Raw genomic sequence first — 72,089 nt, 5'->3', positions numbered from 1 at the left:
ACAAATTGGAACAAAGAAATATTTGAGTATTGTGCAATAGTAAAGAGGGTGATCAGGGGTTCTTTCATGGATAAGAAAATATTTAAGCAAAAATCTGAAGTATATATAATTAAACATTTATCAAGAAGCTGTTGTACTTCTAATCCCTAGATTCTAAAACAAACAAACAATCAAATAGATTCCTTATATCTATGTGATTAATATACTATGTCAGGCATTATATACCTTAGGAGAAAAACCCTACTTATTATTTTTATCTTTAGTAACCAATACAGAGACAAGTTCATTGTGCTTATAAAAGATTAGATGAAGAGATGTAAGAGCAGTTGAATATTTTTCACATTTTCTAAAAATTTTAAGTCTCAGTCTCCCCCAAAAAGGCTGTGAAAGAGAAAGCACTGATAATCAGGCATTTCAAGTGTCCCTCAGAGTTTTCAGGCTCCTCTGCTGTTGTCAGGGACAGACAAAGAGTTTCATTCAATAAAACATGAGTAGAGGTGATATGTGTCACTTATGAACCAAGGCATTTAGATAGACCATACATGAACCTTCAATTTTCCCTCCTCTGCCTATGGCAACCTCAAAAGTAATGTGTTGAGATGCAAAAGTCAAAAATGGGGTACCTTGGACCACTAGATGAAGAAAAGTCCTACTAGGTTGTAGCAGATTTTTTTCAAGAAAGAGAAATAAACCTTGTTTTGTTAAGTAATTACAATGTTAGAAATTATCTGTTACCATAACATTGTCCAATCTTTTTATTTATTTATTTATTTATTTTGAGATGGAGTAGTTTCACTCTGTCGCCCATGCTGGAGTACAATGGCATGATCTCGGCTCACTGCAACCTCTGCCTCCTGGGTTCAAGTGATTCTCCTGCCTCAGCTTCCCAAGTAACTGGGATTACAGGTGCCTGCCACCACGCCCAGCTAATTTTTGTATTTTTAGTAGAGACAGGGTTTGCCATGTTGGCCAGACTGGTTTTGAACTTCTGACCTCAGGTAATCCACCCACCGCGGCCTCCCAAAGTGCTGGGATTACAGGCGTGAACCACTGTGCCAGACCCAATCTATTTTTATCAAATGAGAATGTGAGTGTATCATTGTCAGTAGCACGTAATCAGTAGTTTTAAGCATTACCCATTAAGGTGTGGTAGAAATAGAACTGAGTTCACTGGAAGTCACCACGAATTACATTGACACACTTTAGTTCATTGAAAATTTAGTTCTAGGAATTTAAGGAGATTTTCCAAAGCTACTCACATGGCTTCTAGAGACTCTGTAATAACAAATACAACTGCCCCAGCTAGTTTAAGTCTTTAGTTGCTATTCCATCCTCGGGTTGCATAGTGTAGAGGGTTAAGAAGCAGCTGCTTTGATTTGTGCTAGGAAACTGAAGGGGCATAGAACACAGACACTTCCTGCCTCAGGAGGGCTCATGTCAAGAATACACACTGGAGTGGATAGTTTATTCTTATGAATTGAACAATGTACCTAGCCATACTGTGAACTCCAGGACAATGGAAACTTTCATCTGTTATTCCCCTACACTCCTCACAGCATTGACCAAGAGGAGTGTCAGTAGATAATCGATAGCTGCATTTGTTCATTGGTTCATTAGTTGGATAATTGAAAACGCAGTGAAATAAACAAAAGAAAGCAACCCAGACGGGTGACAGCACATTTTTGTTGTTGTTGTTGAATTACTTAGATCTCAGAGTTTGAATCTGGCATTTATTAATCCTAAATTAAGAAGCTATTAAACTTTCACTGGTCTAGACTCTGAGACCAACTAGTAGGTAAAGTATCTATTTGCAGATACAATAAATTAACTAGATGATGTGAGCAGAAAAGACAGGTGGGTGGAGAGACAGAGTTAGAGACATGCTTAAGTCATCTGCTGACTTGCTATAGTGAGGACATCACCACCAGCGAGGACCCTAGGCACTAAGCACTAAGCCCTACAGCTGACACCGTCTGTACTCCCAACCCTGGGCACTGGCTGTCACCAACAGCAGCTACTACTACTGCCCAGGAGGCTGTTTTCCCTCTCCTCTCTTCTTCTCAAAGCCTGTTATTAAGATTTCTTGTGTGCCCTTTATACCGAATCTTCTAAAAATAGTAGATTCCTTTTGCTGGATTAATTTGTTCACCTCGTCTTCACTTTGCAACCCAAAGCAATTGGCTTCCTTCTCCACCACTCCACTGCTGCTGCCTTTTGGGTAAGATCTCAGTGACTTTCTAATTGGTAATCTTGATCACTCCCCTTTTCATTGGCACCTATTTTCCTGTTCATGCCTTAAGTGTTAGTATCCCAAGGGCGTAATCCTTGATGCATAAATCCATTCACTCTACACTTCTCAGGGATCTAATCCACTCTTGTGATTTTAACTGCCACCTACATGGTTAATGACACTTACATATTTATAGCCATAACTTGTCTTTTGAGCTTCATATGTGTATGCGCAAATTGCTGGTAAACATCTGTAATTAAATATGTCACAGGAACTTTGAAATTACGTATGTCAAACTCAACTTATCCTGCACCCCAAATGTAGTTGTCTTTTTGTGTTCCCTGGATCACTGAATTTCATCATTTTTCATCCGGTTTCCCAGCCAGGAACTTGGTAGTCATCCTCCAATTTTTCATCTTGCTTAGCCCCAAAACGAAATCAAACAAGTCTCATATATTGGAACTTTGTACATTCTTTTGGATCTATTCAGTTATAACTAATAATCTCTTAATTCAGGATTTCACAGTAATTTTCAACTACTTTCTGACAAAATCCCAAGTCAAAACAAGTCAAAACAGTCATCTCTGGCTCTGTTCTTCTGGGTCTTTCCTCCCACCTCCCTTTTTTTTTGAAGATGGAGTTTCACTATTGTTGCCCAGGCTGGAGTGAATGAATGGAGTGAAGTGGCATGATCTCAGCTCATGGCAACCTCCGCCTCCTGAGTTCAAGCGATTCTCCTGCCTCAGCCTTCCGAGTAGCTGGGATTACAGGCATGCACCACCACCCCCAGCGAATTTTGTATTTTTAGTAGAGACAGGGTTTCTCCATGTTTGTCAGGTTGGTCTCGAGCTTGCAACCTCAAGTGATCCACGCACTGTGGCCTCCCAAAGTGCTGGGATTACAGGCATGAGCCAATGCACCCAGCCTCCCACCTCCTTTTATCAAGTTCCTGATACCCTTCCTTTACACACATCCCGAGATGAAACATGATGTCATTAAAAATGAAGTCACATAAACTCTATCACATTTTTAGCCATTCGGGGTGTCCTGTATCTTCAGGCACATAGGTGTGCCCCTTCTTTTCCCACTGCACCCTGACAATATCAAGCCAGCATAGTTGCCTGCACATTCCATGTGGTTTCAACTCTCTGGCCATGTTGTTCTGATGCCTGCAATGAACTCTTATTTGATATAAGCTCTTTTTAACCTAATTAACTGTTCATTTTCCAAGACATAGCTCAAGTATTACTTCCTCCAAGAAGTCTTCTTGGAACTCTCCAAAGTGGGGAGATTTTTTTGTCCTTGTTTGTCTGTATCAAACTATGTATATGCTCTGATAACACTTACATTTACTCACAAGTGTTCACCACCTATCTACTCACTGAAGAAAAAGTAGTTATTCAAAGACAGTGCACCCACATACCCTAATGTGAATCATATTCCAGTCTATTTTTTTGTTGTTGTTGTTCTGGGTACTTGTTCCATTTTGTGGCCTCTGAATATAGAAACCAGCAGCTAGGATAAGGTTAGAGAGCCCCTCCTGGTAACCCCTAAGTTTGGTTTGTTTGTACATTTTCCTGAATAGAAAATCTAATACAAATAATAGTTGTTTGTTAGAATTCCCATGGATTCCATAAGTAGATTATGATAAATAGGAAAACAAATAAAAAGTTTGACAGCAGGATACCACTGGGGCCAATGAACCAGGGCTCCAATTAAGGTGGGTGGCCGAGGATGTTCTATTTCCATCTGTAAGGAGACTGTTCATAACTCCTTAATCTCCTTTCATCACTTCATTTTTCTCTCTTGTCATCAGATCATTTTCCCTGCTCCTCAGTTCACATGGAGAAACCGAATGTCATAAGGGTGCAAATTTGAATGACCTTTGTTTCATCTAGTCAGAGAAGAATATACTTTCCTTAATTTTTGTTCCAAAATCCTAGAGAAGAACATTGTCTTATTATGAGTCAAGTACCTCCGCTGGGAAAAAATAGCTCAGGAGGAATGGTAAGTTATACTATCATGGCAGGTCAGAGGCAGCATTGGGTGTTGAACTGAGAGATTTATTTACTAGATTAAAGAGGAAGGAAGTTGTGCAGTGCTAAAGAATAATAGCTATCCCCTGTACTGGTAATTCTTCATATATGTGCAGTATCCTTCATAGCTTACATAGTTATTTTTATAAAATCACAGCTATTTTCATATTTATTTCCTTCACAACTCCTGTGATTTAAGGGATACTATCCTCATTTCATAGATGAGGAAACTAAGACTCAAAAAGAATAAGAAATCTAATTTGACTTAAATAGCCAGTAATGCTAGAGCTAAGGCATGAATCACTGCCTTCATTCTTGAATACAAGTGCCTTGAAATATTGACTAACTTGTTGTGGACTTTGAAGACCTCCAAAACTCAGTGGTGACTCTCAGAGTCAAGGCCGTACACCCTACTAGGTGAGACATATCTTGCCTAATGGAGTACCACTTTCTCTGTTTCTTAAAGAGGAGATATTGTTGAAATCTTTGCCTCTGTAAAACTGACATCTCTGTCTTTGTAGGTTTGTTTCTAAGATAGGCAACCCATGTTTATTAATTTTTATAGAAAAGTCATACCTCTGGAATGATTAATTGATTTGGCAGGTGTTTTTTGAGCACTTACAATGAAAATGGCTGTTTCTACTCTACAATTGGGAGAAAAATAAGACACTATTCTGGCCATCAAATAATTTACAAAAAGTTGGGCCAGAGGTGGATGTATGTAACTATAAAAATATTTACATGTGATAAATGTCATAAAAGAAGTGCAAACAAAATATTATGAGGATTCTAAAAAATGGACATCACTGTAATAGGAGGTTAAGAAGTGTATCACTGTGAAAGTGTCCCTTAGGGCGTAGGAAAGTGGAATTGAGTTAGTTATATGATTCAGTGAGAAACAGGCATAATTGTACAGAGCAGACTTATCAAAGCTGGGCTTTAACTTGAGCCTTACCTAGTTCCACCAGCTGAAGGCTTTAAGTTTATCCTCACCAAGTCTGTGTATTCACAACTGCATTGATTATTCCCATTCCCACTCTCTGATCCATTTATCCCCCTGGAAGTGACCATAAATCCTCTGCTATCAATATACATCTACAGTCCTGTTTTTTTCACCAATTATAATCACATGCATACACCAAGGTTTGGCATTTGTTATTAAAAGTGCTAGAATATCATAACTTATTCTTCTTTGCACTAGTAAAAATATTCTTTTTAAATAAGAAAATGATTTAATTTTTAGTTCAATATGATATTGTTATGGAGTTGTATATAAAAAAACTAAAAAGAGGGACGCATAAGTCTACAAAATGGTCTGATTTTTCACATTGTTTTTCCAGTCATCCCTGCTTCTCAAGGACAAAGTGGAGGTGCAGCAGGCTGCCTGAATCCAGCTCAGGTCAAGCTGAAGCTGGGGTGAAAGGCTGCAGTTGCAGAAGTGCCTTGTGAATATCTATGTCTATATCTACACATTAATAAGTGTACGAAGTTTTAAATATGTAAAATTATTTAATTCAGACAACAAATATATTTAGAGCAGTGACTATGTACTTAATCCTGGAGATCAGAAGAAAACCAGAAAAAAAGTCTGTGGTAATCCTTGTGTTGTAATGGGAAATAGACATTAAATAAATAAATGAAAAATATAATTTCAAAAAGTAATACTTGCTGTCAGAAATGTAATGTGTGAAGAAAGGTGATTTTACATAAAGGAGGTTAGGAGAGACCCAGAAGTAACATTTGAGAGGAGCTGTGAATTAAAGAGTGCAGTGAACGATGTGGCATCTGAGGGAAAACACAGTAGGTCAAAGGGAGAGCAAGAGAAAATGACCTAAAACTGGAATAACCTCAGTGCTTTGGAGAAACAGCAAGAAAGAAGGTGATATGGTTAGACTTTGTGTACCCCCAACCAAATCTCACCTTGAGTTATAGTTTCCATAATCCCCACATGTCATGGACCCGGTGGAAGGTAATTTAATCATAGGGGTGGTTACCCCCATGCTGTTCTCATGGTAGTGAGTGAGTTCTCAAAAAATCTGATGGTTTTATAAGGGGCTTTTCCTCTTTGCTCAGCTCCTTCTCTCTCCTACTGCCATGTGATGATGTACCTTTCACCATGATTGTAGGTTTCCTGGGGCTTCCCCAGCCACGCGGAACTCTGAGCAAATTAAACCTCTTTCCTTTATAAATTACCCAGTCTCAGGTATTTCTTCACAGCAGCGTGAGAACAGGCTAATATAGCAAATTGGTACCAGGAGTGGGGTGCTGCTATCAGGTACCTGAATATGTGGAAGCAACTTTGGAACTAGGTAACAGGCAGAGATTAGAACAGTTTGGGGAGGCTCAAAAGAAGACAGGAAAATGTGGGAAAGTTTAGAACTTCCTAGAGACTTGGGGGGGCTCCGGAGATAGGAAGACATAGGACAGTTTGGAACTTCCTAGAGATTTATTGAATGGCTTTGACCAAAATGCTGATAGTGATATGGACAATGAAGTCCAGGCTGAGGTGGTCTCAGATGGACATGAATACATTTTCAGATGGACATGAGGAATTTGTTGGCAACAAAAGCAAAGGCCACTCTTGTTATGCTTTAGCAAACAGACTAGTGGCATTTTGTTCTTGCCCTAGAAATCTATGGAACTTTGAAATTGAGAGAGATGATTTAGGGTATCTGATGGCAGAAATTTCTAAGCAGCAAAGCATTCAAGAGGTGTCAGAGCATGAAAATTAAAAAATTTGCAGCCTGATGTAGCAGAAAAGAAAAACCCATTTTCTGGGGAGAAATTCAAATTGGCTGCAAAAATTTGCATAACTAATGAAGATCCAAATGCTAATCACCAAGACAATGGGTAAAATGTCTCCAGGACATGTCAGAGACCTTCAGGGCAGCCCCTTCCATCACAAGACTGGAGGCCTAGGAGGGAAAATTGGTTTCCTGGGCCTGGTCCAGGTCCCCACTGCTGTGTGCAGTCCCTGATGCCTTGCATCCCAGCCACTCTAGCTGTGGCTAAAAGGAGTCAATGTATAGCTCAGACCATTGCTTCAAAGGGTACAAGCCCCAAGCCCTGGCAGCTGCCACATGGTGTTGATCCTGTGGGTGCACAGAAGACTCAAATTAAGATTTGGCAACCTCTACCTAGATTTCAGAGGACGTATGGGAACACTTAGATGTCCAGGCAGACATCTCCTGCAGGGGTGAAACCCTCATGGAGAATCTCTGTGAGGGCAGTGTGGAGGGAAATATGGGGTCCTAGCCACCACACAGAGTCCCCAGTGGGACACTGCCTGGTGGAGTTGTGATTAGACAGCCACTATTCTTCAGACCCTAGAATGGTAGATCCACCAATAGCTGACACTATGCACTTGGAAATGCTGCAGACATTCCATGCCAGCTGTGAAAACAGCTGGGAGTGGGGTTGTACCTTGCAAAGCTACGGAGGCAGAACTTCCCAAGGCCATAGGAGACTACCTTTTATGTCAGCATGACCTGGATGTGAGACCTGGAGTCAAAGAAGATCATTTTGGAACTTTAAGGTTTGATGACTGCCCTTTGAATTTTAGACTTGCATGGGGCCTGTAGCCCTTTTGTTTTGGTCATGTTTTTCCCATTTGGAATAGCTGTATTTTCCCAATGCCTGTTCCCATTGTATCTCAGAAGTAACTAACTTGATTTGATTTTACGGGCTCATAGGCAGAAAGGACTTGCCTTGTTTCCCATAAGACTGACCTTAGACATTTGAGTTAATGCTGGAATGAGATAAGATTTGGGGGGACTGTTGGAAAGGCATGATTGTGTCTTGAAATATGAGGACGTGAGATTTGGAAGGGGCCATGCGTGGAATGATATGATTAGGCTTTGTGTCCCCACCAATATCTCATCTTGAGGTTTAGTTCCCATAATCCCCTTGTGTTGTGGTAAGGACCCAATGGGAGGTAATTGAATCATTGGGGCAGTTATCTCCATGCTGTTCTCATAATAATGAGTTCTCACAAGATCTGATGGTTTTATAAGGGGCTTTTTTCCTCTTTGCTCAGCTCATTTTCTCTCCTGCCGCCCTGTGAAGAGGTGCCTTCCACCATGATTGTAAATTTCCTGAGGCCTCCCCAGTTATGCAGAACTATGAGTCAATTAAACCCCTTTCCTTTGTAAGTTACCCAGTCTCAGGTATTTCTTCATAGCAGCATGAGAATGAACTAATACAGAAGGCTCCTGGAGCTGGAGAAGAAAAAGTACAGTGAAAAGTAAAGAAGATGAGGTGTACGAATAGGAAAAGGCAAGCTCATGGGAACCCTTGTAGGCACAGAATTAGGAGTTTATAATGGATTCTGGAATGTGATGGGAAGCCATGGGGTCTTACAAAGGACAACTGTAGTTACCGATACATGAAGTGATAACTGTGTTGGGTGTGAAAGGGAGCAAGAGTGGAGTAGAAGAGAAGTTTGTTGGCATTTTTGAGGATTAGGCTTGAACTAAGGTAGTAGTTATACAGGAGGGCAGACAAAAATTTAGCGTGTATTTTGAATGTAAACTTGAAAATAAATGGAAAGAGGAAAGTGAAAGAAATAAAGAATCTAAAGATAATTCAGTGATTTTTGACTGAGCAACTGCAAAGATTACATTATCACTTAATGATATGGGGAACGCGGGAGAAAAAGTTGGGTATTGTGAGTACATAGGAGGAGCATCGATTAAGATCACTAGGAGGAGGTGGTAGCATTGGAGACATCCTCATGGAAATGTGAATTTCACAATTCACAATTGGAGCTCAGGGGAAGGTTAGGAAAAACTTGGAAGTCATCAGAATATAGATGGTCTTTCAAACCATGGGATTTGATGAAATAATCTAGGGAGTGTAGAAAAAGAAGTTCGAGGACTCAGATTTGAGACAATCACAGAAGAATTATTTCATTTATAAAGTCAGCCAGGTTTATTCAAGCCTTCCAAGCACCTTTGGGATTTGTGTGCTGTGTACCCTCAGTGTGCCCTTCTTTACTCTCTTCTTTCCCAATCTTAACACCGGGAGACTGATATTGAAGGAATGGTTGAACCAGAGCCTCCTTGCTCTCTTGCTTCTGTTTTGAATTGTTTTGAATTAACCATTAGGAGGAACCAGCACGAGGTTGGAGAGCAAGAGAAGAGAAGTATTGGAATTTATTTCCCCTTTTATTTTTACCTAAAATCTTGGTGTTTATTTCCCCAACTCCCTTAATAAAGGGCTGTTGTCTATGGTGAATGTCTATTCAGAACTAGAAGAACTAGAAGTAACTTTATACTTCCCATATGCTTGTTAGGATATTAATCCCATGCAATGCAACAGGCATGTGTAAAAACACTTTCAAAAATCAGATCTACCATTTTTCCCTGCCTAAAAGTTGAAGGGGAGGAATAAATGTGGCTTCTCACTAGCCTAATAGCTTTATATCAGCAGTCCCTAACCTTTTTGGCACCAGGGACTGGTTTCCTGTAAGAATATTTTCACAGACCAGGGCAGCAGTGTGTGGTGGTTTTGAGATAATTTAAGCACATTGCATTTGTTGTGTACTTTATTTCTTCTATTATTACATTGTAATATATGATGAAATACTTATACAACTCACCATAATGTAGAATCAGCATGAGTCCTGAGCTTGTTTTCCTGCAACTAGACAGTCCCATCTGGGGGTGATGGGAGACAGTGATAGATCATCAGGCATTAGATTCTCATAAGGATTGTGCAACCTCGATCCCTCGCATGTACAGTTCACAATAGTGTTTGGACTTCTATAAGAATCTAATGCCACCACTGATTTGACAGGAGGTGGAGCTGAGGCAGTAATGTGAGCAATGGGAAATGGCTGTAAATGTAGATGAAGCTTTGCTCCCTCGCTCACTTCCTGCTGTGCAGACCCGGTTCCTAAAAGGATACAGACTGGTATGGGCTTGGGGACCCCGGCTCTATATTCTCTGATGCTTAGTATATGTGATGCAAGAATGGGTGTTTTTAGTATTTTCCAGAAGCCCAGATGTAATACTGTGTGGATGAAAAAGCAAATGAGACCACGGACCTGGGTGGAGCAATTCCCAGGAAAGAGAGAAGAAAAGATGGGGGAAATAATATCTCCTTGAAAACATCTCACTGAAAGCATTAGCCTGGAGGGGGAAATGACTCAGGATGACAACATAGTCTATATTTATTAACTTGCTTCTACCTACTACCAGCTTCTTCAGTGTCTTACAGGAAAAGAGCACTAGAATTTATTTTATTTTGAATCTGGTTATGTAAGATAAAAACACTCTAAGGTCATGGACTTGGATTTCTTCTGCTGTCTATAATGTTTATACAATCTTCCATGTTCACATGGGTAGGTAAGAAGTGTTATCTGAACTGATAAAACCAGTTAAAGCAAGAGAACCTCCAGAGGGAAGAAATAGTCTCCCTCCTGTCTAGTCGCATACACTGTCCTCCTGACAGGGTGATGCAAACTTGACCAAGCGGGAAAGGGTCATAGATATTTCCTTCTGTGTTATACATTAAATCTTGTACTGGAATAGCTTTGCACCTCTCGAATATCTAGTGATAGTGATTGACACCATTTCTGGCAGTGCTGAAGTACCTCTGATCCAACCACTAATGCATTCATCTGATATGGGCCCTGGACTTTATTTAAGGCAGAAGCTCTCCAAAGCTACACTGACTTCATTCTACTTGCTGGCTGCTCCAAGGAGTGGTACTAACTGGACCCATAATTAATTTCACATGACAATTACCCAGCCACATTTATTTTGGTCGGAAGCTGATGTTCTTATTTACCATGGCTATGTTAAATCTTCAATATCATGGAAAATGCTTTCTAGCTGAAGGGAGGATAGATGTAGAATTTTTGAAATTAAGTCAGTTAGCAAAATAGATGCTTACAAAGACCTTAAAAACTGGATGTATTGTCAGCTACATGTTTGCCCCAGGGCATCTCTCAGAGACGTTACTGTCTAGTAAAGTGAGTGAGGTGACATTGATCTGCGCATAAAATCCCCTCTTTCTCCCTTTTATAGAAGTTTTGGCATATATAGTATCTGCATTCACCTGGCAGGTCTTTGTTTACATGTAATATATATCCGTGTTGAATATCCAATCTGTGCTAAACCATGAGGATTATTGTTTTAACGTAAATTTCTATTTGATTAGAGCATTAGCCAAAACAGCTGCTGGCCCATTAGAGAAGCAGAATGAAGGGGCCAGGGTTGGATTTGAGTTCTGCCTCTTCCATTGACTGGCAATGAAGCTTGGTCAAATGACCCCCGTCTTCATATATCAACATGATTATAACAACAATATGTGTTACTTACAAAAATTCCTGCTATTGTGAATATTAAATGATGTATTTCATGAGAGAATACTTTTAAGTACTTTTTTTAGAAATCATAAAACTTTATATATGTTTTAAAAACATGAAGACAATAACATTTTAGATAAGACATTAGACCACAGAATACTAGAAGGCCTCTTTTTTACAATATTCAGAACAGAGTAATATGTAAATAGAGAGGAGTTAAAGGAATTTGATTTTATGAACTAGGGAAAATAAACATACCTTTTTGTGGTGGAAGCTGGATAGAAGGAATTTAATTTTTCCTAACATTCCAAGGTGCAGTAAGAATTCAGCAAGGGAGAGGCTACTTATACCAGTCTCATATTTTGAGGTCAGCAAAGAGGTAATTCAAGACTTTTTTTTTAAGTTTGATATTTAACAGACATGTTACAATATAGGCACATTTTATGTTGCCTTTGTGTCTCTACTGGACGATGGTGGCCTTATGGGCAGGGATCAATTCATCTCTCCCGAAGCAAAGAGCACAGAAGTGCACACAGGTAGGTGTTTGGTAACAGCTGGTTAATGAACTTGCTTGCTTCATTTCCATTTCAACCCTAAATAGAATGTAAAATGCCATTTTATGCCTGAAACATAGCAGCACAAATAGTTTTGTAGATGTAGTTCAATGTATCTCATGAAATGAAGGCCAAGTAAATTGCTTTAAGGACACCCTCCCATAGCGTGACAGTGGCTCTGACCTGCTTTGTTCAGCTCACATTAGCACAGACCTCATTCTCCAGCACCTACATTTATGAAAGATGGATGAAATAACTCCGAGTGCTTTCACCCAATCCTAAAATTGCTGCCGCACTACACAATAACTGTCTAGAGTTGCTTATTCCTTTTCTTCTATTAATAATACATTAAACCTCAGTTAAAAAGAAACTCAGAGAAAAAAAGGGAAAAGAAGATGATAATGACTTCTTGACAGATCTTGAATGAAAGGCTTTAACACAGCTTTAACTGAGCTTGACACACCATTTTTAATGTGCAAGTTCGTTCTGTTTCCCAATCTCTTCATACTTAATTGAGAAGTCCCACTTAGGGATGGGCAAAGAGTCTAATGAACCTCTTCTCCAGAATCATTAATTCAAAATATCTGATGTTGATTGTGCATTTTTTTGGTGATAACTACTCTCCCTGTTGATGTCTGCATAGAAATGGGCTGAATAACCATGTTTTGCGAATAGAACCCACGCTGTTCAAATTGGAATGTTTTATTAATCACAGTTCTTAAAGATATTGAACATTGGAGGGGGTAGATCAGGAAATAAATAATACATACTTTTGAAATGTCCCTGAGATGAGTAGCTGTTCTCTTTATAAATATTACAAACCTCACATAATCCCTTAGGTACAGACACAATATTCAACACACATAATGATGAACAACAAAACAGCATTTTAATTTGAACCACAGTAGCCCTGACTACGGTTTGCTCAGCTTGTTAATTCATATCCCCTTGAGTTGTGTGAACTAGGTGATTAGTAGCCCCAAATAATAGGTCATTATCCTGAGATAAAACAATCGACCCACATTTGGTCACTATCAGTGATTAATGATGTAAAATAGAGATAAACCTTCTGCATGGAGGATTTGGGTATCATTTTAGTGTCATATCTAATACTTGCTGCACTGCACATGTAACATTTAAACTTATTTTGGGCATATGTGTTTATTATGTAGGCTTGTTAATCATTTACCTATAAAAATAAAAACTAGGTATTTCTGAAATTTGGAAAATATTTTGTATTGCATTTATTTAGTAAACTTATGGCATACATTAGCACTATAAAATTAATTGCTCTAATTAGCAAATGTTATTATCAGTGACAAACTAGCATAGAACATTTTATTTGCTGCAGCTGTCATTAATGTATAAAAAATAACCAAAAAGAAAGGGAAGGAAAAATATTTTTAAATAGTCATGTATGAGTCAATCGGGTAATATTGGGGTGGCCAACATCCCTTTTCTCTGACTTTTGAATGCAGTTATAGAGATTAGGGATTAGCACTGGGGTACCTCTACTCCTTGGAAGCCCCTCACATCTCAGCTGCTCTTATATCTCTGGCTACTACTTTCCCATTGATTACTCACTACTTCTGTAGCTAATTATATGTTGGCATATTTCAAGCTTGTCTTTTCAAGTAGAATTGTGGCTGGAAGCTGTCTTATTTATCTCTGACCCAAATCTGAGCCTGGGCTAGTGTCTTTATACAATCGTAGGTTCAGCAAAAAGACATGTTGATTGATTGATTGGTATTTGAGTGGTAAATCAATTTCAGAACATGGCTTCTTTTTTAACTTACTTTCTGCAAAGTCAAAAAAAAAAAAAGCCACATCTGCTTAAGTAGAAAGGATGCATCATATATTTTCAATTCCTAACCTTGTTCAGATTGCAATAAAAGCAAATAGCCTTATATCTTTCTCTTCTAGAGACTCATACTTATGAGAAGACATATTTTGTTTCATCTTACTAAACATTTTCAGCACCTATGATTGAGTCACTAAGGATGAAAAAAAATGAGGGCACTGTAATCAAGGTACAATTTTGGAGAAAACAGATGTTGATATATGATAGAATGAAAAACAGATATAAGAACTAAAGGAATTTTAAATAAATTCACGATACACTATTGTCTGAAATTTAGGGTTGTTACACACTTTGTTGAACACACGAAGCTCCTTGAGGACAAGATCTATGTTTTTATTTTCTGTTATATCCCAATTACTAGCAAGTCCTACAAAGAAACTCATATTACTGAATATTTATCAATAAAGGAATGCTCAAGAAATAATTTTATTCCGATATTTTTCCTCTAGTTTTACAAGTCAGTGACTAGCACATATAGCCAAACTATATGGCAGGATTAACAGAGTTATATTCATATTTTTCTTCTCATTGTGTGACTGGTGCTGGAGTGAGAATAATACATGGAGGTCAGGAGGCAAATGTTCTCCTACAAATTGCTTAGTCCGTTCAAAATGAACACGGTATTTAGAAAAGGAAGAAGTCAATTCAGCAATTTAATGGTACTCTGAATATTTTATATCTTCAAATACTTTATTTTCACATAAATTGAGAGTTCCACAAAAGTAAAAATATCAACGTGTGGTGAATGAGTGGTTAAAAAATGGACATCCCGTTTTGTGTATTACAGCCAATGACAGCAGTAGGCTTGTAATGATTGCAATTAGTGGACTTTAATTTCCTGTTAAATTTGCATATTCATCTTGCTCTTTTATGGGGACAGGACAAAGAGAGGTGTGTGTGGGTTTTTATGAAACCGGTCACGTTTCCCTGTTTACTAAGGTTGTTCCTACACCACCATTTCCAAGCACTTCATGTTGAGTATTGTGTGTGATATTGTTAAAGTTATTCTCCCAACCCGTGTGTGTCTGTACATGCATGTGTTTATGTGAATGTGATTTAAAGTACATAAATCCTTCCCAGGAACTAGACCAGAAGAACTGTACAGAGAGCCACGTCAGGCCTCTGAAAGGTATGCTGTTTCACAGTGAGTAGAACTCTCTATAGGTAACGACACTAAATGGATCCCCAGTGATTTGCCCTTTTAGAAAGTGAGTGCTTTCTGAGAATCAGCAAAATCTTCCCTGAGTCTTTTGTTAAACTCTTCTTGAGTTGTGCTTAAAGTGCCTGATTTGGTATATGTGGGTGTGATTTTGCGTGGTATGTGCATTGTGCCAAAAAAAAAACCAGGTGATCTGGGCAGTTCCTCCTCTCCCTTGTACTGGGACTTGTTGTGTTCTGCCACCTCAGACAACATGTACGTTCTCTCCCACCTCACAAAACCCTTTTTCATGTTCAGGATGAATTTTCACCGGTAGCCCCTCAGGAAAGAGGTCAAATAATGGAACCCTGACTTTGTGTGGATTCATGAATCTACAGTATCCAGGCATCTTCAAAAAAAAAAAAAAACACAAAAACAAAAATTTCTGCTGACCATGGCATTGCAGTTAGCATAGTGACATTGGGCAAGTTATAAAACCTCCTTGTATCTCAGTTTACTCAGGTATAAAATGATGCCAATGATATACTTCCCTTCCAGGATTGTTGTAAAGATTAAATGAATAATAAAAAGCCTAAGGCAAGTTCCAAGAACACTCCCTTATCAATATGTACCGTCTAGAGTAAGCTATGCTGTTGATACTGTCACCTGAGACTCTGGTGTGGAGTTTGTAGGAGACTGATATGGTTTGGCTCTGTGTCCCCACCCAAACCTCATCTTGAATTGTGCTCCCATAATTCCCACCTGTTGTGGGAGGGACCCAGTGGAAATACTTTGATTCATGGGGACGGTTTCCCCCATACTGTTCTTGTGGTGGTGAACACGTCTCATGAGATCTGATGGTTTATCAGGGGTTTCCGCTTTTGCATCTTCCTTTTCTCTTTGCCACTGCCATGTAAGAAGTGCCTTTCACCTCCTGCCATGATTCTGAGGCCTCCCAGCCATGTAGAACTGTAAGTCAAATTAAACCTCTTTTTCTTCCGAGTCTTAGGTATGTCTTTATTGGCAGCATAAAAACAGACTAATACAGTAAATTAGTACCAGTAGAGTGAGGTGTTGCTGAAAAAATACCCCAAACTGTGGAAGTGACTTTGGAATTGGGTAGTAGGCAAAGGTTGAAAGAGTTTGGAGGGCTCAGAAGGTGGCAGGAAAATATGGGAAAGTTTGGAACTTCCTAGAAATTTGTTGAATAGCTTTGGCAAAAATGCTGATAGTGATATGAACAGTAAGGTACAAGCTGAGGTGGTCTCAGATGGAGAAGAGGAACTTGTTGAGAACTGGAGCAAAGGTGATTCTTGTTATGTTTTATCAAAGTGACTGGCGGTGTTTTGCCCCTTCTACAAAGATTTGTGAAACTTTGAACATGAGAGAGATGATTCAGAGTATCTGGTGCAAGAAATTTTTAAGCAGAAAAGCATTCAGGAGGTGACTTGGGTGTTGTTAAAAGCATTCCATTTTAAAAGGGAAACAGAGCATAAAAGTTGGGAAAACTTGCAGCCTGGTGATGCAGTAGAAAAGAAAAACCCATAATTTGAGGAGAAATTCAAGCTGGCTGCAGAAATTTGCATACATAACAAGGATCCAAATGTTAATCCCCAAGACAATGGGGAAAATGTCTCTGCGGCATGTCATAGGTCTTCATGGCAGCCCTTCCCATCGCAGACTCCAAAGCCTAGGAGGAAAAAATGGTTTTGTGGGCCAGGTCCTGTGTCCCAGTGCTGTGTGAAGCCTAGGAACTTGGTACTCTGTGTCCCAGCGACTCCAGCCATTGCTAAAAGGTGCCAAGGCACAGCACTGCCCATGGTTTCAGAGGGTGCAAGCCCCAAATCTTGGCAGTTTCCACATGTGTTGAACACATGTGTGTTCACCGAAGTCAAAAATTGAGCTTTAGGAACCTCCACCTAGGTTTCCGAAGATGTACAGAAATGCCTGGATGCCCAGGCAAAAGTTTGTTGCAGGGGCGGGGCCCTCATGGAGACCCTCTGCTAGGGCAGTAAGGAAGGGAAATGTGAGATCTGAGCCCCCACACCAATTCCCTACTGGGACACCATCTAGTGGAGCTGTGAGAAGAGGGCCACCGTCTGGGGCCACAGACCCCAGAATCGTAGATGCACCCACAGCTTGCCCCATGTACCTGGAAAAGCCACTGTCACTCAACCCCAGCCTGTGAAAACAGCCAGGAGGGGGGCTATACCCTGCAAAGTCACATGGGTGGGGTGGAGCTGCCCAAAACTATGGCAACTTACCTCTTGCATCAGTGTGACCTGGATGTGAAACATGGAATCAAAGGAGATCATTTTGGAACTTTAAAATTTGACTGCTCCACTGGATTTCAGACTTGCATAGGCCCTCTAAACCCCTTTTTTTTGGTCAATTTCTCCCATTTGAAATGGCTGTATTTACCCAATACTTCTACCCCCATTGTATTTAGGCAGTAACTAGCTTGCATTTGGTTTTACAGGCTCACAGGCAGAAGGGACTTGACTTGTCTCAGATGAGACTTTAGACTGTGGACTTTTGGGTTAATGCTGAAATGAGTTAAGACTTTGGAGGACTGTTGGGAAAGAATAATTGGTTTTGAAATGTGGGGACATGAGATTTGAAGGGGCCAGGGGTGGAATGATATGGTTTGGCTGTGTCCCCACCCAAATTTTATCTTGAATTGTACTCCCAGAATTTCCACATGTGGTGGGAGGGACCCGGAGGGAGATAATTGAGTCATGGGGGTGGTTTCCCCCATACTGTTCTTGTGCTAGTGAGTAAGTCTCATGAGATCTGATAGTTTTATCAGGGGTTTCTGCTTCTGCACCTTCCTCCATTTTCTCTTGTCACTGCCATGTAAGAAGTGCCTTTCACCTGTCGCCATGATTCTGAGGCCTCCCAGCTATGTGGAACTGTATGTCCAATTAACCCTCTTTTTCTTTCCGGGCATGTCTTTATCAGCAGTGTGAAAACGGGCTAATACAGAGACCTACCATATCATTATAGTAATGGTGACTGAGAAATCCCTGAATCCATCAAGATCCCCAGGAGCTTGTCAAGTGCTTTCCTGGTTCCTGCTTTAGAAAGCAGTATTACTCTCTTCTCTAGGGTCATCTATCGCATGAATGCGTTTCTCCTTGAAGCCTTTTCTGACCACTTGAGTCAACATTGATCTTCTTTTTCCCACTTCATAATGTAGACAATGTGCACAACACAGCTTACCATATGATGTCTTAGTTGTTGCTGTGCTTCTGTCCTACTGGCGCGCCTAGGTGATGAGGTTCGGCCAGTTGTTTTGTTATATTTGCCTGAACTCTTTAACCTTGTGACTCACCCACACAGTAGGGGTAAGACTTGTTAAAGTAGTATTTGAAGATATGTGTGTGTTTGAGGGGGGTATTAGAGTGAGGATATCAACTCTCTTCACCAATCCAGGCATAACAATTTGACTGTGATTGCACCAAGTTATTCTCCTTACCCTAAAATCTATATTCAGTAATCATTTCAGGGGTTCTCAGAACTGTATATAAAAGCAATAAATATTCAATAACAATGGCTAAACCCAGTTTGTAGAAATAACTCTACATAGTTTAATTTTTAATTTTTTTTTTTTTTCTGGGACAGAGTCTTGCTCTGTCACCCAGGCTGTAGTGCAGTGGCACAATCTCGGCTCACTGCAACCCCTGCCTCCCGGGTTCAAGCAATTCTCTTGCCTCAGCCTCGCAAGTAGCTGAGATTCCAGGCGCCCGCCACTACACCCGGCTCATTTTTGTATTTTTAGTAGAGACAGGGTTTCACCATGTTGGCCAGGCTGGCCTCAAATTCCTGACCTCATGATCTGCCTGCCTTGGCTCTACATAGTTTTCTAATTTAATTATGTATTTAGCAAACTACAAAGTGTGCATAGATATTTCTTTCATTGTTAAAGCACTGCGGAGACTTTCAAATGATTTTATTTTTGATATATTATTTCTTATTTTACCAACATGCCTCTTTCTTCTAACAAAATTTTACACTGAGAACCAAGTACACGAATAGAAATGAGCAAGAGAAGGAGTATGTGTGAAAGAGACCTTGGTGATAGCATCTCTATTTAAGCATCTCTATTTATGATAGCATCTCTATTTAAAGACAGAGCATTGGGTGGTAGTCCTCAGGCTCCTCAGACATCCCCTCTCCACCTCCGAACCCCTTTTGTAGATCATTTAGAGATCAGTGGCATCTATTGACTTCAAGGAATATTAGTTGTGGAATGAGACAGGTCTGAGTTCAAATGTTGGTTCTGCTATGTACTTGCAATAAAATTATGAGCTAGTATTTTGACATCTATGAGCTACAAAATAAAGATAATCATAACTAGAATATTATCTTAAAGGGCTGTAAGAATTACCAAATATGTGGTCCAGAATATACTATGTCTTTCTTTAAGGTAGATGCTATTATTCTCTTCCGTGTTTCATGTCATGGGCACCTTATGTGAGTCTGTGTCAGAATAACTGCACTCTTAGATAACACGATTTTTCTCAGGTCCTAATGGAGAAAACAGAAATAGATCCATCACCGTTTACACCCGATATTCATTGTTCCCAAGTCCCCAACTGCTTTACTACAAAATCCAGGCTTTTATAAGGTTACCTCCCCGCAAGACTTTCAAGTATTCTCCAAAGCAAAGATGTGCCCTCTGGTTATTGTTCACTGCTGTAACTTAAGCTTCATGTCTTAAGCGGACTTCCAAAGTACTGCTGTGGGTTTGTACCTCACATTATTTTTGTAGTTTCACATTTCCCAAAAAATATGCTAAGTTGATAATGAAGACACATTACAAATGAACATTGGTATAAATAAAACTTTGACTACCCAGGCAAAGGGGAAAACATACTTTTTCATTATTACTTATAGCTAGGGTTCCATAGAAGAGTTGTCTAAACTGAAGAGAACTGTAGTGATGACATGGTGTTCATGTCTGATGATATCAGCAAGCTAGTGACACCAAGTCATGCTGGGAACACTCAGGTAGGTCAGAATTCTGCATTCCTCATCATTGCTGCCTCTAGACACCCACATGCCCTGCCACACTTCATGCTAGCACTGATTTCAGGAAGTGAGTGGAATAGTGTGTTTTGGCTAAGCTCAGATGGGAATCAGAGCAAAGTTCCTTGCACTCCAAAGTATCACAGCGTTAAGAAACACAACTTTTCAACCGGGTGCGGTGGCTCACACCTATAATCCCAGCACTTTGGGAGGCTGAGGCAGGAGGATAGCGAGGTCAGGAGATCGAGACCATCCTGGCTAACACGGTGAAACCCCATCTCTACTAAAAATACAAAAAATTAGCCGGGAATGGTGGTGGATGCCTGGTAGTGCAGTGGCAGAGATCACGCCACTGCACTACAGCCTGGGCGACAGAGTCAGACTCCGTCTCCAAAAAAAAAAGAAAAAAGAAACACAGCTTTTCTTATGGCCACATCTAGCTCCCTCCTCCTCGGTACACATAGCCCACTGAAGAGATCAGAATATGTTCTAGTATGAGGTAATACATTTACAATGCATGGCTTTGTTACTCAGTTTGGCCCGAGATTTGGTCTTCCTGACTTCCCTGGTAATGAGTTTCCTTTTGGGACCTGCATTGATTCTCCCTGAAATCTGGTCCCTGGTGCCCCTAGGTAACCTCAATCGATGGTATAAATGATTTAAGTGGCATAGAGTCCTACTTCACTTGTCAGAAGCATCAGAGCTTAGATTGTGCCCAACCAAGATATCATTTTATATAATAGATCTTAGTGGATATATATACTAATTGTGGATAATTCTCAATCTCTATATGCATGTGGTCAAAATTTACACTTTAAACATAAGATGCTTCACCTATAGCATGTATATGTCCACTCTTTACTGTTAAACAGATTCATGCAAGCACTATGTGATAATATTCATAGGTATATGTACATTAAACACAAACTATATTCAAGGCAAAATATCCTGTTCTTTATGTGCATTTACATTTCCATCCTCAAAACAATCCTATAATGGAAACACTTTGATTATGAGTACTGTATAGATAAGGAAACCCGAGAGTGGAAAAAGGTAAGAAACATGTCCACAGTCACAGTGTAATGACAAGCCTGGGATTTAATCCCTGGTCTTTTTCTAAAAGACTTTCAATTTGCAATAAATTAATTACTACATAAAGGTGACTTCTTTTTTGTAGTTGCTTAGTGTTTGTAAATTTTTTTATGATGGTTGCTTCTAAGGCGTTCCTTGATTTCACATTCATAGAAAATACAATGACATGTAAATGCATTGGAAATACAAAGAATGTAAGTGCAGATTCATAAATGCTCCTCACTTTAGGGTGGTTCTTAAATTTTAGTGTGCATTAGAATCCCCTGGAGGGCTTGCTAAAATACAGAAAACTGGGCTCCATCCTGAGTTTCTGATTCAGGTTATCTGGGGTGGGGCCTGAGAATTTGTATTTCTAACAAGTTCTGAAGTGATGTTGATATTGCTGGTCCCAGGACCACACCTTGTGAATTATTTCTCAATACTAAATGAAAAGCAGTCACTGTTATGATGTGAGCCCTGTCATTGTTCAATAATTTTCATAAATATAGCATACTTTAAAAGCAGTGGTTTTTATGCTCACTGTTATAAAATACCTGAGCAAGATGCACAGCAAATGCTCATTTAGGACTCATTAATGGATGATCACTTTATACCTGACTCTCAAGCATGCATTTTCTGGAATTATCAATGTGTCAGGTGAGGCTCCCCTTCCCACTCTCTTAGGTGGCTAGCTGGAAGGGAATTTGGGATGGCCCACAAATTGATTACCTCCTCTCTCCTGTTTCCTTTCATAGTCCTAAATGGAAGTTTTTGTGCCTTTGGACCTGTTTGTATGTCTGGAGCTCTTCCAGGAGGGAAAAGAGAAGGAGATTAGCCAACAAAGAGCTGTAGCTCCAGGGTCCTCCCCTGGAAACCCACAGGATCTTGCCCTTTCTCTGGTTTGCAGAGGAGAAAGGGTAGGCAGAAAGCCCTCCTGTGCCCAGTAGTCCATTCTATTTCCATTGGGCGCTTCTCTTCTGACCGCAATTTGCACCTCACCCAGGTGTGAAAACCTTTCCTGGGGCAAGGAAGATGCAAGCCCCTCTGTTAGCAGCAGGTTGAAGCCACTGTCCTCCTTGTTACTGAGAAAGCGAGTCTCTAGCTCAGCCTCTGATTTCCCTCAGACACTTGAACTATTCATACTCTATTAAACACATATGAAGGAAGGAAATTGGACTTTCTCAGGTTTCAGATGTATCAGCAGGGATGTATGACTGAAAATTAATTCCCTGACACAGACTGATGAAGCCAGCAGTTTCCTGAAATACTGGGATATATTTTATATTTTTCGTAACACATGATCTCAATGTTACATGTCTTCCCTAATTCAAAATGCTGATGTTTTGACAATGGGACACAGACTTCCATTTTTATAAACAGCTTTCTTGTTAATTAGTCAAATTGCCAAGAATTTGGTCAGTTTGTACAGTAATGAAAAACTAATAAAAATCTGCATATCCTCTAATGAGTGCATTATGTCATTTTGCTATAAAGGACCAGATGAACTAATGCACCATTAGATCTGGAGTTTGGCAATAACTGAAAACAAAACATCTCTTATATCTTAGTGGTTTTTTTTTTTTTTTTTGAATTTTTTTAATCCCCAAGGTCGGCTTTTTTCACGTGATATTTCTTCGTCTCTCCTTCTAGCAGTACTAGTTTAAGTACTGCTAGTCATACAAGCTTCACTCATGAGGTATTGGTGAATATATTCTTAAACCAACTTTGGTTATTTTTACATACGATATATCATTTTCATTTGATGTTTCTTCATTTTAATTTACTCAAGTCTCATAAGCTCTGGAGGTTACATTTTAAATGTCACTTATTATCCATGGTTTCTAGAGCAAGTTCCTTTATTTTTCTGATCCTTTGTCTACTTACTTGAAGAAAAGTATCAACTGTTTTACCTCAAATGGTTGTGTTGATGGAACAAATGCCTGATGTGTGTTAAAGAACTTAAAAACCTAGGAAATGTCATGCAAATTTGTAAGACTTATTATTACTGTGTGATTGTACTAACCCATATAGAACTTTGTAACAGAAGAATCATCTAATCAAGATGATTAAAATCTATAACAAGGATACCATCCAGAGGAGGCTCAATATATTGACTAAAAGATAAGACTGAAGGATTTAATGAGAGTTGACAGGACTCTCTTGATGGTACATTGAAGCCAAATAATTGGGATCTCTCTGCTATGAACACCTGACATCAGAGAACACTCTAGAAACCACGAAATATATTAAACAGAAAAACAGGAGAAACAAATATTCAACAAGACAGAGATTACAAACATCCTGGAAATGAATCAAAAAATGGATTCTCTTCAACTCAGTCACAGCTGACCCAGAGATTAAAAGCAGTAGTCATTTGTGTAATTTAAAATACTGAATAATATTGGACCTGTAAGTCTTGTGGTCCTCAATCAACCAACTCCCGGAATCTCCCTGGGTTTTAAAAAAATTGCTTTATAGAGTAAGTATTGAAAGAACTTTGAGTAGACCAGTCCATCTTACTAAAAACACATGAAGGAACTCATTGCACCCCCAGTGAAATGAGTGAAATGAGAAAAGCTGCACCCCAGCTTTTCAGAACTCAGTTTGGGGTGTGTATTTGCATATGTAAGTGTCTCCTTCTGGTAAACCAGAGACAGTATAACTAGTAGCTAGTATTTCTGGAAGCAATTATCTCTGCACTTTAATTCCTTTTGTTAAAAATAAAATCTAGAATAGCAGTTAAATCAGCCTGTGGTTTCTAGAGAGATGAAAGGTGAGACTTATTTGGGCTTATTGGTGGATGGGTTCAGGAAAGAAACTGCACATTAGATAGTGCCAAAGATATAGAAGGAAGGAAGTTACTGATACCATTCACCTGACTCCACGGTGCATTACTGCTGGGTTGGAAGAATTATTAGGAGAGCCAATAAAGAAGGAGGGTAGGTGGTTGTAGTGGAATCATGAGAAAAAGGTCGTCTTTTGAAATATTTTCAGAAAATAGGGTAATTACTCATTCGGTAGAATATGAAGACTTGCAGTGCAGTACTCACCAAAGACTTTCAGAGTCCAAGACCCTGTCAATCTTGAAAATGCATTTGCCTTGAGCTTTGAGTGTGCTGGTGGTGGGAGGTTAAGTATTCCCAGGTCTTTTGTAGGAAGGAGCCATTTGAAAGTTCTCAAAGGAATATAGGCAACTTCTTGAGTGTTATCCTTCTCTGTTTAGCTTGTTAATCTGAAGATAGATTTAAAAAACAGTAATTTGTTTTTAAAAACAGTAATTTGATTGAAACATCAAATAAGCTTTCTTGAGCCTATCCATCTCTGTTCTGTGCTGGGCATGTGGAGACATATACTACAATAATGGAAGAATGAACTTCACACCTTGAGCTTGAGGAATTAATGTTATGATGTTTGCATGTATTATATAAATAAAAGGGAATGCCACATTATTTACTACAGATGTGCACTGTAAATTGTTAGTAATACTTAGTGTGAGATATTTAAAGGGTAGCCTGACAGGGGAGACTTTAACTCAGTAAAATATTTATCAAATATCTTTACTTATCTCTTCTTGATGACTTAGAACATAGAGATAAGTCAGTCACAGTCTTTGTTCTCTGGTTTCTTAAAAATCTTTATGGAGGTATTGCCAAATAGGACAATGAACACAAAAGTATAGGTTAGTAGTCAGTCTGTTATTTTTATATGGGAAGGTTGGAAATGAGTTAAAGCTAACTCAGTTCTGGAAATAGCCTGCCTGCTACATTTTAACCCCAGTGTCATTGCTTTCCTAAATGAAAGCCCCAAATTGCCCATCATTTCTATATAATTTCATATTGAAAGTTGGAAAATAGCTAGGCAAAGTTAGCTTGATCTGATAACTCACTTGGTTTTCTCTCCAAGGCGCTAAAGCCTTTTTTGAGATCTCATTCCCATTGATAGACATTCTGAAGTGATGCTTTTTCTGTCCTCTATTATGCAACAGACCGTTTGTTCACAAAGAGTGAGAATTGGAAAGAAAGAGTTTAGAAATCTCGCCATTGTGGAAACTAAGACCTACTGTTAATCTTCATTTTCCTCCACTTGACATGCCCACAATGTGCTATTAGTGCTGTTTCTTGGAGAAGTAAGAAATCTTGCTTGGTTGGTGTATCAGCAAAGGCTTCAGGAAATGATTGGAATTTGAAAAGAAGTCTCAAAGCAGATTAATATTTTGATGGTGGTGATAGTGAAGACAGAGGATATTCCACTTGAAGTGGAGAATATGAGTGGAGGTACAAATATAAAACAGTGTGGGACATGACAATGGCAGTGCATAGTTATAATTTGTGAGGACTAAACATACATTGATGTAAAAGTATTAGGTAAATTCTGGAATGTAGGTGTCAGTGACATTTTGGAAAGTGTTAAATGCTAAGATGTATGTTTCCAGTAGACAGAGAGTCATGGAATGCTTGATTGGAATGTGGTTGAAGTTAATCTTACCAAAATGTATATGACCGTCTGTGAAATTATTTGGAAGAAGGCAAGAAAATAATGGGCTATGAAAATAGTCAAGGCAAAGTATTTGAGTCTGGATTAATTAGATGGCAATTGCTGTGGAGATGCATGAGCACATAAGACCAATATTGTGAAGGAAGAATTCTGATTGACTTCACGTATATGACTTGGAATATAGTGATTGGCTCTGATGAATGTGAGGAGAAATGGGAAGGTGAATGAAGATGACTCCGAGAGTAGGTGTCTGGTTGATCAGGAACATGAGGGTACCATTGCTGGCAACTGGATAATCAGAAGGAAAAGTTCATTGTTCCAGATGAGGGATGCATAGCCACTGGAGGTTTAGATGTTTCAGATGCAGGTGTGTACACATTTGCAAAGCTATATTTTAGAATGATGAAACTGCTGGGAGTAAGACGGTGGCTTGAAGGGGACAAATCCTTTGAACATCAGGTTGGTCATTGTTAAAAGCTTCACAAGGGCCGGACATAGTGGCTCGTGCCTGTAATCCCAGCACTTTGGGAGGGTGAGGCAGGCAAATGACCTGAGGTCAGGAGTTCGAGACCAGCCTGGTCAACATGGCGAAATCCTGTCTCTACTAAAAATACAAAAATTAGCCAGGTGGGGTGGCACATGCCTGTAATCCCAGCTATGTGGGAGGCTGAGGCAGGAGAACCACTTGAATCTGGGAAGCGGGGGTTGCAGTGAGCCGAGGTCATACCATTGAACTCCAGCCTGGATAACAGAGTGGTACTCCATCTCAAAAAAAAAAAAAAAAAAAAGCAGCTTCAAAAGCCTCATTCCCAAATGGCAGGATACATAGTTAGGAAATAGTGAGGCATCACAGTGAATAATGCTGACTTGTGATTGTATAACTAAAAGGACTTGTGTCTAGCAAATGGTCATGCATATAGATTTTTAAGAACAATTTTTGGGAGCATGTCACCTACATAATTTAAATACAGAAGTCAGTTTTCACCAAAAAAGAAAGCAGTCCTTACTAATTCTTCAGGAAGGCATGTACACATCCACAGGCAAGGAGAGGAGCACTCCATGTATTTCCATTGAGGGCCCCCCATAGTCAAAGGATTAAGACAAGAAAGACACATATTGATAAAGAAATTTTAATAACTGGAAGGAAAGGATAACACTTTTCAGCTTACAGAACTTGAGTACAATTACCTGACATCTATTTTTAAGAAAGAGAAGGAAATTTAATTGAATGCACAGTTAGACATCTATCAAAATGAATTTTCTTTAAAAACCTCATATAACAATATCCCATTTCTCTCTCAGCATAATGATTTCTTACCAACAAAGCCTGTCAGTGTTTCCTAGAAGCAATATTGAAGTGACTTCTTGCTGGAAATTCAGCAAATGAACTTTTTTTGCTCCCAGAATCTCTCTCCTCATTAGGCTAGTTAGAAATTTGCCCGGGGCTCCCAGCCCGTCTTCTCTCTGACGGATGCTAAGTGTAGAGAAGCTAATGGACACTTTAACTGTTAGGGGGCTTTCGATTCAATCCCTTGCAGCCTGGCAGCTCACTCCCAAGTCCTTTCAGCAGAGCTGCAATCATATGCACAAATATGATGGTTAAATATGGGCTAGAAGGAAAATCACATTTTTTTTCCTCATGATAAGGGAGATACTTGTTAAAAATGGGAAATAATCTGTGAAGGTATTCGACAGACTGGGACTTTCTCCCCTTCAAGAGGCCCCTCCCACTGGACTGTCCCTACAGCACTTTGCACCTTGCAAGGAACAAATGGGGAAGGAATCCCTTTTACTATTTCCAAGTGTGTTGATACAGCCTCCTCCTGTGGACAAGCATATAATATAATTGTTCTTTAAGTTACCATCTAATAGCAATTACTAATAGAATATAACAGGCTTACAATAGTTTGAATTTGAAATGAAAAAAAGCTGGTGAGTAGCCTCTAAACATGAAACATGTTTAATGTAAATATGCATTATTCGTGAATAGGTTTAACTAGCCCTTTTCCAATTACATTAATTTTCTTACACTTTCCCCTTCCCTCCTTTGTACCCTTCCTGCCCTAATATCAGCATCAACAAATTGGTCGGTGATTGTTCTCTGATTGTCTATGCCACATTTTTTTTCTCCTTTGAGTCAGGTTTTTTAAGTGATCATTTCATTTGTTTCTACTTCTCTGTTCTCCTCCAACAAGCCTGGCCCCGAAGCTCTGACTTTACAACACATAATTGTGTTCTTAATCTACAGGTTAAATTTGGTTGGGGAAAACATGGGCCTGGTGTTTTAGATGGTTTAGATTCAATAATCCACAAATGTCTAGACATTCAAATAAGGTCAGAAAAAAAATCTATTCTTTGAAATTTATTTAGCAATTCCAGACATCAATTTGGAGAAATGCGTTCTCTGAAAGAGAAATCTGTTCTGGTTCTAAATATGAACCAAAGTGGCAAGACCCAGACCATCTTATCTATTTAAATGGAAGATCGTTTTGAAAGGTATAAAGATGCTCCTGCAAATCTGTCTGGTGCCAGAGTGTCAAGGCACAATTTATCCCAAATGACTGCCATTCCTGTGAGACAAGAGCTGAATGTAAAGAGGCACTGGAGATCAGAATTCAACATCGATGGGGTTGTTTTCCCCAGGATACTACCTCATGATTTCTTCAAGTCTATTGACTTTTTTTTTTTTGGGAAAAATAAGGTGCATATTTTGTTTGGTGGCTGCAGGACTTTGTGCTACAAGATCCAGCTCATGTGTCTCTGGTGACTATATAAGAACCAGAGCTTTCTGAATCTATGGCAACAATGTGTTGTTCTAGTAATAGCATGTCTTATTGTTATCTCTGATGGCACGACCTAGCATAATGTGACACATACTAGAAGAAGGAATGTGACAGTGGATCAGGCAGGCAGTGCTGCACATGACAAATATGACATCTCATCTGAAACCAGTCCTGCTTTTAGCAGATACTAACTCAAAGGGCGTATCACTCTCATCCATATCCTTCAAGCTTTTTGGTGATAAGAAGGCCACGTAAAGGCCACATCTGTTATGGGCATAGAAGTAAGCAGTATCAGGGCGGTAACAAAAGGCAATGTTTGAGAGGTGATGTGCCCAAGAAATCAGTTGAAGGAGGTGTAATTAGGTGGTGAGAGTGAAGATAAGCTATCTATCCCCTCTACCACTTGGTCTCTAGGACTGACAGCTACAACAAAGCAGTTAAGTTGTGCTTCAAGAAGATCAAGTGGAATCGACACTGCTGTCCATTCCAATCTGTACCTTTAATATTTCACTGCAGAGAACTTCACAATTTGGATCAAGTGTATTTCCTTGTTCAACTAATATCGTTCATGCCTTCAGTATATCCATCAGCCACGATCTGTTCAAAAATATAGAAACCACTTTAAGAATTTCAAACAGAAGAAAATTTGGTACAGAAATATACCTAAAAATTGTCAGAAAGGGTTACAGGAAACACTAGGAAATGGTAGTACGATCCAGAGATCAGAAAGTGGGGGAAGTATCTGAAACCCTTCTTCTAGGACTAGAGAAGCAAAAGAGAGAAAATAGAATTAATGCATCAACCCTACGTACAAATGCTTTTTGAGCTCCAATTTTTCCATCCTTTTTCTGCTGCTTCTGCTGACGGGAACTAATCAGAATCAAACTAAAAAAGGAGTCTAAAGAATGTCATTTTTAGTTTTTCAACCTCTTCAATATGGAACAGAGAACAGGGGGTAGAAATGGAGTTTAATACAGACAGACACTATTTGGCATATTATGCTTTATTTTAATGAAAGGTGAACAAGGCAAGGATATATTTTTATGTGTATAATGTATATATACATATACATGCATATACATGTACACAAGTAACTACAATACACAGTGATAATGTGCTAGGCTTAGGTGTCAGGTAAGTGTGTGTTTATTCCTAGTTGTCTTTACATATCTGGAACTGAACAATAACACCTGCTATGTGCCTTTATTGGGATGCAGAGGATGCAACATTTTCTAAAGATATGGTATATTTAGCTACAGTGCACATCAAATGCTTTAATATGGTTTACACTTTAATCTTATTTGGCAAAGGTTTTGCAAATAATATTAGCACTATAGTTCTTCTCACTTTGGAATGGATTTAAAGTGCTGTATGAGAACTGATATTTTGTTACTGTCTCTTCAATTGTGGCACAATAAATGCTTGATATTTAAATTAAAAGTTGACCCTAATACCCAGGGAAGAGAGTCACACACAGTTACTATGTTATTAGAAATATGTTTTTTTTTTTTTTTTAAACCCACACTTCCCTTTTAAGAGTAGCATCGGGTAGGAGAAAAACAAATTGTAAAAAATTAAATAATTTACAATGTGAGTCTCAAAAGGAATTTTCTGCAAGTTGTTGTTTTTTCATGGCACAGAAATGCCTCATTATATTGATCATCACTGAGAAGTGAGGTGTTCTACTTAGCTGTTTTTTTTTTCACATAAGACTACCTTCTTATTTTTAATTATTGCAATATTTTAAGAGTAATATTTATTGTTTTATATATAAAACTAACATACAACAGATGAGTTGGATCAAGACTGTAAACTGAGCCTTTTTCTTTTCTTTTTTTTTTTTTTACTTTGCACTACAAGTTAACTGAAATTGCAGACATAATACTTCTATATAAATAACAAAGTAAGAAAGGGTACAAAGCAGAAACTTTTAGGAAATTTTGGAAGAGAGAGAGTGGTTGGGATAAATTTTCAAAGGGATAAAAACATAGAAAATTGCCAAATACAAAAAAGAACACTCTTTTTATATAAAGTTGAGAAAAATCCAAGCTTTATAACAACTTCAAACCCACTAGAGGCCTATAGTATAATCAAATTACTGAATTAGGATAAACCAGACAATATGGATGCCTTCAGCTCTCCTACTTATATTGTTTATCGTGTGTGTGCGCGTGCGTGTGTGCATGCATGTGTGTTTACACAGGTACATGTCTTAGTTTTATTGAGAAACTAACATGCTGCTAAGATTTCCTTTGCTTCCTTGAGTAAAGAATTTTTAAGGCCAGATTATCCTTTAGAATCTGAGTATAATTTTATGTTGTCAAATATTTCCTTAGGTACTTATTTTTAAATTTAGTCATTTAATTGAAAGAGGTCAATCTGTGGTTAATATTTGGCAGTACGTGGTTAACTAGGGGCATGGATTTGACTCACTCTTTTTACCTTGTCCAGCTTCTAAGATCATTGTCTGGAGGGTCAGTGGATAGGTATAACAGTTTGGCAAATTCCCAGTGTCTTGTAATCCTGATGGAAACTGTTCTCACTATCTGGTTTGGTTTGTACGCTTAAAAAAAAATTAGTGTATGTAAGTAAACCTAAGGAATATGTACTTAGTAGTTCTTTTTCTAGAAGTAACGTGTCAAAATCTAAAACCAATAGAATTAATCACATTTTACAAATAATTTAAGGGCCACCATCTAGCCATTTTAACCACTTGCCATGATTTTAACTTGGAATTTCGGTTCCAGAATAAATGTATAAGGTGACATTCATGTTAGAGGGTAGGAGGAAGAGGTTTTCAGGAATGAAATGGCCTGGAAACTTCGAAAATTACTCCCATGTAGTAAGGGATCTCTGGGGGCAAAAATACAGAGTTTATTACCTGCCAACTTGTTTACAAATGTATCAAGTCACAGTGAAAATGTCTATTTTTCTGTCTAGATGAATTCTTCTTTCTCAGGATCACCATCATGCTCTAAATGTTTAAATTTCATCTTAAATTTTTAACAATAATTTCCTAAATTCCAAGATAGTTGAAACCCAGCATCCCTTGTGTATCTTCACATTTATTTCAATCAAATAGTGCTATATAACCACCTTCTTAACTCTTAAGTTCAAGGTAGATATTATCCTCATTTTGAATATAAGGAATTTGTTCCCCACAGAGCAATGTCACAATTTTAAGCAATTTCTCAGTAATCACATAGCACAAAAAGTGGTAGATCTAAAATTTAATTCAAGTCTCAATGTTTCTAAAAGCCATGCTCCTTATTTCTCTTTTAAAATGTATTTTTCAACATAGTGTGTAATCTTTAATAATATGCGATTTAAACTAGGGCCTAAAAATTACTCAGAATGATAGTAGTAAGTGCACCGAAGGAGGAGAATAGGTAAAGATAAAATCAGAAGCAAGAACTCACATAGCAATCAGGAAGACCTCTACTTTCTCTGGAATGTAGAACATATGTATAGCAGTAGTGCAAATAAAGATAGTAAAGGTATTGTACCCCAAGCTATTGTACCCCACACTGAGGGATCTACAAGAGCTTCTGTAGGAGTGGAGTGTCATTACAGTTGACTTGTCTTTGTAATCTAGCCATATATGCTGTGTATCTTGCAGTGGAAGAGATTATAAAAATGATAAAGCAAGTTAAGAGCACTTTGTGGTTGGTGGTAAGTCACATGTGAAATAAAATTGTTTTACTTAAGGGGATTTTTGAAGAAATGTTTAAATACAATATGATGATTTGTATACTGCTGGCTTAAATAATGTTCATCACCTTCACCTAAGAAAGAAGTTGATAGGCTCTTATTTTTAAAGTAAAAGGATAAATTTAATTGTAGAAGTGCTGAGAATGGGGAGATGACAAGTCACCCAGCAGATGATGTTCAAGAAACAATTTTGGATTAGATCCATCACACAGCAGAGGACTGACTCTTAGAGCATTCCAAATAGAGGTGCTGACTGTATCGAGTACATAGCAATTGTTCAAATATTAATTAAACTGGATTGAATTGCATTGAACTGAAAGCAGTTGAACAAGGCATCAAATACAACAGAGGAAAAGTAAAGAATTAGAAGAACACAAAGACAGTTAAGTTGTAGTGTTATAGAAATATAGGAGGAGCAAGAAGTATTCACATAGGACAAGGCAGAGCAATGTCTGAAGGGAAGTTTCTGGAAATGGTCACACAATGGTCAGTATGAGATCCAGAGGTCGAGGAATTCTGAAATATGTGAGTGGTGAAAGAGTAGAGCCAATTAATTACAGGAATTTGAGAAAGACATGAAATAACATAATCTTGCATTAATGTTTATTAAATATATACTCTAAAAAACACAAAAAGTATAATAGCAAAATGTCTTTAATGACTGTAGTTGTTTGCGGCTTGCAAGGCAGGGAACTGGGCCAGGAGCTAAGATAATGAAATGGATCCAATATAGCAGGGGTACCCAACCCCAGGGCCACAGATTGGTACTAGTTTGTGGCCTGTTAGGAACCGGGCCTCACTGCAGGAGGTGAGCAAGCATTACTGACTGCCTGAGCTCTGCCTCCTGTCAGAGCAGCTGCAGCATTAGAATATCATAGGAGCGTGAACCCTATTGTGAACTGCGCATGTGAGGGATCTAGGTTGCATGCTCCTTATGACAATCGACAATCGAATGCCTGGGGATCTAAGGCGTAACAGTTTCATCCTGAAACCATCCGCCTCCACCTCCCTGCCATGCTCCCAGCCAGTCTATGGAAAACTTGTCTTCCATGAGACCGTTCCCTGGTGCCAAAAAGTTGGGGACTGCTGCAATATAGAACCTATTCTTGAGGAGCCCCCATTTTTTCTATGAAGGATAAAACAAGTACACAAGTAGAAAAATGAAAGTACCCTCAGAGAAGCCAACAATTTTGCCTTTTCCCCAAAGACATTCCCATTCTAGTGACATCTGATGCTTCCTCATTAATTCCTGGTGAATGAGACCACCAGATACATTCTTTCTTTATTCACTGGACACTGTGAGCTCAGGGACTTTATCTGTCTTGTTCTTGTTGCTTGCTCAGTTCCTAAAACAGAATCTGAAACAAAGCTTGCTTAATAAAATACTTTAAAAAATGAAGTAATGGATGGGGAGGGATGGACTAGTAAGAGAATGGACCCCTAACCATTGTTCAAATGAAATGCTGTTTTACTTGACCTTCTTTTTCCAGTTGCATTTATCAGTCTATATATTTATCCTACTATGTCAACCCCTGAACAACAACAACAAAAAGTAATACTGTACTCAGCCGTCCTGTTTGAAACCTGCCACATTGTATCTCTCAACCTTGCGTTCTTAATTTGTTCCTTTAACATCATAGTAACACAGCCCAGGTAACTTACAAATACAATAAATGATACTGTTAGATTCTTTTGAAAGATAGAAAAATGCAATTTTCTTCACTTTCTCAAAATGATATAGCTTTTGAAAATATTAGACTTTTTACCAACTTCTGAATTCAGAGCTAAAGAGTTACCTTTCAATTACTTTCCACATGAACATAATGTGATTTGATATTGTCACCAGGTTCAGATAAATGGAAAATTATTTGTAGTTAGTCCGGGAGGGACTCAAGAACTCTGTAAAGCTGATCGGGTTTTGCTAGACTTTGAAATTCTTAGGGACCCTGCAACCACCAGATACATCCAATTATTTGAAAGGTGATGAAAAAACTTGGTCTGATTAAACTGAGACCATTCTCTGACTTCCTAAGCTTTCAGACAACTTAGGAACTAATACACACTGCACATGTCTCCTTCTGAAATGCTCTCCACCTTAGTTTTTATGAGAGTGAAAGCACAGTTCTGTAATATATGAAGAAATCTGTGGATTCTGTAGAGATAGGAACAGCGTGACATAAATCTCAGGAAGGCATCTTATTTCACAAATTTCCCATTTGATTCCTGCTATTGTGTGAGGCTGGGCTCTTCATCTCTATCAAAGTCAGTCTGGAAGCCTTCTGAGATTGCCTCTAGAGAAGCCGATACTCCTGCGGATTGGACCACAGATGCTATAAGTCTGAATGTACATTTAAGTATTGTTGTGCTTTAAATTTAAATGCATGGCTAATTTTGTATCTATCGTATCTTTATAGAGTACTAAGAGGATTCCTGAGAGAAGCAGCATTAAATCCACTCTTGGGGACATTTTTTGGGGAGTAGGGGAATCAGATAGTCATATCTCTAAGGAGAATATGTGGTAAAGACCAGGGGATATGACATAGAATTTAATGTCAGACTTAAAAAAAAATTCCATGAGCTGGAGAGGGGAGAGAAATATTTACACAAAAAGCATGACTTATGAGTGTTAAAGGCCAGGTGCAGAATAGATGAGGAAGGGCATAGGTAGTCTAGTGATAAGAACAGCTTTGGGCACAGATCCAAGAAAGGCAAGGGAGTGGAGGATCCATGTCTAGTAGGAGGGCCTGGGAGAGGTGCCACAGGAGAGCCAGAAGCATCTGAATGTGTCCATATACAAGGAATTTTCTGTTTACAATAGGGTGGGTTTTCTGCTTAGTGGAAGTGTTTAGGTTCAACATCTAGACATTTAGAAGTCACTCTATATCCTTTATATGGAAGAAGGTTATGATAAAATAATGTTTTAATATTGATAACATCAAACACTGTAAGGACTTAGTGCATATTGGACACTGGTCCTCTATATCTGTGAACTAATTTATCCTTGAAAACAATTCAGTGAGACTGCTAATATTACTTCTGTTTCAGAGAACCAAACCGAGAATCAGAAAAGCTAAGTAACTTGCCCAAGAATGCGTAGTAATAAAAGGTAAGATTGGGAAAAACACGTAGGCATTTGGGCTCCAGAGCCTGCTAAATGCTAAGCTAAAAACTATGCTAAGCTTTTTGTTTGCTTAGTATCTGTTTGCTGTATATTTTTAGATAATAAAGTTTTTACAATAAAATAACTTTTAATAGTTTTATATTATTGGTTAGTAGGGATATATTAGAAGGTACTCAGGTCTCTTTTGGGTAAACAGTTTGTTTTCATTTTTTAATGCTATGATAAGCAAAGCTTCATGAATTTTTATCTTTGCAAACACACCTCCAGGAAAAAAAATCAGTTCTTAGCAGTGAAATGACTGGATCAAAGGATATGCATATTTTTAAGGATTTTGACATAGGCTGTCCTAAATCACTCTCCAGAGAAATTTTTCCCAATATGCATTGCCCCATCAGATACTGAGATGGTAACTAAATTCTCACGAGAAATGATTCTCTTTTTTATTTTTGACAGTTTAACAACTTCCATGTTAATCATTATAGATTCAATTGGAATTTGATTATAAACAAAGTTAAATAATTTCACATGTTTAATTCTAATTTATATATCTTCTTTTGTGATTAAGTGATCTTATTGTTAATATATTTTTAATAGTGTTTTGTAGAGTACAATTATCACTCCCATTGCTATAGCAAATATTTTCCTTAGATATTTAATTTTAGGGGCTTTAGTTGTAAACAAGCTTTTACATTTATAGTCAAATATATCAATATTTTTCTCCAGCGCATTGACATTCAGTTTGATGCTCAGAAATACTTTGCATAGTCTCAAGATTATATAATTATTTGCTCTTATTTTGTATTATGATTTTAATTTTTTAAAATTGATTTATTTGGATGAATTATCTAAAGTAGAGGGATTGCTTTTGTTTTTTCTCAAATAATTAGCTGCTTGTCCCAAATTAATCAAGTGACTTTTCAGCCACTAGTATCACTATGACCATAATTGTTTTCTTTAAGCCATTAACATAAAGCATAACATTAATTCATGGTATTGAGTAACGTTGAATTATATAATTACTTTATATTCTAAATATGTTAGCTCTTTTCCCTGAGACCTTTATCTTAATCATCAGAACGTTTTTTGTTTTCTTATTGGTAAATAATTTGATCTTAATTACAAAAATACTACAAACTCAATGCAGAAACAAACAGTAGGAAAAAACGGAAGAAAGGTAATAATCAGTATTTGGTTTTTGAGTCATATCCTTCCATATCTGTTGGTTGTTGCTTGTAACATGCATTTTTCAAGATAGTGTACATATTTCTTTGTAATTGATAATTTAGTTATTTAACATACTTTAGAATTGCTTTAGGTTTATAGCAAAATATAAATTACAAGGAAGACAAATTTAAATTACAAGGAACATTTGTTACAACTGATGAACCTACATTGATGCATGCATCGTAACACAATGCACACAATTTATATTAGGGTTCATTTTTAGTGTTGTACATTCTATGAGTTTCAACAAATGTTTAATGATATGTATCAACAATTACAGTCTCATACAGGATATTTTCCCAGCTAAAAAATCCTCTGTGCTCTGCCCGTTCATTCCTTCACATTACACTCCAGATCCCCTGGCCACCACGGATCTTTGTATTATCTCCACAGTTTTGCCTTTTCCAGACCCTCATATGATTGGAATCATATAGTATATGATTGGAATCATATAGTATGTCACCTTTTAGTATTGGCTTCTTCCACTTAGCAATAAGTATTTAATTTTTCTGCATGTCTTTTAATGGCGTGATAATTTTTTAGTGCCGATTAAGACTCCATTGCCTGGCTGTACCACAGTTTATCCATTCACCTACTGCCATACATCTTGGTTGCTTCCAAGTTTTGGCAATTATGAATACAGCTGCTATAAACATCCATGTGTGGGATTGTGTGTGGGCATGTTTCTAACTGCTTTGGGTAAATACTAAGCAATGTGATTGCTGGATCATATGGTAAGAGTATATTTGTAATAAATATTTAAAATCAACAATATAGTAGAATTTTTATAGCTAAATATACATATATAGCATCAAGTGTAGTAACGATAGTTTGGCACCAGAAAAAGGTGTCACCATTTATTCAATTAATCACATATTGTTTCATTTTAAGGCATTTTTCAAATATTGAGTCTATTAACATAACATTCTTATATACAAATTTTGGGGAAAGACGTTGTATTGTAAGATATTAAAGCATATGTTTTCTGGGGAGTTTGCATGCTCTTCCCCTTCATTCTGCATAAAATATCCACACCAAAGTCCTGTTCCTAAAAGCATTGTTTTACATTAAGGAATAACTTGAGTGCAATGAGGTATGTGAATCTTTAAAAGATTTTATTTAACTATAAGCCCACGTCATAACTACCACAAAGGAGGCATCTTCCTATCTACCCACCAGGTTCGTCCCTCAGCTTCCATGATCTGTCCTAATGTTTTTTAGCCAAAAGCCTGAAATGCCAGGCTGGGGATGTTTCTAGGTCTTTCTGCCCCATCTTTGGCCTGGAAGCCCAGAGGGCTCATGAGTTCCTCTTAGCTTCCTTAATCTCTCCCTCACCCCCATTGCTGGGGAAGGGGAATCCCTCTCAGCACTGCTGTTCTAATGCCTTCAAACTTTGGCCTGCTCTCCAAATGCTCTTTGAAGGGGCCTGAGAATGAGTTGGAAAGGTGCTTCCAGAGTCTTCCCTGTCAGCTCACACATGGTCAATTGACAGCCTGAGGGTTGTTCCATTGGGTTACCACTTCCTAGCAGATTTCTTCCTCTTCTGCATTGCCAAGGATGAGAGCAGTGGTCTCTTCTTTTTAATGAAAGGCTACTCAGTTCCTGTCATGTAGTTGATTTCAATTTCTTTGTGTCCTCAATCCTCTAATGGGTTTTCAAAAACTATATTATAGTTTCTCAGTTTCCTTTTGGTGTTTGGGGTGCATGTTACAGTCTATTGAAACTTTCTACAACAGAAGCAAGAGCAGGATTCCTAGTGTTTTTAATTTTGTGCCCCCTATCTATTTATATCGCTATATATAGATAGTTGTCTCTTTAACTATGATATAGCTTCTATCTTACTTATAATTCTAGAAACAACTTATAATCTAGAAACAGTGTATTTTCCCTCTTCTTTCACTAATGATGCTCTGTGTGGATCTTTTTTAAAAATTTTGCTTATTGAGTAAACCACTTCCACTAGGATAACTTCCACTAATTTTATTAATTGTAATTCTACCTTTCTTAAACTCATTTTTCAAGATTCACCATGTTGTTCTTTTATAATCTATCTTACTTAAGCTTCTGTGTTTTTATAATGAACTTTGGGGATTCATGGGGAAAGGTGGTGGGGGGCGGGTGACGGATAAAAGACCACATATTGGGTACAGTGTACACTGCTCAGGTGATAGGGGCACTGCAATCTCAGAAATCAACACTAAGGAACTTACCTGTGTAATCAAAAGCACCTAGACCCCAAAAACTATTGAAATACAAAAGGAGAAAAAGAATCTTAATGGAAAAAAGAATCTTAATGGAAAATAAAAAAGCATGTAAAGCTACAAAATTTCCCCAGTTATAAAACATTTTTTAAAATAAAATTTTTCATAGTTCTTATTGATAGTATTTCAATAACTGTTTTAATTACTTTCAATGAAATTATTATTTAGCAAAACACTTTTTGTCATTTCCTACTGACATGTTCCTAGTATTGGAATATCCACAAGTACATACTAGCTCATAGTATTTCACTGTGTATAAAATATTTACTGTGTATAGTTTGAGTTCTTTGAGTATTATTCCTAAATACTCCAAAAATATTCAAAAAGCATGTTGATGCTTTGTTTATAGAACAGAGTTCAGTATTTACCAATTAAATCAAGTCTAGTACTTGATTCAAATTTTCCAAATCTTTACTCTCTTCTCCAATTTTGTTGAGGCATAATTTAAGTTGTACAACTTGATTCAATATATGAATACCTTGTGAAATATTCACCGCAATCAAGTCAATGAACATATCCATCACCTCACATAGTTACTTTGTAATTCTGTGTGTATGTAGTGTGAACAGTTAAGACCTATCTTCTTAGAAAACTAAATTTCTAAAAAATGGAAATTCTGATAAATATTAACCTGTGTGAATTAGAGACTACTGATAATGCATGTAAAGGTAGCACTGCTGCAAAATACAGTAGAATATATTTCTACAAGAGTAGTGGCAATGGAAATGTTCCTCAATCAATTATCACACTCAACAATATAACATGAATCTTCTATTGATATGGTGCTTTACCTTCTCATACTTATTTTGTATGCATTCTCTCCTTTATTTGAAACAACTAAATGTTTGGGTATTACTGTTCCTAATTCATCCATGTAGGAACTTACAGAAATTAAGTAGTTTTGCTAACATCAAACAACATTTAAGTGGCCAAACTAAGGCTTGAACTAAATTTTTTTTATGACTACTAATTGTCTTCCCACAGCAGTGAAATTGTCTGCATAGCAATTAAAGGTCTTTCTACTCAATGATTTTAAAAACCCAAATCAAAAAGGTATAGAAGTCCATAGGTTAATTCAGGAGCTGATCCAGAGCCCTGGTTATTTTTATTTTTCTCCTTATCATGCTCAGCAAGTTGACCCTTGTCTTCAGGCTTATCCTTTTATGGTCTCAAGATGGCTGTGGTGGCTACAAGCATCACATCCTTACACTAAAGTATGTGGGGTGTGGTGGTGTCTATCATCCCAAATACTTGGTAAGCTGAGGCAAGAGGACCACTAGATTCCAGGAATTTGAGACTGCATTGAACTGTGATCATGCCATTGCACTCCAATCGGGGCAACAAAGAGAAGAGACCCCGTTTCCAAAATACATACACACACACACATATTTATACACACACATACATAGTACAGCCCATTCACCAAAAAAAAGTCCCTTCCTTATGTCACTTTTTTCCTCATGTCACTTTTTAAGCATGAAGAAAATTTTTCTAGAAGACTCCTCAGCAGATATCCTTCAGAACTCAGTGGGTACATTGTATGGCATGCTCAACCCTAATCAATCATGGGCAAGAAAAGTAAAATTACTGTTACTATGTTATAATCGTCAAGATTTAGACCTCAAGACATGAAATGTTGGCCTCTGTTACTGAAAAAAATAAAACCACAAATTTTTATTGTCAACAAGCAAATTTCTATTGTCAAGAATAAGGCAGGGAAGTGGCTCTCGGCAGGCAGCAAACAGTGTCTGTGATACAGACACAGAGATTGAAGATAAGAGCAAGAGAAGATGAGTCAAAAACTATTACAGACCATGCATCCTGGGAAATGGGGAAATAGATTATTATAGAGAGAAATAGGAAAAGAACAAAGAGGTGTCAGTCATGATGGAAAGATGATAGCTTTGCTTTGGCACAAGATGGTCAGGGAGATGGGATTTTCAAAAGGAATTGCAGGCACATAGTTACAAAGTTTGAAACACGCAAGAGCAGCCAGAGTACAGATTGAGTCTTAAAAACTTCTTCATAGAAGAAGCAATGTCAGTGTCATGCAAGCAAGTAAGATTACTGAGAGAGACACTGGAAAAGAACAAAAACTGAGCATTAAGAATCATTCCTAATTAAGACTACAGAGTTAGAAATATGAATAAATGAAGAAGGCACAAATGGAAACAGAGTAGATATCATTAAAAAAGGGATATGTCATTCCATTGCAAATGTAGACTATTAGACTCAACATTGAATAATTAACATCTCCATCTTTTTTCTTCTTTATAAGCAAACACTTAAAAATCTTTAAATGTTTCACCAAGTGGCTGTACCACAATTTATTTAATCTTTCTTCGGTTTTCAGATATTTTCTTCCAGTTATTTTAAGAATTTATCTCCTTTAATCCAGTCTCAGCCTTCCATCTCAGAATCTGAGTCAAGCAGTATATAGACCCAGAATAAGAGAATAAAGAGGTTTTTAGCAAGAAAATTGGTTTGAAAACAATGTTTACTACAGAAAGAAACTGCTTGAAATTCTTTTGGTGTAATATGTAAGAAGCTTAGCCAGCAATATATTTTTTTATTTAGTTAAAATATGATATTTACCCTCACAAAGGCTTAACCGCAAAGCTGGATTCAGGAAGAAGAAGAATGTGAAGTAAAGAAGATAAACTTACACTTGTGTTGGATAACTGTGGAAACAGAAGAAAGGAAGGCAATGGAAAAAGAAGTAGTCAGATGGGTGTCCCAATAGTTACATTTTTTTAGACTTTATCCCAAATAGGTCAAAATGTGTCATGATTGAAAAAAAACAAACAAACCAACATTTTGAGTTCAGGAGTCAGCTCTTCTTCATCTGGTTCTTTACAAACATTTAGGAGCCCGGCATAATTAATGGATGACATTGTGCAGTTAGAAAGAGAGAATTCTAGTTTGCTTTTCTTAGCTTTCCTGAATTCCTCTGTGGCGTGGATCCTGCATGGCAGGGGCAAGGTGATCATACAACAAAGCTGGAAGACTGATTTTGTAGGTTGCCTGATGGAGATGACACAGAGTCAGAAAGATCTAGAATCCGAACTAGAACTGAACACCAGTTGAGTAAGCGGGGGAGAGATTAAGCTTCAGTAGAAATCAGAGGAATTTATTTATATTTTATAAAACTAAAGATATCAGTGCCAGCAGAATGACAATTGATAATGTGGTAGCTTGTTTCCAAAGTGGCCACCATCTTTATCTATCTCTTTTTGCTTTAACACATGGCATGAGGCTGTGCCTCTACTCTCCTTGAATCTGGGCTTCCCTTTGGAATTCACTTTATCAGTAGAATTTGGTAAAAGTAATGTTCCGGGATTTCTTGAGGTTAAATCATTAGAAGTCTTCAAGCTTCTATGTAGATGTCTTAGAATACCAGTCACCATGTTATGAGAATCCCAAAACATGGAGAGGCCATGAGTGGGCACTCCCTTTGACAACCTAAAGCAAGTTTTTATGCATGGACAGCATCCATTATCAGCCACGTGACTGAGAGATCTTGGACACTCAGCTTCGTCAAGTCAACAGATGATTCTAGCACTACGGCTGCAATCCTGAAAGATGTGAGGCTGGAACCACCCAGCTGAGCCCAATGCACCCAGAGAACTGTGAAAGTTTCAACTCTTTTAATGTAGCAAAAGATGAGATTAGCCCAAAATGGATCCGAGGGCATCTTGGTCTGAGGACACTTTCACCATACAGGCAAGAGGTCATGTAAACCACGTCCCAAATACATCTTAGAGTAGAGCAGGAGTAGGAAACAGACCTAAGAAAGACTGAACATTTTTTGCCTAAATACTAATCATTACCTGAAATAATTTTAAAATTATACTAAGCTAAATATTAAAACAATGAATATAGTAAGTAGAGGCTTATGAGGAAGACTATTATTTTCTACAGAAAAATAAATTTCGTTTTTATGTGGGTTACATTGTAATTAAACAGAGCAGAGACCAATTCATCAGAGGCTGTTTTTGTAAATAAAATGTTATTGGTATTGGAACACAGCAATACCCATTTGTTTCTCATTATCTGTAACTGTGTTTGTGCTACCACATTTGCCACAGAGATTGTGTAGCCTAAACTATTTTCTATCTGGCACATTAAAGCAAAAATATGCTGATCTCTATATAAAGCAAAATTTGGAACCATGACTCATACATTAATCATAAAAAAAATTGTAATTATATTTTCAGAGTAAATTTCTAGAAAAATTGCTAGCTTACAGAGTCTGTGCAACATTAAAGACTTTCATACATTTTGGCCCTAATTTATCTTCAAACTGTATCAGTTTACATATGATCATATCAAACATGAGATGGCTAAACTCCCTATATTCTAGCCGATCTAAGATTCAACTGGTAAGTCTTTTATATTTTGTTTATAAAAACAGGACATTTTGTACACAATTTTTAATCTGTGTTTATGATCATTATTTAGAATACTTTTAAGAGAGGATCAAAGGACAGTGTATTAAAATTATATCCCTTGCAATATATTGCCAAATTAATTTCCAGAAAAGTTGTACCAAAATACTTCCCCTTACATTATATGAAATTGATATATTTCACTTAACAAATAAATATATCAAAGAAATTGACATACCTATTTTATTTAGTAGTCTCAAGTTGTTGAGATGTTAGACCAGAATTATATTCCTTTTTTGTTTTAATTCACTTTTTATTCCTCAGGAAATTAAAATATTCCTATAAACTTATCATTTTTATTTATATAAAAGGCATCTCACAGGTTTTATTTTTGCCAATTATTTTTGTTTTCCTACTTGCGTTTATATCATGTGAATTCAATAATACACGTAAAAAATTTGCTTATGAGTGAGTCCGCTATTGGACTGTCAATCCCATTTCTGCATTGATCTACCTCTGAAGTAGTCCTTTTCAGAAATAATTATTTTAGATAATAATACCTTTTGGCATTGATAGGGCTCAGATATGTTTATTGTTCTTTAACTTTTGTTTATTCATATGCATTGTCTCTCTAAGTTTGTTTTAGAAACACCCTGTCAAAGTCCACAAAACTCCTTTTGAAATTTGCATTGAGATTGACTTGGTAAGCTTGAAATGTCATTTAATTTTCTTCTAAGATGTTTGTCACTAAAAATTTTTCTGAGTTGATTATAAATTAAATAGTTTTAATTTTAGGATTGTAACTATCTGTTCATTTTAATAATAGTTTTGGCACATATTTTCATTTTTATTTTATTATATCTTTCTCATTGTGGTTTAATTTGTTGACTATTTTAAATGACATTCTTTATTGTGTAAATAAATAAAAATAGTGCTATGAGAGGAGAAAAAATGGTAGATTTTTTATAATGTGAATATAAACTATAAATACAAACTATAATGTAGTTTAGAAGCTATTGATATTTTTAAATAATAATAGTTTGGGTATAAATGGGACCTTTAATTGGAGGATTCAAAGAGTGCACATAAATCATTTTAAAGATATAAAATTGTTTCAGGCTTAAACTTTATGGCACTCAGGGCTCATTGATATTTGGCACTGGTAATAGGATGGGTTCATGGTGTTTCTGACTTATTTACATATCAACCCAGTAGTATTCTTAGAATTAAAGTAGGTCAGTTCCTTGGTCCTACTGTTTTTGCTATGTTTAGGCTATGTCTAAATATTCCAGTCTTTTCTATATATCAGCTGCCATATTTACTGTATATGATGATTCTATGATGTCTTCAGCTAAAATGATTATCTTATTATATCAAAATTATTTTGATTTTAGCTCTGTCTTCTGTTGCTTCTTTCATAGTCTGATCAAAGACTTATTTCACTTCAGTAGCCAGGAGACATGAGCTACTCTAGAGGACTCTCCCATGACTAGGAGAATAGGATGCTGCAAAACTCGGAGTAACATCTGATTATCAGAGTAACAGCCAATCTGAGAACTGCTAATGGAAATATGACAGCAATAATGGGGCCCTCAGTAGGCATTCCAGGGATTGGGCCATCAACCAGAAGTGCTCACCATGATTCTTAATTCCTTTTAAGATGGGACAACCAATAAAGATGATATCAAGATCCTTAAAGAGGTTCTTTGGAGAGAACCCAAAATTAAGCACAACTTAATACTAGATGTTATATTCAACGAAACACATTCATAGGATGTGCAGCTTGGGATGCAGTGATCTATGCCCACCAACCCAGGAGCTGCTGCTTGACTGCGTTTTTCTTACTGGCATCTCCTCTCCCATCCCTACCATGGATGGAAGGCAGTCATCCTTCTCTGAGGACATATTTGGTACTATATTATAGGTCCCAAGTATAAAACATGTTTTTACCCAGGATAATTTGGCTCTCCACCATAATTTTTATATCCCAATATACTTAGTCCCTGAGCATTGAAAAAAGTCTATTGAAAAAAAAGTAGAACATCACTAGTTCTTCCAATTTTAGAAAAAATTAGTGCCCTACGCTGACTCCAAAATGGGTGCTTTCCAGTCTTTGTTTTTGAAGCGTGTGTAGACTGTCAGGCCCTGGCCTACACACAGGGGCATTCAAGCAGCAATCTCCTTCCCTCTGACGTCTCTGTCCATAGCTTTCCCCTCTTGACTTCTTGCATTGTCTTTTTAACTTGTTTTTCAGTTTGGCTAGTCTCATTCCCTCAACTTTTTCTCAGTTTCTGATTCCAAGTTATTTGGCTCTAATTTTGCTTCTACCCAGGCATAGCACATCCACCAAGACGATCATCTTCTTTAGTGAGCTCATCAGCTCAACAGTGGAGGTACAGGCATGAAACCATCTTATTTTTCTCCAATAGCTGTTCCAACTATGGAAGTCTCTCCTTCCTATATGGGAAATACATATTCTAATAATATTTCAGCAGATGCTATAACTATCTTGTCATTAAAAGTCAATACAGACAAGATTGGGTACGTTCAGGGTCATATGGCCATATTATACATTCAATGCCATCCCCTTTAAGCTACAAATGAGTTTCTTCACAGAATTGGAAAAACCTGCTTTCAAGTTCATATGGAACCAAAAAAGACCCCACATTGTCAAGATAATCCTAAGTCAAAAGAACAAAGCTGGAGGCATCATGCTACCTGACTTCAAACTATACTACAAGGCTACAGTTACCAAAACAGCATGGGACTGGTACCGAGAGAGAGAGAGAGACGAATGGAACAGAACAGAGCCCTCAGAAATAATACCACACATCTACAACCATCTGATCTTTGACAAACCTGAGAAAAACAAGAAATGGGGAAAGGATTCCCTATTTAATAAATGGTGCTGGGAAAATTGGCTAGCCATATGTAGAAAGCTGAAACTGGATCCCTTCCTTACTCCTTATATGAAAATTCAAGATGGATTAAAGACTTAAATGTTAGACATAAAACCATAAAAACCCTAGAAGAAAACCTAGAGAATACCATTCAGGACATAGGCATGGGCAAGGACTTCATGTCTGAAACACCAAAAGCAATGGCAACAAAAGCCAAAATTGACAAATGGGATCTAATTAAACTAAAGAGCTTCTGCACAGCAAAAGAAACTACCATCAGAGTGAACAGGCAACTACAGAATGGGAGAAAATTTTTGCAATCTACTCATCTGACAAAGGGCTAATATCCAGAACCTATAAAGAACTCAATCAAATTTACAAGAAAAAAGCAAACAACCCCATCAAAAAGTGGGCAAAGAACATGAACAGACACTTCTCAAAAGAAGACATTTATGCAGCCAACAGACAGACACATGAAAAAATGCTCATCACTCGCTATCAGAGAAATGCAAATCAAAACCACAATGAGATACCATCTCACACCAGTTAGAATGGCAATCATTAAAAAATCAGGAAACAACAGGTGCTGGAGAGGATGTAGAGAAATAGGAACACTTTTACACTGTTGGTGGGACTGTAAACTAGTTCAACCATTGTGGACAACAGTGTGGCGATTCTCGAGGATCTAGAACTAGAAATACCATTTGACCCAGTCATCCCATTACTGGGTATGTACCCAAAGGATTATAAATCATGCTGCTATAAAGATGCATGCACACGTATGTTTATCACAGCACTATTCACAATAGCAAAGACTTGGAACCAACCCAAATGTCCATCAATAACAGACTGGATTAAGAAAATGTGCACATATACACCATGGAATACTATGCAGCCATAAAAAGGATGAGTTCATGTCCTTTGTAGGGACATGGATGTAGCTGGAAACCATCATTCTCAGCAAACTATCACAAGAACAAAAAACTAAACACCGCATGTTCTCACCCATAGGTGAGAACTGAACAACGAGAACACCTGGACACAGGAAGGGGAACATCACACACCGGGTCCTATTGTGGGGTTGGGGGAAGTGGGTAGGGATAGCATCAGGAGATATTCCTAATGTAAATAATGAGTTATTGGGTGCAGCACACCAACATGGCTCATGTATACATATGTAACAAACCTGCACATTGTGCACATGTACCCTACAACTTAAAGTATAATAAAAAGAAAAATAAGAAATGGTTTGATAATTAATAAAAATAAAAGTCAATACAATCCAGCTTAAAAGTAAAATTGCATGTCTACATCAAAACTGTCCCTCGTCCATGGTTTGAGAGATCGAGGTGAGGAAGCATTGTGGTATGACTCTGGTTTATATTCATTCGATAATATTTATTCAATACCTACTGGATGAAAGGTTCATATGTAGGCAATTAAAATTCATCAGCTGTCAGAGTAGGACCTGCTATATAATTTGTGGGGCTCAGTAAGAAACAAAATTGCAGGAGTTTGGCCTGAATCTTCCTTTTTCAGGAACCCACTGAGCTAATTTCCTGCAGACAGCCAGACCATGGACTTTAAATGTCTGTGCAGGAACATTACTGCTCAGTACCTACATTGGGGGTGGGTAAGAAATCCCCATTTAGCCACCTAAACAACATATGTGAATTGCCAACCCAAGGCAAGAGCCACTGCTGCATTACCACCTTGAGAATTCTCTGAACTTGCATCCACATTCTCCTGCTACCCAGGTCCCTATAGGGATGGAGGGTAATGGTGAAATATAGACCTCAGTGTCACCACAACTTCAAGGATAAAGAAAGTTGAAGCATCCCCAGCACATTGAGGCAGGAATATTGCTATAGGTCAGGAGTTTGAGACCAGCCTGGCAATAACAAGACGTTATCTTTACAGAAAATTTGAAAAAATTGTCTAGGCATGATGATGCTTACTTGTAGTCCCAGCTACTCCGGAGGCTGAGGTGGGAGGATTGCTTGAATCTAGGAGTTTTGATGTTGCAGTGAGTTACGATCGCACCACTGCACTCCAGTGTAAGTGACAAAGACATACCCTGTCTCTTAAAAAAAAAAAAAAAAGAAGAAAAAAAGGAAAGGTCAGGCAGGACCCAAGAAGCCAGAAATTTGGAAATATGCAGCCAGAAATGATCCTGGGGAGGCAGGGAGGTAGCAAGAGTAAGGACAGAGCATGAAATAAGGCATAGAGGCCCCTCCCAGCTCATGTTACACTGTCCCGACAGACTTTACTGACAAAACACACAAATGTACTAAGGATTCCAAGACAGAAACCATAGAGCATTAAGCTTCAGATGTATGTAGGGCCCTTATAAGCTCAGGGCCCTGTGCAAGTGCCCTAGCATATGTCGATGGAGTTGGCCCTGTTTCCTGGTCAAGGACATTTGTCCTATGGGCTTTTCACTTCTGCCATAGGGAACAGAAAATAACTGATAGACATAATGAGAAAGGAATAATATTGCATATTAGGCAGCAGCGTAACTGGGTGACAGTGATAAGGAGTTTTGGGAAAGGAAGCATTAACTTGGATAGGTGAGCTGGGCCTCCTTAAAGAACAGAGCCCAGGCTTGTGGGACGTGACATACGTGTTTGATCAAGCTAAGGGAGAAACAGAGGTAAAGGCCCTAAAGTGCCTAATGTGCTTGAAGAATGATAAGGAAGTCATTGTGACTGCAGCAGGATAAGAGAGGGCCAGGATGGTGGGACATTAAGTCACTGAAATAATAGAACCTAAATCACATAGCATCTTCTAAGTTACATAAGAATGCTGACTTGCATCACTGCAAAATTTTGAAGAGAAGAGTGAAATGTTCTGATTGAGGTTTTATATGCATTGCTTCTAGCTATATATTGAAAGGGGACCTTGAAAACTCGACCCTCTATTCAGATCAGGGAGGTATCACTGGGGAGTCAGAAGTGGTAGGACTAAAAGTATGTATTGATAGAAAAGACAAGAGTGTTTTCTTGTTAAATAGGATATGGGTTATGAGAGAAGGGGAGGTGTTACTCATGATTCCAAAGTTAATTTTCTGAGTAACTGGAAGAATGAACTTACCAGTAACTGAGATAGGAAGGCTTCAGATAGAACAGGTTTGGGGGCACGGAAAAATCAGGACTTGGTTTTGTACATGTTGAGAAACCATCCAAGTGGAGAATGAAGTTGGCCATTTGACCTAAGTGTTGAGAACTCAGGTGAGGGCTCTGGGTTGCAATGAGATAATTGTTCATTCCCCATTACTAAAGATCCTTTACCTCTTCCCCCTTGTGCATGTCAATTTCTTCACAGCAATAAACAGTCTCTTAGTCCATATGCCCAAATTTAACCCATCCTTCAAGTGCATAATAGACTCATTTTTATTTACCTCATTGCTTCCTGTTATCTCTTCCTCTTTCCTTCCCTCTTCCATCCTTTCAAACTTTCTTTCTTCCTTTATCACCCCTTCCTGCAATAAACATATAGTGATCATTTACTGAAGGAGTCAGTATAATCTAGAGGCTAAGAACATGAACTCCAAAGGCAGACAACTTAGAGTTTGAATGTGAAACCTCACGTACCAGGTGAGTGGCTATGGGCAAGTCACACAGCCCCTCTTCGTGTTACATGAAGATGAAAATAATACTATGATCACATTAGGCGCCTTAAGGAGTTGTTATACAAATGAAGTGAGCTAACATAATAAGGGGTTAATACAGCACCTAGAATAGAATAAATACAAATGTTATCACCCTATTATAATTACCTTTATTATTACTAGTCACCTATTATATATTTCCTAATGTCATAGTGATTTATCAAGGTTTAATTACCTTAAACTTCTTGAAGGAAAACATCTCATATTTGAATAATTACAACAATCCATTTATGCAATAAATGTTTATTTGGGAGTGTATTAGGCTCTGTAGAAGCAATGATGAACAAGACAGACGTTATCTCTACTGCATGGAGCATACAGTCCCTGAGAAGGATGTTTAAATAAGTAATTATAACCGGTATTGAGAAATCTAATGGGAAACATAGCATACTACAAAGGCACATAGCAATGGTATCCAGAGGAGGAGGGGGGTGGCAATTCAAGAATGCTTCTCATGGAAAGTAATAAATGAGTAAGAATGTGGAAGTTCTTTGTAAGGCACTCATTTTTCTTCAGTTAATAATGTAAAAAAGACTGCAATTACAGGGTGAATTGATGGGCCAAATGGCTGGTATCATTGCTTACAAAAGTGAATTGAACTTGATGGAGCTAATGATGAGAAATAAAATTTGTGTTTTTATTTTTATCTTTTAATTCCCTTTATTCAGGAACTCTTTGAAGTCCTCTCATATGTAGGATGGATAAATCCAGAGATCTAATTAATACACAGTGTGGGAACTATAGTTAACAATATTGTACTGTGTACCGGAAATTTGTTAAGAGAGTAGGTTTCAAGTGCTTTTACCACACAAAAAGAAAAAGAGAAAAAAGCAATTACGTGAACAAATGGATATGTTAATTTTCTTAAATGTGGTAATCATTTCACTATGCATATGTATACCAAAACATCATGTTGCATAACTCAAATATATATAATAAAAGTAAATAAATAACACTGGTTTCTATGAAAGAAGAAAGAGAGGGAAGAGAGAGTTACACAGAAAAGGAGAAAGAAAAGGAGGAGGCCGGGCATGGTGGCTCACACCTGTAATCCCAGCACTTTGGGAGGCCGAGGTGGGTGGATCGCGAGATCAAGACATTGAGACCATCCTAGTCAACATGGTGATACCCCGTCTCTACCAAAAATACAAAAATTTAGCTGGGTGTGGTGGTGCGTGCCTGTAATCCCAGCTACTCAGGAGGCTGAGGCAGGAGAGTCGCTTGAATCCAGGAGGCAGAGGTTGCAGTGAGTGAAGATCATGCCTCTGCACTCCAGCCTGGAGACAGAGCAAGACTATGTCTCAAAAAAAAAAAAAAAAAAAAAAAAAAGGAAGGGGAAAAAAAAGAGAAGACAGGAAAGACCTTTAACCCCTTATTTCTTGTCCAGCACTCTTGATCCTGCAACTCCTAATCTTTCAGTCCATGCTACATAAAAGCTTGAAGAATGGATGTTTTAATTATTTGTATAGAATACAATGGATGAGTTTACCATATATATTTTATTCGGAGATATTGAAGGATGAAGTGAGCAGACCATGAAAAAAAAATTATACAGGACCTGAAAATAAAACTTCTACATCATTGAAAAGGCACCTCCATCATTTAGTTTTAAGTGCATTTTATTCTTTAAGAATGTGTGTCAGTGCAATAAGATCTAAAATCGTATTTTTATGCTATAGATGGAATGCTGATTTAAAAAGTGCTGATTGCAAATTAATCAACATTATTTACAAGTGATTCCTGGGGATGGGCAAAGAAGTGCAGAAATAATATTTTCTGAATTATTGGCCTACTATCACAGAAATGACATCTCATATAAGGTAATCACAAAGAGCACAGTTCCAGAATAAATTATAAAGAAGATTAAATGAAATGGCAGAAAGAAAAATAGAGGTGGGGTGTCTATGGCATAAGAGATAGAAAAGTGTTGGAAGAAAAACAAAAAATTATAAATGATTGCACATAACAATTGCAGGTTCGAGCTGAGGAACTATTTGAATTTAGGGAAACAAGATTGGAAAATGGATGGAGAAATAAATCCAGGCAGAGACAGGAGAAAGCTGTAATATTAAATGTGCCAATCTGACTTCCTCCTGGAAAAAGTTGAGTCCTCCACGACGCAACAGACACATTTCACTGCAGAGGACATTTACAGTCCTTAGCCTACAATCTGGATTAATCCAAGACCCAATGACTAGAATATAATTGTGTGACTTAGATGGAGAAGTAACAACCATTGGCTGAATTTTTATGATGAGCTTTGAAAATAGCTCCTTGATAGTTCTCTGAAAGGTAGGATAAATTAAGAAAGCCTTTCAGTCTTATAACTAGCAGCCACTGCCTCTAGCTAATCACAGCAACCCCCAAAATTGGTATCACTGTTCTCTCTAAGGAAAGGAACAAGGTACTCTACAAAGCCTGAGAATGTTTCCCATAGAACCCATTTAGATTCTAAGCCCTGGTAACAAGTCACTTTTTTTTTAAGATCTAGATATAGTGGAGGGACATCAAAGTCCAGGGAACAGACAACAAAAGATGTATGTATTTGTGGCTGCAAAATTCTGACTCTAAGGAGCTCCTTGATTTCACATTGATAGAACACACAATGACCTGTATATGCAGTGCAAATACAAAGAACAGGAGTGCAGACTGCTCAATTCTCAACACTTTAGTGTGGTTCTCAAACTTCAGTGAGCATCAGAATCACATGAAGTATTTATTTGTTCAAACATTTTTCCGGGCCCCACCCCAGCATGCTTAATTGGTAGGTTTAGGGTGAGACCTGAAAATTAGTATTTCTAACACAATTTCCAGTAATGCTGATGCTGCTGGTTCAGAACCACCCTTTGAGAGCCACTGGTCTGTACTACACAGTGATGAATGACAGTGCCAGAACTAAAGCTGGGACAACCTCTCAGCCAGCACAGAGGTCTCTCCACCACAGTGTGCCCCTTCCCCTACATGCTACATGTCCAGTGCACTCATCAATCTATGTGTTTATTTGCTCCAGCATATCCTACTTTGGCTTAATTAAGCTATTATTCAACAAGACAGAGGAGGCCCTGTGACCTCTTGCCAATTCTATTTGCCTGATATTCAGCATCACAATGTTCAAATAAACCACACACATACACACACACACACACACACACATACACACACATCATTTAAGCTGATTAAGTTTCACAAGCAGATTACTCTTAAATTGCCTGACCTGTGAGGTCAGAGAGGTTCAAAGGTGCAGACTAAGGTCTGCCCCTTTAAACACTCTTGATCTATCCACCACCACCCATACCTAGGAACAAGGCAGCATCAAACTGTCATCGCATATAGTCATTTCCACAATTCATCCAGGAAGTTTTCACTCCATCTGCCTTTTTACTCCTGAATCTCATCTTTTTAAATTTTAGTTGCCTTTACGCTGCATTTTGACCTCATGTATGCTCATGTTTCTTGTACTTGCTGAGTTCAGAAAGTTGTTGAGTTGACTTCCTCTTCCAACAGGGCTTTAGGATTCTTGAGTCACCCACTAACACAGGGGTAAGAAAACTAACAACAGGCAGGGTGCAGTGCTGACCACCCACTGCTGCACCTGTCCTCCAAGAGATGGGTGTGGGTTATGGGGAGGGCAGAGAGAAACAACATTACCCCCAGAGCTAAAGACAAGGTTCCCTTGAGAATCCAGCTTCAGCCGCATCACTGTTACTGCTGTTACCATTTTTAAACAGTCAAAATATACAGGTAAATCTTGGTTCCTAATGCTGCTCTCTATTTGCCCTTTGCAGGAAGCTTCCCCAAAGCACCATAACTCAGAGCTCTCATCTGAACTCCTAAAAGGGTTGTAATAACCGCCAACGGTTGACCACTTGCTAAGCCCTAGGTGAAGCACTTTACTTGTGTTATGCCATTTAATAATTGCAATGTCTCTATCACAAAAGTCCTGTGTGCTCCACATTTCATGTGTGAGGAAATTAAGACTTAGGGATTTTAAGTAACCTGTCCAAAGTTACTTCTAATCTGTGTCGGAGCTAGTATTTCAACCCTGTCAGTCGGTTGCCAGACTTGGCACTTGTGCTGGTGTGATTTCTGCTTTCCTATGGCACAGACAGCCTCAGCCAATCACATGGCACTTTCACAGTTTTTGTTTGACAGATTTGAGATGAATATCTTGTGAGCAAATGAACCTCAGTTCAACACAGACATGTGGAGCACCAATTGGGTTTTCAGCTGGCTGTGTGCAAGGATCCACCACGATGGGGTGGGAGGTGGGAAAAGGAAACCATTAAATTTGGTCCCTACCTAGAGAGAATTTAGATATGCATGTAAGCTGTGGAGAATTGGACAGGAGAACATATGGTGAAGTGGCCAAATGTGTGAAAAGCAAGCTATAAAATATGTGTTTTAGCTAAAACCGAGAACTAAAAGAAGAGGCTAAATAGGCTAAATAGTATAAAGGAACATCTTCCAAAATCAGTGGCAGAGCTACCCTCAGCTCGGATGGTGACAGACTGGCTGCCTAATGTCCTAAAAACTCAGTCATGTATCCATTGCACCGGGGGTATTTACAATGCCCTCTCATTTTAATATTTATTTAGAAGTTAATTACTGTCACTGTCAGCTCTTTTATCTCAACAATATTTCACAGAAATGTATTCAGGCATTATGTGACTTGTAAGTAAGATTAACAAGAAAGTTCACAGAAGTGTCATAATCAAGGGATTTGGCTGTTAATAAAGAACTTACTGAAAAACAAATGAGTTAACACTACACAGAATTTGAATTTGGCTAAAGCAAATTCTAGAATTGCATATAGTATACCTTTCTTTCTTTTTTTCTTTTTGGGATAGAGTTTCACTCTTGTTGTCTGGGCTGGAGTGCAATGGCATGATCTCGACTCACAGCAACCTCCACCTCCTGGGTTCAAGTGATTCTCCTACCTCAGCCTCCCTGAGTAGCTGGGATTACAGGCATGCACCACCCCCCGGCTAATTTTGTATTTTTAGTAGAGACGGGGTTTCTCCATGTTGGTCAGGCTGGTCTCAAACTCCTGACCTCAGGTGATCCACCTGCTTAGGCCTCCCAAAGTACTGGGATTAAGCATATGTCATCACAAAGCTAGAAAAAAAATTAAAGACCAATGACCATAGTTATGTGCAAAATGAGCAATAAGACTATCTAGCTTTGAGAGTTATACTAGACTCAAAAGCCATACTTTTGCCCTGTATTATTTAAGTCTTTAAATAAACACAAATATGCTTTCAGGTGGGCTTCATTGGATGTAATATCTGCATTATGCTGGTGCACTCACACACAGACACACATAACTGATGAGTTGATAGAGTGTATTACCCCTGCTTTACAGATGGCTAAAGGGATTAAGCAAATATCACTGCTGCAGCATGAAGCTGAGCCTTTGTATTCACTTATAAAGTTAGGGAAGTCACTGAAGAGAAAGAGAAATCATGCAACTGGAATGGAGAAGAAAAGCTCCAATTATAGTTCCAGAATTGGCTGCCACCTTTAGTGTTAACAGAGTGTGCATGTTTCTCAGAAGTGACACCTGCATTGTCTATTGGGAAACATTTAATCCTTGGCGCTGTATTAAGGAGGCTGGTGAACACACAACTGAATAGAAATGATGTCAGTTCCTTCTGAGATAGAAGAAGCTTCACTAATTGAAGTAGGAGCATATCAGAGGGTTCTGTGGACCTCTCTTAATTTGATTCCACTTGCGGTGTACCATTCTGCCCCTGCAGAATACCTGGAAATTGAATAAACATATGACTATTTGAATATAGATGTAGTTCTGATGTTCCTACTGCCCTCTGCATAAGCTTTATCTAGGATTTGATTAGCTGTGTCTCTCCTGCTAAAAGTAAAGGCATTTTGTTTCATTTAATGTAGGATTACCAGTGACTAAACTGTGCTATGCATATGGTTGGCTCCTAAGGAATGATCATGGCAGTGTATTTATAAAAACAACTCTTTTATCTTGGGGTCACTTCTCCAACAGCCTAACCTATCAGCACCAGAGCCAAGAATCAGAGAGGAAAGACAAAGCTCTTTGGAACAGTCAGAATGGTTGTAACACTGGTCTGTGAATTAAAATCTGTGCTTTATCCCAAGGAAATACTCTTGAGTGTTCATGTAACATCTACTTTTTAAGCTTCATTTTTGTCTTCAGTAGTTGTCACTGGAATACAGTTAGTGCTCAGCAAGCAAGTGCTGCATCAAGAAAGCATTTTGTGCATATTGAGGTTTCTGATCTGAAAAATATGAATGTGCTTAATGCTTGGGTACTTAAAAGCATAAGTTTTGGTTATCTGACAAAGATGTTCATGGTGGGAATTGATTCTCTTGTGATTCCAGAAAAACAAAGTGTTGTATGGACTATTTCCAGGTGACACCACTGACTTGTCCTGATCTGAAGAGGCTCTGGCTTGTTCAGCCTGCTGTTGAGTTTGCAATGAGAGTGTAAAGTCAAGACAGATACAGATGCTAACAGGACATGGATATCTTTTCAGATAACTGACTTCATCTGTCTGCCTGTTTATGTGGAGAGCTGATTATCAGCCATGTGCAAATGCTGGGGAACCGATCTGATCTCTGTGATGTTTTACAGTACAGGCAGAGCAGAGCCATCTTTCTATCCAGCATTCACTCAGCGAGGCAGGAAATATAATTAAGCTTTCATGCATATTCCCATGGTACCCTGCACAGTCAATCATTAAAAAAAAAAAAAAGTCAGTGTCACAAGAGCTTGTTTGTTTGAAGACATCACCTAAGAACTTAAGAGCTCTGGGAGGCAGGAGAAGGGATGTAAGTCATGTGAGGCATGGGTAGGAGTGGTGGGTTCCTTAGGGGTGTGAAACCTGGGCTCAAGGTGATTGTGGGAAATTATTCTGCAATGCACATAAAGTATATTTAGTCCAATAAGCAGAATCCAGAGAGTTTTTCATGGGAAAATTTCACTCCAACATTGCAGTGCCTAAAAGAATGAAAATTACTTGAAAATGGTCAGTATTGCTAGAGTATAATAATTGCTTGTTAGGCCAAATCTATTGTGCAGAGGACTTTATGGAAAATATTTATAGACACTTTTAATACAAAGACATGTTATAGGACCAAGAATTATAAGACCCAATTTGAATTCCAGCTTTGTCAATTATTGTGTAAACTTGAGCAAATTACTGAACCACTAAAACATCAATTTCTTCATCCATAAAATAGGTATGGTAAGATACAATCACACTATTGTTCTGTGGCTCAAACTAAACAATGTAATATATTTAAAGTAACTTATAGACTACCTAGACCTCAACAAGCTGTGATTAGTTTTATTAATCTTTTTGTTATTCATGAAACACTAGTTCAAATACACATAGTGAATACATTTAGAAAGCAATACATACGAGACGCTCTTTTTGATAGTTATAGTGCATGCATGAATTTTAAAGGCTCTGAAATGGTCTATGTTAAAAACAATAACAAAATAGCAATAAGAAAAAAAAAGGACACCAGGACACCTGTGTGGTTAACCCAGTATTTTCCAAATTTATTTGAAAATGAAAATAAGCCCTGTTTTTTCTTTTTTTTTTTTTTTTTTTTTTTTTTTTTTTTTGAGATGGAGTCTTGCTCTGTCACCCAGGCTGGAGTGCAGTGGGGCGACCTCAGCTCACTGCAAGCTCCGCCTCCCGGGTTCACGCTATTCTCCTGCCTCAGCCTCCTGAGTAGCTGGGACTACAGGCGCCCGCCACCTCGCCCGGCTAATTTTCTGCATTTTTAGTAGAGACGGGGTCTCACTGTGTCAGCCAGGATGGTCTCGATCTCCTGATCTCATGATCCACCCGCCTGGCCTCCCAAAATGCTGGGATTACAGTCGTGAGCCACTGCGCCCAGCCTCTTTTTCTATTTTTAGGCAGAGTCTCTCTCTGTCCCTCAGGCTGGCGTGCAGTGGCATGGTCTCGGCTCACTGCAACCTCCATCTTCCAGGATCAAGGGACTCTCATGCCTCAGCCTCCCAAGTAGCTGGGATTACAGGTGTGTGCCACCACGCCCAGCTAATTTTTGTATTTTTAGTAGGGACAGGGTTTCACCATGTTGGTCAGGCTGGTCACCAACTCCTGACCTCAAATTATTCTCCCACCTGGGCGTTTCAAAGTACTGGGATTATAGGCATGAGCCATCATGCCCAGCCGGGCCCTGTTTTTTCTATAGTTAATTCTTAATACTATGTCATAGAACCAGGAGTTCACATACTTTGGTAAAAGTCAACTTTGTCCAAATTCTTTAGTTTTCAGACCCCCAAATAAGTCTCTATCCAGTGTGAGGTTATAGCCCTTACCACAGGACACTCCATATCATGCACTATGGCGAAAGACAAAGATCTATTACAATTTCAAATTTGGTTCTATATTGGAATCACCTAGAGTACTTTAAAAATTACTGGTGCTTGGGTCCCACCACCAGAAATGTCTATATAATTGGAATAGATTAAGGCCTGATCACAAAATCTGTTTGAAACAGCCTAGATAATTCCAAAAGGCAGTCAAGTTTAAGCACTAGTGCAAATGATAACCCTAGGGCTATTTTTTTTTTTTAACACCATTGCCATATTTTTCATTCAGATTTGAGGATAAGCCTGCAATGTTTTTTACAAAGCTCAAGAATTTGGTAAATACCCAATGATCATGATCAGGTATCTCTCTGTAATCCTTTTATTAACTCACTTAATAATCATATACTGATCACAAAGGAAACAGCTATGTTCAATAGGTTCTGTTCAACCCTCCTAACTCCTTGCCCCCCCAGGTTCCCAAAGCCCTCCCGTGTTTCTCAGAACTACTATTCGCTTGATTATTTTACCATGCAGAATACCACATGGGGTGATCTGCCCAGCTAATAATTATCTTTTTGTTTGTGCCTAATTCATGAAGCATCCCTCCCACTGACCTCCTGCTGAACCATGAGGTCCTAAACTCGTATATCAGCAATAGAGATAGGAAGGCAGAGAGATCCTCATACAGAATAAAGGACAAAAGCTGCAGGGAAAAATATACATGAGTGTAAACACTGATTCTACCTCTTATTATCTGCATGGTCTTAGAAATTTTAATTTCTCTGAGATCAGTTTTCTTATTTATAAAATAGGGGTGACAACATTAACCTTGCAGAGTTAGTGTGACGATTCAATGAGATAAACCACGTGAAATTTATAGATCCAGGCATAACACACTAGAGGTGATCAAACAAGAAAATGCTTATTTATCTACATTGACCATTTTGAGACCTTAGCTTACCGCACCACACTTGTACTGAGCAGGATGTAGACTCCTCAAAGGATCATCTTGTAAAATAGACATCTCAAGAGCCGGAGGAAAGACTTACGGCACTTTAAGCAAAGTTAGTTTTCTTGAACTCATTGTTTTACTGCTGTGAAGAATTGAAGAAAAAAAAATATGGTCATATTGATACATGAATGTAGAGAGGAAATATATTGCTATTCTGGATAATTAATATCCTTAAATAGAAATAAATCTGATGAAATTCTATTTCAGTTGGACTTGAAGGTATTTCCACTAAATACCTTTAGGGAACAAGTGAGAGAAAACATGAAACAGATTGTATAAAGGATATAAGAAACACATGAGTGAGTTATTATCCACGCTAATAAAAACTAACAAAGAAACCTCCTTAATGACACAAGGAGGCCCCAGAGCATGTGGGGAACTGTACTTGGTTTCAGAATGGCCTCCTAGGTTTGGGGCTCTGGCGGTGTGTCTGTTCCCGACCAAAGAACATGGTCATTTGTTATGTTGTATCAATTAACACATTCTTTTCTGTTGGTGGCCATTCAACATCAAAAAACATGATCCATTTCTGTTTTCTTTATGCTTTATTGATTCACCCTGGGACTATCTGTACGGCATTTGCTCCCTGGAATGCGAGTAAAGTTTCATGGAAACTGTTGCAATTATGGTCTCAGCTTCTGCCTGTTCTTTGTGTAGTCACAGGAACTCAGACCAAAGTTCATCAAACAGAGAAGCAGAATGGGGGAGGAAGATAGACAAACACCACTTAAGTGTGAGGCCATGGGTGTTTCACAGCATTCCTGTGTCCTTTATTGCCTGGTGAATTAATCCCTATTTCTCCAAGGACTTTATTGGGAGTCTCTTCCATCTACCCAGTGCCATCCTGCAAGGAGTAAGATCAGAGCCTCAGTATCAGCAGGCAGGGTTTGAGATCAGTGGGCACTTGTATTATTAGTCCAACTTGAAATCCATTTGCTATGAAGAAATACCTGAGACTGAATAATTTATAAAGAAAAAGAGGTTTCATGGACTCACAGTTCCACATGGCTGGTGATGCCTCACAATCATGGAAGAAAGTGAAGAAGGAGCCAAGGCACGTCTTACATGGAGACAGGCAAGAGCGTGTGTGCAGGGGAACTGCCCTTTATAAAACCATCAGATCTCATGAGACTTATTCACCGTCATGAGAACAGCACAGGAAAGACTTGCCCCCATGATTTAATTACCTCTCACTGGTTTCCTCCCACAATACATTGGGATTATGGGAGCTGCAATTCAAGATGACATCTGGGTGGGGACACAGACAAACCATCTCAGTACTCTTTAACATGATCTCTGGGAAAGCAAGGGGGTCCCCAGGTACACAAAGCCCCATTATCGACTCTTCACTGAACTCCCACCATAAAATATACATGCCCTAGTCTGCTGACCAAGAAATTTGCCAAATTTGCATTTCTGAACAAAAAGAGGAGTGTTAATGCACATTTAGTAGCATACTTCCTGGTAAATATTTAATAATAATATTAGCTATTATTCTATTATTGTGATTATCATAAATCAAAAAGAGGAAGGCATAATATCAAGTGGTACAAGAATGTCCATAAGATAAGGAATGTTAGGAGTTTATTGGCTTTAGCAATATGAAGATCATCTGTAACCTTGCAAGGTACACTGAGCAGTGAGTGGAAGGAGGGGAAACTGGAAAGAGGGTAGAAAACCTTTCAAGAAATTAGCATGGGAAGAATTGGCAAGAGACTAGCTGCAGTTAGAGAGAGAACCTGGGTCAGTCACACTGTTTTTTATGATGCGTTCTTCACCTAGAATGGGGAGCATGTGGTAGTGCTAAAATGTGAGTGATTCCCGACCCTCCTGCATCTCCCACCTACATGGTCCTTGCCTGCTCAAGGTCCTTGCACCATTCAAGGATTCCCTGATGTCTTTTGCACCCTCCAGGAGTATGACCTTACGAGACCACTGAAAATTCTTATTTAAATTGCTAAGCCTCAGGAAGAATGTAAGAAATCAATAGAATAATAGAATTCCACCCCCCATACTTTACACACAGTTATGACTTCAAGCTGAAATATTGGCACTCATTTTAAAATTAAAATATGACTCATTTACTCATCCCTCTGTGGATTCAGAGGGAGTGGAGGACTCATTTACCAGAAACCAATGGCCAGAGCATGAAGAAAGTTCCAGAGCTGTTTATAGAGCATCTGATGCAAAGGGTGACTCAACAGAGAATTGCCTGTCTCTAGAGAGATCAAACGACTTTTCCTGGAGAATGACTCAATCTATAGTCTTCCATTTATAATTGGCCATTCCTGAGGCTGCCTGGTCTTCAGTCTTCTAAAAATAAAGTTCTAAGAACTTTGAAAGCTCTGATACCAAAGGCACTGAATCACCAAACAATTTCTATTCTGTGTGGTAGATTTGATTTTGTCCATTATTTAGAGTATTACAAATTGACAATAAGTCAGCGAAACCAATCCTTGAGAATCCCTAATTCCTAAAATTTCTTAAACACTTCCATGTTTGGCATCTCCTTCATTTTTATTTCCTAAAAATTATCTCCTTAATTGTGTTACTGATTAGTTTCCGCTCTAATTGGTCATCTTGGCACTATTTTCTTATTGACAAAATAACTGTCGAGGGAAATTCAGCAGTTGGGCTCAAAGTCATACATGTGAATTCCTGCATTCTTGCATTATGCAGGCCTGGATGGTTGGGGCGACTGACAGTGTTCCTTGTGTTAAATTAGCTGTCTCTGTTTCCAGAGGACGACATGACCTTGAGAAACTTCAGAGACGTTGACAAAAGAATGAATGCTATGGAAAGCTTATTTGCTTTTAAGTATAATGCCTGTTGCTTTAAATCCTACTAGTTCCATGTTGCCTATAGGATAACTACTAAACTCTCTTGCACAGCAAGAAAGTATCTACCAACCAAACCCTAACATGCTTTTCTAGAATCACTTTTTGAGGTTTTTAAATCTTTGTTCTAAGCTACAGCAATATGTATTTTCCATGCATTGGTATATGCTGTTTCTTCTTCCTACAGGTTTCTAGTTCCACATCTACATCTAATTTGAAAATACTTCGGATAATTTTGTATCTAATTCAAACATTAGCTCTTTTTCTAAAATTTCTGGCAAGTCCTTACATAGAAATCTCAAAGCACTTTATGCATACCTGTACCACAGCTCTCATTACTTTCATTGTTGAATCTCACTCACTGTTTATCTCTTACAGTAATATATGATTTTAAATGTCTTGCTCAAATTCTTATAATTAGTAACTCAATATATAAATAAAATGTTTACATTGTGTATTGCCTTCCCAAAATAAATTGCTGGTATGATTTCCAAATTTCCAGGGCATATTTAAAATGTAATATTCACTAATGAATCCCTGATGTGCTGGAAGTACCTGACATCCTTCCCTAGAAATTGCATCTTCTGAATTTTAGTCTTTGATTTCTGTTACAACATACCCAGTGACTTCAGAGAAATCAGAGTGTGAAAGGTTTGATTTCAGTTTCTTGGTATGATATATGCTCCTAAATGCAAATTTGAAAGAAAACAAAAGAGGTACTTCTCTACTTCAGACTATTCTTGTTCAAGATGGAAAGAATCATAGACTGGGTAAGTGATTAGTCCAAAGCCAGGGAGTGATCTAGAATCAGATCCAGAACTAGAATGTAAGTCTTCTAATCATCATTTCTGGGATTACTGAGAATAACATTAGATTAAGACTCAAAATACCTGAGTCTCAGTTTTAGCTTTGTCATCAATAAGCTGAGTTATTTAAAGCAAATCCCCTACACTTTGAGTTTTACTTGCTTTACCTGCAAAATAAGTAAAACCATACTTATAAGGTGTTGTGAGGATTAAGTCTGATAAGAAAAGCAAGGAACACTTTGAAAATTACTACACAATGTGTTTATAATAATTTTTATTATGAAATTAATTCTAGTTTGTGGCAGATAAGGAACCCTGCAGGTCACAGCTCTGACTGAACTCTCCCTGGTCTTTGCTGCCTCTGTAAAGAGAAATTTTTTTCATAGAATAACTTGGTAGCTTGTTAAGAGTATGCCTTATTGTTCCTCTTGTTGCACAATGCACCACTCAAAGAAGAGCTATCTTAATGATCGAATTTCAGGCATTTGGGGGAAAGAGAAGGAAAGAACCTGGGTGCAAGGGCGAAGCTCTTCTCAGGGACTTTATCATTCACTAGGGTCTCACTTCATCTCAGAAAGTTGTCATCTTTTCTAACGTGTGTGTAGTCTAGGCTATGCCCCACATACCCAATTAAGCCTCCATTCTAACCACAAGGAAGGTTAAACTTTACCTTTAGCTAATCTGTGGCTGATAGATACTTGTGCAAAGATAGCACCAAGGGTATGCCACAGATGGCTTTACAACTTCCTGTGTTCTACAGGGATGGTGGTGGTGGGATGCTTGATAGGGAGGATTAAAAAACGTGTCTATCAGGGAGGGGAACATCTCACATTGTTAACAGCATTAAGAGAAAAACGTAATGTAGATGATGGGTTGATGGGTGCAGCAAACAACCATGGCACGTGTATACCTACGTAACAAACCTGCATGTTCTACACATGTACCCCAGAACTTAAAGTATAATAATAATGTGTCCATGCACAAAACCTAGTATTTGAATCTACCTGCAAAACCCATGCCTCTTCTTCCTCTTTGCAGTAAGTATTGTGTGTACTGTATATAGAGTGTGTCTGTGTGTATGAGGCTTGTGTGTGTATATGTGTATCAAGGTAGAGGAAAGATGGTCTCCTACAAGGGCAAAGTTGTATTTGCCTTAGCACGCTCTAGGCCAAGTTGGACAACACCTCTATACTCTGGAGACTGCAGCCTTTAATCACTCCTTGATCAGATTGCTAATATTCCAAATTATATGTTCTGTGGGAGTGTACATGTATTAGTAAAGCCTCCAGAGACATTGCCTTGCCAGATAAATAGATACGCTGCTTGGTGGATACCTTCTTATCTTCTTATTAATGATATGCCTAAAGCTCAGATTAACTCCCTAGGACTTTGAAGATTGCCTCAATAGGCTTTTCTGAAAAATCAGAGCATTATAATCACTGGTTACCCTTTAGCTACCCATTTTGAAATTTGGATAGAAAAATGATCCCATTTTCTTGCCCTGTTTTTTCCCCCCCTTGTGGCTCTATTAGCACCAAGGGACACCCAGATTTATCCGCCTTAATAGTATATTTCATTGTTTTCCATAGGACTAAAAATAATAGATTTATAAAGAGAAATAGAATTGAATTTTTCTCCTTCTTTAGATAACTTAGTAGGAATTCCAAAATTATTATTTAGGAGATTTTCCTCACTGTGAATAGATTATTGTCTGTGCTACATTTTAATTTCTCTTGCCTATATCTTTTTTAAAAATATATATATATTACTATTTAAGGGTACATTGTTCAGTCTCTTTAAATCTGAAGAAAAAAAGGTGGACTCGCTTCTGTTAATTAAAAGTGTGTGCTGGAGGGCGTGAGAGACTTGTGGGTCACTCTTTTGGTTGTTAATTTTGTGGTTAAGTAAGCTGTGCCCTGTAGCACTTTGTGTCTGATTCACTATCACTTTGGACATTTAAATGTTAATTATCTTGGTTTTCTAAATTATTGTATCTGACTCTCCCATGCCCAGTGCCCTGGATATTACAAGCCATCACTAAAGCTGGTGTTTGTGAAGATATCACAGCTTCTATTTCTTGCCTGATGGTAGAGTGCATGCTTCATGCTGAATTATGAAGACCCAATTAAGAGTGTATTTCAGTCTGCTGGCTTATTATAAAAAGAGGATATAGAATAAAGAGATGGGGGGGACTTGGAGGCTTTATGTGACCAGGCAGGGAGATTGGGGTCAGAAGTGGGCATGGAGAGGCCATGATGCAGTCCAGTAAAGGTTGGTTGGTAGATTCCACCTAAGATGGCGGGGCATGTAAAGGCAAAAAATTAGCTGGAAAGCTAGTTGGCACAGCAAAGCATGTTCACACAAAATTACCTTCTTAATAACGAATCTTAGCAGACTTTCCCTGTGTGTGTGTGTGCGCCTGCACACACGCACGCGCACGTGTGTATGTGTTTCATGATTTATTAAATAGATTAACTACATTGATTTTTACTTTGAGATTTCCAGGCAATCACACAATACTTGAATTTTTCAATCCTGTTGCTACGTTATATGTTAATAAAAGCCAATAGCAAACATTTAAAAAGTTTTCCTAGATTAGGGCCCTTTCAAGAATCAATAATCTCATTGTCACGGTTCAAAAAGCTATCAATTCTATGAGGACCACTAATGGCCGCAGAAAAAAATGCATGTAAACACCACCCGAAAAAAATCAATGTTCTCTCTAAGTCATCGATAATTCTTGATGGCAATTGGAATTATGAAAAACATTACATGTACCTCATGTCTTAAGCATTTGGAAAGGATCCACATCAGGTAGCTGGAATCCTGGTGTCCAGGACAAAGCAGCTACCATTTAGGCCTTGTTGATCTGCTAACTGGTACTTGGATAATACCTTATGGTTCCTAAGATAGAGTGTCATACACGTGACTCATTTGGCAGCCACAGCAACCCTGTAAAGTGAACACTGAAGTAAAAATAGCCTCCTTGTTGTAGATGAAGTGTCAGTGAAGAAGAGAGGTGGCACACTGGCCAAGCCAGTTACAGGAGAATTGGGAATGACGTGTAGCTCTTTTGACTCCTGTTCTTCCCCCTTGGTGGTGATGGGTACCTCCACCAATGTAACTGTGAATGAAATGTTTACTTATTCACCAATTCTCAATAGGCTATAATTACGCAGTGTTCTGAGAAATCTGGGTATTAGTAAATAATCCAGAGGTTCAACTGCATAGTACATCTCATCTAGGTTTACAGAGTTACTAAAAATGAGTATTCGCTCAAGGATAGGGGCTATACTTTTCTTCAATTGTCTCAGGGGTTGCTGGAGTATCTCCACTCTCTCAAATATGGTATTTGTCATTTATTCCCATACTTCCCCATTTTAAAGGGAGATGGTAACACATAGAGTTGTACCTACTGAGGTCACTCGACTCTTAGCCTTAGCACTGCAGAGCAATGAACACATTTTTTATCCTCTAATATCATAATTTTTTTAGGTAGCTGTCTCCGCCTTTGGTTAAGCCTTATTTTTAAATACTAATTTATGTTAAAATTTAAAAAATGTTTACAGATTTTTAGTGTGAGGCTCAACCTCAAAGAAACAGAATTAATAGAAGAAGGAAATGATCCTGGGAGATCCTCAATGCAATAATGAATTCAACATTCTTCAATCAAATTTAAAATTTAATTATAGGTAATTGTTCCTTTTTTAATGAAGTACTTTTGACATAACGCTCCATTATTATATAATTAGATAATTAACTCCATTAATCACATTACAACTTATTTTTCTCCACGTTTTCTTTAAATATTTACATACTGTGACCATTTTTTTACAGCCACTATGCTCACCATAATCAGTATAAGTCAGGGTAGAGAGAAGATCTTGGTGAAGAAAATTCAGTGTTGTTTCTCCAAGTGTGCCTCCCATGCTCCTTGATTTAGCAGAAAATTGTTTTCAATGTATCTTTCACATTTTCAAATCTATAGAAGGCATTCAACATTTTATCTGGCATTTTCTGACCCCTCAATATGCACCGCTCAGGCACTTTGCTAGGCCTGGATTCAGTAGAAAGGGAAGGCAAAAGATGACTAGGCATATTCTTTGATCTAAAGGAGCTTATAATTTAATGATGAAGAATGTATGAAAGATGCTCATGGCTCCTTCTCTTAAAGAGTTCATAGGGCAAAATAAGAAGTCAAGTGCAAGACCTGTCACAGATATGAGACACTATTAGATTTAGTGCACCAGTGATGGTGGAGGGGCATGGGGTAGATGAGTCTGGCTGCATTCAGTCTTTTTCTGGTGACTTTGACTTGGTTGTATTTTACGTGTTGAGTTAAATTTGCACCACACATGAGTCCTTGCAAGTCTATGTTAAACAGTTCATGTCCTAGCTCACATTCTTTCTTCTCAGTTTATAGAGCAGGAAATATTCTTTTCCATGTTTGCACATAACCAGATAATTATTTTCAAACTGTATTTATTTAGCCCAGGGACAGATACCTAACCCAGCTCTGCAGTCTTACATATATTCCACTGTATATTCTTGGGCAAGTACTAAACTTTGCCTTGCCTGTTTCCTTACTTATAAAATGGAATATATATTATATACAAAATTTTAAAAGTTAGTAAATATAAATCACTAGGAATCATTCTTAGCAGACAGCAAAAATACTAAGTGATAGATACTATTTCTATAATTCTATTTTACTTTGATTTTTCTGTTTTTATTAGCTAGAGATGCGGTGAAAACTGACTTTACCAATGCCCTCTTTCTTGTCCAAAACTTCTACCTGAATATCCATGAATGGTTTCCATGAGAGTGGTTGAGGTTTGTGTATATTATAAACTTTTATATTTTTAGAAAGAAAAGGAAACCCATTTGCAATGACTGTTGTCTAACAGTATCTTTCTATTATTTTGATGTTCTAATGGTTACTTTCAATGGGTATTGCACTAATGGACATTCTCAAGGCTAGAGCAGCAGTTTTAAAAGACTTTAATAAATAAAGCAGAGAAGAAAAATGAAAAGGAAGAGCTAGAAAACAGGAAGGTCATCTTCCTTTACCACTGATTTTACTGATTTCTTCACATTATTGTCTGTTTCAACCTACTTACCTGTGGTGACCCTGGATTCTGTACAACTGATTTGTTGTCATAGGAGAGAGTCATGTAAACTACAGAAATCACCCAAAACCTAGCGAAGGAGAGTATCTGTTTTCAGAGGAGCTGTCTGCTTTGGGAGGAAGTTCCAGAAGCCAGCCTCAGGAATTGCAACATTAATTAAGAAACTGAATGATTAAAATTGTAGTAACAAATAGCTTTCCTTGGAACTGTCCCAGAATCTATTTTTTTCCTTTTCTGTCATTAACAACACCAACAAAAAAACATCATGTGTAAAAGGGGTACTATAATAAAAAACCCTAGCAGTGTCTACCGTGCACTTCGTGGAAGGTATCCTTGATCGTTTTAACTCACCACAGAACTTGGGGGAGTGTGGTCAATGCCAGCGGTTCACAGGGAAAAATGAAGTTGTCCACAGGTTGACCTTCTTTTTGTACCACTGGGAATTACTCTTTGCATAAGAAAATACTGTCCATTGGATAATGGGAGGTGAAATTACATATTGGACAAATAGGGTAGAAACTGACCCAAAGGTTTTTATTTTTCTGTGTTGCTCCTTATCTCTAAATACACTGAAAATTCTTGGCATTCATAGAGTATTTTCTCTTTCCTCCAAGCACCCAGTTTACCAGTGATGCACAAGAAAGAATTGTTGGCCGGGCGCGGTGGCTCAAGCCTGTAATCCCAGCACTTTGGGAGGCCGAGACGGGCGGATCACGAGGTCAGGAAATCGAGACCATCCTGGCTAACACCGTGAAACCCCGTCTCTACTAAAAAAATACAAAAAACTAGCCAGGCGAGGTGGCGGGCGCCTGTAGTCCCAGCTACTCGGGAGGCTGAGGCAGGAGAATGGCGTGAACCCGGGAGGCGGAGCTTGCAGTGAGCCTAGATCTGGCCACTGCACTCCAGCCTGGGTGACAGAGCAAGACTCCATCTCAAAAAAAAAAAAAAAAAAAAAAAAGAATTGTTGATGTTCATTGGGCTTGTGTGGGAACTAAGGTGATAGACGCTTATATTTAATCAATGATGAGTCTGTGGCAAATGCCTTGCAAAATGCTACATATACATCACATATTTAATCCTCAAAACCATTCTCTGAGGTCAAAATTATTGGTCCCAATTTACAGCTGGGAATGCTGAGGCTCTGGGGTGCTAAATAAATTTGCCATAATCAAAATTATATAAGCAAGTTTGTTACTTTTTCCCTAGTTAATCACTACTATTAGAACATGAACTGTTCCTGATTATCTATCTGAAAATTAACTTCTGGAATATAGGTTATTTTCAGTATCTTTCCTCTGTGTTTGTCACCTGTTAGTAGGAATTCTCTTTACTTGATTTTGGAACTGATGGGTCTTAAGCTGAGTGTCTTTTGCATGCAATTATTCACGAAGGTAGCAGAATTTTTTGAGAGGTTTTAATAAAAGATGAAGGGCTAAAATTTGACTTGAGAGTCAAAAGCCTAAGAAAATATCCAGAGACAAAAACATACAAACAGTAATCTGGATATATTCTTCCAGCAAATAGCTTAACCAAAAATGAATTCACCATTAAGTCTAGCTGTGCAGAATGCTCAAGGATGTTAAATTAACTCCCCTGGTAACAACAGATATTCAAGCACATCCACTGATGCTTTTTTCTTTTTTGTTGTTGTTGTTATACTTTAAGTTCTAGGGTACATGTGCACAACATGCAGGTTTGTTACATAGGTATACATGTGCCATGTTGGTTTGCTGCACCCATCAACTCATCATTTACATTAGGTATTTCTCCTAATGCTAACCCTCCCTGAGTCCTCTACCCCCTGACAGGCCCCAGTGTGTGATGTTCCCTGCCCTATGTCCAAGTGTTCTCATTGTTCACTTCCCACCTATAAGTGAGAACAGGCAGTGTTTGGTTTTCTGGGGCTAATGTTCAACATTCTTAAAGAAAAGAATTTTCAACCCAGAATTTCATATCCAGCCAAACTAAGCTTCATAAGTGAAGGAGAAATAATATATACAGACAAGCAAATGCTGAGAGATTTTTGTCACCACCAGGCCTGCCTTACAAGAGCTCCTGAAGGAAGCACTCAACATGGGAAGGAACAACTGGCACCAGCCACTGCAAAAACATGCCAAATGGTAAAGAAACTGCATCAACTAATATGCAAAACCACCAGCTAGCATCATAATGACAGGATCAAACTCACACATAACAATATTAACTTTAAATGTAAATGGGCTAAATGCCCCAATTAGAAGAGACACATACACTGATGCTTTTTTCAAATGGCATGATGACCCAAGGGACTTCTTGGTAGATGGGGAAAAATGTGAGTGAGTGGTCATTAAAAATATTATTTATAACTCACGCAAGTGATTGAATGCAGAGCTTGAATTGATTGAATAAGATAGATAGAAGCTACAAAAAATAGATACCTCCTCTTTATAGGCAATTATAATCTAACCAAACACTCCTAAGACACAGAAGCAAGACCAATCTCTCTGAACCTCAGTTTCAAAACCTGTAAAATTGGAAAGCAAACGAACACTCCTCTGCCTCTTATCAAAAGGAGAAAGTGTGTGTGGCAGTCCCAGGTTCTAGCTTGTCTAGCTTTCATCTTCACTTTTGCAGCCTCAGAGCATCCAGTCCCCTTCTTTCGCCCTCTGGACTTCATTCCCTGTCCTCTGGTTGAGTTGCTATATGCAAGGCAATGCTGATTGTTTAAAATGTTGGCTCTGCCAAACAACCTATTTCCTTTTTGTACTCTATGAAAGAGCAAAGCAAGTCTTTTTAAATCCAAAGCACCGATGATGTTTAAAAAGCAGCATTCACATATGGCCCACCCAGGGAGTGTCTTAGCAAGGCGCTTGAGCCCCAGATGCAGGGCAGGCTCAGTGGACCAGGGCTGTTTAGGTGAACCCCTCAGGAGTCTGGGGATTTGGGATGCTCTACCTGGTATTTAATAAGGAAGTCTAAATGTCTGTTGGACAGTTGTGTCCTGGCTATGTTGGTGCATACCAGGGGACAGTTCTATCATACCAGTCAGTTGATGAGAAGGAGAAAGTTAGTGATGGTAAAGGCCATTCTCCCTGCATGAGATGGATTCAAATGCACAGAAAATACCAGGTCAAAAGTTCAAAGTGGTGCTTGTTCATTCTTGTGGTAGAAGTAGGATCACAGGGGAGAAGTTATACTTTGCAAGAACTGAAAAGAGAGAGGATTTTGAAGACATATGAACCAGCTTCAGTCAAAAGGCAGCTGCACTACACTAGACTCCTAAGACTACAAAAAGTTTCAGGCTGACAGTGTGTCTTCATTCTGATGGGGAAAAATAAAAGTGTTTCCTCTAGTTCTGGCAGCTCTGCAAGGAAAAAGAGGTATTAGCAGAAGTCTGAGCCTTCAGGGGTCTGGCCCACATCCCAGCCATATCCTGAGATAATGGCAGGACTTCCAAAAATTCTTGTGGCAGGGATCCGCATTTCCTGTCCTAAATGGTTAGGCCATCTGGAATGTCTATTATGGAAGCATTAAACTTATGGAACTGTCCTCGCAGGCTCCCAAAACTACTTCAAGTATTCTACAGAATAAAAATAAGTTGAATAGAAACAAACTGTGCAGATTACCAACTCTTCTAGTGGAAGAGGCACAAATGTACCAGAGTCATATGGAAAATACCAAAATATAAAAACTAAGAATTTAAAAAGTACATTTCACAGAGTGATTTCAAAGAACAAATTTAGGATATAAATTTGAATCTAAAGTCAGGGCATTTTGGCCATGGTCTTCTGGAATTTTTATAGCTACCTCCATTATGTACAGTAATTATAGTCTCCATACAAGCAAGACAAAGAGAGGCAGGTGGATTGTGTGGTAATTGCCACCTCCCAAAATGCAGCCAATGTGCTTTGATGGAGAGGCAGGAGTATCATCTATCCATACACAAGACAGAACTGCTCTTCTTTAGATGTAGTTGGTAATTTTGGAATACACATGTAAATAAACTGACAAGCAAAAACATATAATAAAAAAGCTAGTCATAGTGAAAACATGCTCACACCTAGAATATTAGTTTTCTGTTGCTGCATAATGTGTTACCACAAACTCAGTGATTTTAAACAATACCCATTTATGATCTCCCAGTTATGTAAGTCAGAAGTCCAGGCTGACTTGATTGAGTTTTCTACTTTGGCTATCACATGG

At 38.2% G+C, this 72,089-nt stretch overlaps 1 long non-coding RNA gene across 1 annotated transcript; it reads right to left on the bottom strand.

The window, feature by feature from the left end:
* Window positions 1–18,767: 18,767 nt before the first annotated feature.
* LOC103220699 (uncharacterized) lies at window positions 18,768–49,839 on the bottom strand. Its single transcript, XR_492601.3, has 5 exons — window positions 49,709–49,839; window positions 49,516–49,596; window positions 29,008–29,107; window positions 24,284–24,465; window positions 18,768–19,661 (listed from the first exon to the last, which is right to left on the bottom strand). It is a non-coding gene; the product is annotated as an uncharacterized lncRNA (long non-coding RNA).
* Window positions 49,840–72,089: the final 22,250 nt, after the last annotated feature.

The sequence above is a fragment of the Chlorocebus sabaeus genome, chromosome 14 (assembly GCF_047675955.1).
Source record: "Chlorocebus sabaeus isolate Y175 chromosome 14, mChlSab1.0.hap1, whole genome shotgun sequence".
Lineage (NCBI taxonomy): Eukaryota > Metazoa > Chordata > Mammalia > Primates > Cercopithecidae > Chlorocebus > Chlorocebus sabaeus.
Note: the sequence above shows the minus strand (reverse complement) of the source record. Positions and strands in the feature narration are given on the sequence as shown.